A 72089-nucleotide genomic window follows, 5' to 3' on the forward strand; every position below is an offset into this window, starting at 1 on the left:
AGAGATAGAAGAGTAGAGCAGAGACAGGGCAGTGTCTGGGTGTGAGTCAGCCTGGGGCGAGGGAGGGGGTGAGAAGGTGGCAGCAAAAGCCTCGACTGACACACGCTTCATGGGTCGGATGTCCGAGAAGGTGGGTGGCAATCTTGGGGTAGGCTTGGCTTGAGGGGAGGGGATGGAAAGATGGAGGAGGCATTGATCACTCCAGGAGTGAGGAGTGGTGAGGGGAGTAGGTATGGGGAGGCCAGAGATCAAGACATCATGTATGCGGCCAGCAGAGTGAGTCGGGCCGGAGGGGAGGATAGAGAGGGAGAGTGAATCGCAAAGGTCGCAAAAGAGCAGAGATGAGGCACAGGGACTATCAAGATGGATGTTGAGGTCACCAAGGAGGATGAGTTGAGGGGTAGAGGTCAGGAGGGCGGAGGAGAGGTCTGCCCCCTCTGGGAGAAAAGAGGTGATTTGACCAGGGGGCCGGTAGAGAGTAGCAACAGTAAGAGAGTGGCTAGAGAAGAGACAGAGCCCACAGAAAAGGCATTCAAAGAGGAGTAAGTCTGAGTGGGGATGATAGAAGCAGGAATCCACTCTGGGAAGATCAGGGCTACACCCCCTCCGGGCCAGGTGGATCTGGGGCCGGAGAGGATCTTGTGGCCACCAGGGAGGAGAGTGTCAAAGCTTGTGACAGAGCTGGCCGTGAGCCATGTCTCAGTAATAAGACCAAAGACATCAAGGCCAAGTATTCAGATGCAGCCGTTAACATCTGACAAGTGTCTGCTTAATACCGAACCTTTGCATCTAGATGATTTGCAGAGCCCCCAGGAGAGGTGAGGGAAGCCCTCCATCACAGGTCCATTGGGGAGGAGCCGGCTTGGCGCTGCTGTCCGGCAAAGTGCATCGTGGCTTCAGAATCGCTAATAAAGGATCTTTTGTGATCTACAGCGACGTGGGATTTGGAAGCATTTAACATAGGGCAGCTAATCCGTTTTTTCATGCAAAGGTTTCTCAGCAGTTTCAAATAGTTTTCTGGCCTCCTGTACCCTGAGGGCGGAAGCCAGAGAAGTAATGTAACGAGGTGGTTTCATATTTCACTCTTGGGCCACTTTCAATGCTTCAGAAAGCGAACAACGATTGGGCGCGTGGAAGCCCCAGGGTAAGGGCGAAGGCCCAAGGATTGGTACACATGCCGCTCCACCACTACATGTTCACGTAACGTAGCAGCAGGAAGAAGTCAGGGTAGATTTCCATGAGGACTTTTTCATCTCCCTCCCTTTGGCCAGGGAGACGCACATTATTGCGGCTCACTCTGCTCTCCAAGTCCTCAAACCTTTTCAAGTAGTTGTTTCACATCCTGGTGGGTTCCCTCTATCCGGCTTTGGACAACTTAGGAATGTCATTTTCTGCGACATCCACTCAGGTCTCAGCGTTCCTTGGGCGACTGGCAACCTCCACAAGTCGTGGTTGGGTATCATCCACTCTAGTTTCAGCCCTGTCTGTTTGAGCCGACACCTTACAATGACTGGTTTGTAGGATTTCTGGAACCGTGACATCCTGTTCACTGGGTGTCATTTGACCCAGACCTAAAGCCACCTCATCTGTGGATGTCTGCAGCCGTCCATGCCATGTGTGGTAGGTTAGGGCGGCCCTTAGCAGTGAGATTGCAAGGTCCAGCCATCCCCCAATGGGGTGGGTGCACGCAAATGTGTTATGATGCAGAGGTCTGAGCCCGGTGTCTGTACCGTGGTTAGGAGCTAGCGACAGACATGCTTACAATCCCCCTCCTGCCAATGTAAGTGCACAGAGTTTAATTCAGGAGCCCACCGAGATCTTTCAGCTCTGTGGAGACACCAGGAAGTGCTCCAGGAGAACCTGGGTTCTTCGTGACATGGGCAGAGTGTGTGCCATGTGTGCCTCAAATGAAAGCTACTCAAAGCTAAAATGCCAGGTTCTGGCAGGCTCTTTTTTCTGTGGGTTCTTCAGTGTGGGGGGCAGGGGGAGGGTGTTCTGGCTCCTGGTCAGGTTGAGGCAGGTCACCTTCAGGAGCTCTGTTAATAAGGCAGCCATGCATTATTTGTGGTCGCATGTAAGTGTGGTGGTGACTGGACAGTACATAATGCGCTTTCCTTCTCCGTGATTTCCTGAGGACCGCTCTCAGAAGTATAATTGATGCGCAAATGTCTTTAGTCCTTGCAAATGAGGAGTAGGTGGTTACAATGCTACGGAATGGATTCTTGCAACAGCGGCGCCGTTTTCTCGTGCAACTCTTGTGAGTGGAACAAGGGCGATGTTAAGAGTGAAGATTGATATTGAAAAGCCCATTCCTCACTGCGTGTATCCATGTATCCTGGAGCATGCAGCTCGAAGAAGGCTACACCATCACGCTGACATGGTTTTATCGACAGAGACAGGGCTTTAAGTGGGTCTGGGCTAAACCCCCTGGCAGAATCCAAAAAGTGCTGATCCTGAGCCAGGGATCTGCTGGCCTCCCCCCACTATCCCTGGAGGTGCTAACTCTCACACGCAGCCCTTTCACCACACAGCTCTGTTGGGTGAAAGGGCTGCCTGAGTGGGCCTGTGCTTCTGATTAAGTAACTAAACCAGAGGCTGGTGCACTGCTATCATAACGTTTGGAGCACCCGTCTCTCCTTTTCCTTCTTAATCATCTCTGTTGGGTGAAAGGGCTGCCTGAGTGGGCCTGTGCTTCTGATTAAGTAACTAAACCAGACGCTGGTGCACTGCTATCATAACTTTTGGCGCACCCATCTCTCATTTTCCTTCTTAATCATCTCTGTTGGGTGAAAGGGCTGCCTGAGTGGGCCTGTGCTTCTGATTAAGTAACTAAACCAGACGCTGGTGCACTGCTATCATAACGTTTGGCGCACCCATCTCTCCTTTTCCTTCTTAATCATCTCTGTTGGGTGAAAGGGCTGCCTTTGGGGTTACCCCCTTTGATTAAGAAACTAATGGAGGGGCAGGCGTGGTAACACCAATGATAGAATGTGCCCACCTCTTCTGCCTGGCTGCTGGTGCCCACCTTTGGGAGCAACTTCCTGCACTCCCCATCCTCAGATTCCAGGAACTAGGCCATGCCACCATCTGAGCCCCCCTCTCCCCCCCTCCCCGCGCCGGCACTGCCCTTAGATTCCCCATCCCTCTTAAAGCTATGCACAGCGAGAGAGAGGGAGAGGGAGAGAGAGAGGGCAAGAGAGAGAGAAAGAGAGAGAGTTAGAGAGAGAACGAGACCTATTCAGGCCTGAGAACATACCCTCGCAAACGGCAGAGAATAGAGAGGTTACATAGATGGAGATGGGGGTGCTCTGGAGTACCCTGGCATGTGGCAGACCATAAAGTGTCAAGAAATAGATCAATGCAATTGAGAGCTATACAGATATCCAGCCCAGGGATGGATGGACGGACGGACGGATCGATGGGTGGATGTGGATGGATGGATGGATGGTTGGATGGATGGATAAAGCAATGGACGGAAGGGTGCATGGACAGAGAGGTGGAGGGATCCACGTGTACAAGGATGGGGCGAGGGATGGACTGATTGCTTTAGGTATCCCTAGATGCATGCATTGATAGACTGCTCTGGGAGGATAGCTCAGGGGCAACGTGCTCACCTGGGAAGCAACACGACGTAAGCACCACAGGTTCGATCCCCGGGTCCACGTGTAGAGACCTCTGGGTATTAAGCGCATTATAAATAACCAACTACAATTACAGCAGAACAAATGCCTAGGTGGGCATATGACCCGTACAGACGGGTAGGTGGGCAGTCAGGCAGATGCATGCATGTATGGCAGGGTGGGCAGACTTGAGGAAGGATGCGTCTACTCATGTGATGTCACTACGCAATGGGTGGACCCCAATATGCCGTCCCTGCAACCACGGACTAGAACAGCAACTCCGCCTCAAGCCTCGCTTATAACGCCCCTGTGTATATTTATCCCGGTTACCCCTCTCCTTGTAGACATTATGCCCTACGCCCCCTCTTTTGCTTTTGCAATCCTGCTGCTTTGAAGTGGCTGTCAAGCAGCAAGCACCACCAGACCACCAGTGCTCGAAGGGTATGAAAAGAAGTAGTGGAACTGTGCTCCCTGCCAGTCTGACCCCACTCTCCACAGACCCCATGCCACTGCCCCGTCACACGCAATACAAACCCCCAACCAAACACACCTGCTGCTTAAGGGAACACTCGGTGCAGTGCACTGAAGGGCAAGTTTCAACTTCTTCCCACACTTTGGTTTTAAAACCAAACCATTCCAGAACGGTTTCGTTTTAAAGTAAAAGTAGAGGAACAGTAAAACTTAAAAAATAAAAGTAGAGGAGCACCGCCCCCAACCGCTCGCTCCCAAATTCGACCACTGCATGCCACGCTCTAAAAAACAAGTCCTGCATCTATCAAATCACCCATCTCAGCTCCTGGACAATCCCAGGTAGTTTGGTATGGTCGCCCCAAAATAACAGTTTTCACATTCGACCCCAATCTTGCAAAGACCCCAATCTAGCAAACACCGGCGGTTCAAACACATTGAGCAAAACAAAGCAGGAGCTCTGTCAGAAAGGACACAGGCAGTGAGATCCAAGAGCCTGATAGCCAAGACCAAAGGAAAGTCCAACGTCTATGACATGAAACGAGTTAAGATATAGCCCCAATCACAACTCTTCCAACAGTCAATGAACAAAACCCAGTCGCACCATTCCGTGCAATCTCCATCGCTCTGTCCACAGAGTGGTGTGACACATTGCAGGATACCCTTGCCTCGAAAGTCACAACATTTCAACACAACAGCCCTCTTAAGTCCAAAGAGCAAACTCTAGTAGCAACCATTCCATCTCTGCTCCCCAATTTGCCTTCCTTCCCGCCATTGTACAATCCACACTTTACATAATGTGCAAAACTATCGGCCGGCTCGTCAGCAGATTGCTTCAACCCGCACTCCTTCAAAGTCATTCGTTGCTCACTCACCCCAATACCCTTACGCCTCCTCCAAAGCCAACTTCCTGATTCCCAAACCCAGCCTGGATCCAAATGAGACTCAAGGAATAACCATGCAGCCCAAAAATGCAGCCTATTTTAGATCAGCCCCCGCCCTCCCCTTTCTGGCAAAAGGCATTGATGCTCCTGCTCAGTTCCACCATGAAAGCGATCACGCCCCGGTGCAACCGACTTTTCAGCCAAGACATGGCATCGAAATGACCGTGGTGTTGGTAGAAGTTGCCCTTCTCTGAATCATCAATCTGTACGACTGTGCGCTATTGGTCCCCCTCAACCTCTCAGCTGCTTTCAAAACCCTCGGCCACCAAAACCTATTCACTCATCTAGTGCCAATGACTCTGGTCCTTCTTCTCTACATTAGTTCAAATCGCTTCTCACCTGCAAGTTATCCACAACTTGCCAACACCCCTTTCACCACCTTCTTCTATCCACCTGTGGTGGCCCTCAAGGCTTCATCCTTTCCCCTACACTCCTCAACATTTCCATGTTCCCCATGGGAAACACCCCCAGAACTTCAGATGTAGGATACCCCACCTTTGCCGAACGCACCCAACTTTACATCAGAATTCCAGGCATGGACCATATGACTTCAACATTGAGCATAATTCAGACTTGAAGGAACGCTAAAATACTACCATTGAACATCGACAAGACCGAATTCCTGTCCATCGACAACCCTCAAAGTCCATGGACAACCCTCAAAGCCATGTCATCTTGGACTACAACCTCCTCAGAGGCTGAACTGCCTCAGCGTAAGGCTGAACTGCCTCAGCGTAACACTGCATTGTTGGGCTCTCGTTTGAGGCGCTCATCAACTTCACTCCCTCTTCAGGCTCCATAAAACCTTTCCTGTTCACTTTCCTACTGTGACTCAAGCTTTCCTCACTCCTAAACTGGGTCACAGCAAGACCATGTGTGTCTGCCCTCATTTCACTTTAACCAGCAAGCTGGCCATGCTCCAGAATTCTGCAGCCGGGCTGTTCATGAACCTCTCTCTTATCATCACACCTCCCTTCTCCACAATCTCTTCCCTGGCCAGCGGACGAAAGATGCAAATTTAAGGCCCAAGTGCCGGTACGCAAAGTTCTCCAATGTTCTCCAAGGCGACGGTCAAGAGTACGCTTCCAACCTCCACTCCCCGCACTAGCCCCCACACTCCTCTCCTCCAGCATGAGGTTGCTTTTCAAATCTGTGCCTATGGGAGGAAGGAGACGCGGAGTCCGAGGAGCGTCACTCTGGAAAACTCGCTACCTCAACACCTTTGGGACTTGTCTAACATCTACCAATTCTTGACGCAATCCGAAATCCGCTCTCTTCTCGCGAGACTTCCCCTCGTGTCACAGACAGCCTTTCACATCCTGTCAGGCCCCATTGTGGCTTGTATAGAGCCATACAAAATAAATAAATAAAACAAATAGATACATGAAGGCATGCCAGAGTTTTATAAAAGTGTTGATTCAGAAAAACACGAACTTGTTTTTGATTCATAAATAGGTAACGGAGAACCTCATGATGCCTTCTGGCAAGAGTACAATGCCCGCTCTACGTGCTGCCAATGGGCCATCACTTGCTGTGTAATATCTTCATATTGGGGGCAGCCTCCTGCCTGCCCCTGATTACAGTTCCTGTGTTGAATGTGGGTTCTGGGACCTATTCTATGCCAAAGCGAGTAATTTTGTGTTCATGCACGTTCACAGTCCAGTCCCATGTTACTACATTGAACTAATGGCCTAGATTTATTTTTTAAACTCTGACACTCTTGCTTTTTCCTTCAAACAATATGGTATAGTTACATTTTTTTTCTTGTTCAGTTTTGTTCAAACAATTCTTACAAGTTTTATTCAGCAGTGGAATCATGTTTCGCGCCTATGGGATTTTTCAAGGCTTGAATTTTTCAGAATGCCAAAATAAAGATATTCTTTTTTGGTTGAGTGGCGTTTCTTTTTTTTTTTAATTCTTTATTCTTTATTTATACATTGCAATACAAGAACATACATGTGGCAAACAAAGCAGTTAAAAAATATATCATAAACAGACAACAGCACATCCAAAAAACACCGATACTAATTGAAAAGAAAAGGAAAAAGTAAAAAAAAAAAATACAAAAGAAAACCTGTCGAGAAGTTGATTTATCAAAAGCAGGGTTGAGTGGCGTTTCACAAAACCTCCTGGATTCTCTTGTGCACTCAGCAGTTCTACATGACGTTGGCATGTTTTTGTGTGATCTGCTTCAGTGGGGGAAGAGTTGTTTACCATCTGAGCTCATTTTGTGACAATGCGTGTAAAATATTCAATGAGAGGCGGTCCTCGTGGTTGGCGTGAGGTCTGTTTCAAAAGGCCTCCATGTGGCCCGAGGCAGTTGAACAAAAAATGTCTCAGTGTATTTATTTTTTATTGGAGGCGGTGCTCAAATTGGAGGCAAGGATTCCATTTTATGGAAGCTTGAAATAGCTGAATGGGGGGAATGGCTCGAGCCGAGCGAGGGCCGCCATGTTCTGCTGAGAACATAAGACTGGACTCATGAACAAAATGCATTCATTTGGACTCAAACCAAACCACCAAGCAGCGGAGGTTCACTGGACCCCCTTTCAAAGAAATGAAAGATGAGCCTTCCTGGATCGTTTCTTATAATAACCCTTCCTTGAGTGTGTCCCCTTACTTGAAGTCACGTGCCTTCTTTCACAAAAGTCTTTGCCGTTTGACTGAAAGGCACAAAGCACACTCTTGTGATCTTGTTTTGTCATCCAACACAAAAGACATGCGAGAAGCAAACATGAATTGCTTTCCAGCAGAAAAGTACAAAAAGGCGACTTAAGGGACCGAAACATAACGATTTTCCATGTTTCATGCTCTAAAAATACAAAATCAATACCGTTTGCAGATAAATCCTGAGAATAACTGAAACATTTGATCCTGATATTTGAGTAGCTATACATGATAGAAATGTGTGTTGCTTTGACTCGGCACACGCTTTTGTCACGTTCACCTGTTTTCCTTTATTTTCATTTCATTGTGTCATGTAATTTGATATTTGCATAGCACCTACTGCCATTGCTATGGCTTTGAAGCGCTGTGGGTTGGAAGGCCCTTCAGAAGATTGTAGTCTGCAAATATGAAAATGAAAGAGCAATACAGTGCATGTGAAAAGTGGTGCCATATTGGTCTAATGGCAGGCCAAGGTGAAAGCGAGTCACGCCAAGAGTGCCCTCTAATTGAAACTGGTTTGAATCGACTTGATCCACTTACAAGGCGGATCGGAAACGTCAAGGCTTGCTCAGAACCGGCTCGAGTATTATATTCATTTAATGATTCAAAGTTCACTTTGAGTCAAGCGCTTTAAGGGCCGCACATCCCTAGCATTAAGCACAGATCCTGATTCTAGTTAGGGCCACTTCTAGGGGTGGGCAAAGTGGGCGACAGCCCGGGGCACCGAAAGGGAAGGGGCCACTGTTGTGACATGAAACACATTGGTCCCTGGGAGCAAGGGTGGCTGAGAGCGCATAGATGCACGTTTAAAGAGGACAGAAGACTGCCATCATCATAGCTGGTCAGCGGCTAAAGCTGTACTGAGGGCTAAACACGTCACTTAAATGAGAACTAATTTACACTGAGCCCCTCCCACGAGAGGGCTCCCCACAGAACCCTCTGGACCTTATAGGAGAGTGTGGAAATCAACCCAGAGAAAGACTGTCCAGCCGAGGAATAGGTGGGGCTGAGGGGGCGCTCAGGAGACAGACCGTGAGAGATGGAATATTATTAAAAGAAAGATATTTATTAGAGGCCAAATAAGGAAGCACTAGAGAGCACGAGGCTAGCAACACGACGGAGTGAGAGAAAGAAGGAAGTAGATTGAATTAGGGGCGTCGAGAGGAGGCAGAGAGAAATGATGAAGGAAGGAAAAAGTAAGAGACCCTGAAAGAGAAGAGGGTGATGAAAAGAAAGGCCCAGAGGAAAGAATGAGAGAAAAGATTCATAGACAGGCAGGGAAAAAACCCACAAAAGTACACAAACAGAAATTTCAGGGGGAAAGAAAAACAAAGGAGACAGATACTGAGCAGAAGAAAATAAAGAGCGCGAGGGCCGACCCCTTCATACCTGTGGGCGCGTGGGGTGTTGTGGCCCGCTACCACACATGCTTCTGGTTCATGTATGTGCAAATGAAAACTGTAAACAATGTGTACGTGTCCAGGGATTTGGATCTTATAATACATGGCATACCATAATACCTACCACACATGCAGGTAGGCGACCCACACAGATTATTCATGGAGGCGGGAATCTCCAAGTGGGAATCAAAACATATATTTTAAAAACAGGAGAACCCCTGGCGTTTAATCCAACTTTAGGACACTTCAAGAATAATCTTTGGGGTATGTTCCAATCAACAATTTCATTTATTTCGAACACATTTCATATAAACCCATTATTTGATGTACACATTTGCATACATAAAGTGTAAAGTGCAAGTAAACAGTCATTCATATTTTGAACAAAGAAACAAAGAAACAAAAAAGACTTGAATATATATAACCCCCACCTCCAATGTAACTAATAATGGTACTTGCAAGCAAATGAAACCTTGGATACAGACAATTGTATCAATGACACACCCTATTTTAACATGTGTCATTTTATTCTAACGCATCGAACGTGTGTGTTTAATTTCACAACATTCAAAAGATAATGTAGGGAAAATCAGCTAAATGTCTTTCCTATGCCAAAATCGAGTTTCGGCTCTGAGGATATACTGCCTGCCGAGACCTAGCCTTCTTCAGGGCATATCATATTTCAATGAAGGAAATGTATACTTGAAAACACTGCATACTCCCTAATCATGAATGCAGATGTTCTCAAATTTTTCTTGGCTCAGCGCATGTCAATTGCCTGATCTCTTCCACCTCATATTATGTTAAACTCCTATCCCAGCACAGACCATTCCCCACTCGCAGGAACCGAGCCACCATTGCCAGAGCTATCATAGGCACAAAACTTGATGACTGTTCCAGTTTACTACAAGGCATTGGCAATGGAGAGTTGGTTCGTCTGCAGACTATCCAAAATAACGCAGTCTGGGCCGTAGAGGGGCTATGAATAAAAGATCATGCCTCACAGGCCAGGAAGGCCCTGCACCGGCTCCATGTGACATCAAGAATGACCTTCCGAGTGTGGACCATCACACACAAGTGCCTTTATGGAACACGCCCCCTATGCTTATCTTACAGACTTCTCTGGCAACCAGCACGCAGAGTGCTTAGATCCAACCACTTCCTTCTTCTGCAGACCCCCAGGGTCAGACTGATTCAGGCAGCTCAAGGGTCTTTCCCCTATGCTGCCCCTGAATGCTGGAACGCCCTGCCGCCTGGCCTGAGGTCCTGCCGTTCTCTTACCAGGTTCAAGCGTGGCCTACAAATACTGCTAGTCCATTACTCCTCCTGCTCCTCGCCTGCCACCCGCATGCACCCCTTCAGTCTGATGGCTTTTGGTCAATGTAATCTGTCTTTTCAGCGCTCTTATGCCTACGGGTCTTGTCTCAGCGTTTTAAAAATAATAAATAAATAAAGTATCCAAACTTGAACTTGAAAAAAAAAACGCACATCAACTAAGCGGCAGCAAATTTGCAAAGATGTTATACAGTTCCTGATTAAAGGACAAACACACCTTCAAAATTGGGAAATGAAGGACACTTGCCATTTACGAGCCATTCTGACCACTTTATTCGGATCAGACGATCTTTCCATGTCATGCAATACCTATACACCCACATAAAGCATTACATCCTTTCCTTATTACAGGTTAGTTGTGACATCTCACCACTGACCTATAATAAGATGACACCACTACTGCTCTGTAATCAGTTGGTACGCTCCCGTTGTGACATCACCACTGACCTATAATAAGATAACACCACTACTGCTCTTTAATCAGTTGGTACGCTCCAGTTGTGACATCACCACTGACCTATAATAAGATGACACCACTACTGCTCTTTAATCAGTTGGTACGCTCCAGTTGTGACATCACCACTGACCTATAATAAGATAACACCACTACTGCTCTGTAATCAGTTGGTACGCTCCAGTTGTGACATCACCACTGACCTATAACAAGATGACACCACTACTGCTCTGTAATCAGTTGGTACGCTCCAGTTGTGACATCACCACTGACCTATAACAAGATAACACCACTACTGCTCTGTAATCAGTTGGTACGCTCCAGTTGTGACATCACCACTGACCTATAACAAGATGACACCACTACTGCTCTGTAATCAGTTGGTACGCTCCAGTTGTGACATCACCACTGACCTATAACAAGATGACACCACTACTGCTCTGTAATCAGTTGGTACGCTCCAGTTGTGGCATCACCACTGACCTATAACAAGATGACACGACTACTGCTCTGTAATCAGTTGGTACGCTCCAGTTGTGGCATCACCACTGACCTATAATAAGATGACATCACTACTGCCCTTCAATCAGTTGGTACGCTCCAGTTGTGATTCCACTACTGACCTATAATAAAATGACATCACTACTCCTCTGTAATCAGTTGGTACGCTCCAGTTGTGATTCCACTACTGACCTATAATAAGATGACATAACTACTGCTCTGTAATCAGTTGGTACGCTCCAGTTGTGACATCACCACTGACCTATAATAAGATGACACCACTACTGCTCTGTAATCAGTTGGTACGCTCCAGTTGTGACATCACCACTGACCTATAATAAGATGACACCACTACTGCTCTTTAATCAGTTAGTACGCTCCAGTTGTGACATCACCACTGACCTATAATAAGATGACACCACTACTGCTCTTTAATCAGTTAGTACGCTCCAGTTGTGACATCACCACTGACCTATAATAAGATGACACGACTACTGCTTTGTAATCAGTTGGTACGCTCCAGTTGTGACATCTCTACTGACCTATAATAAGATGAGATCACTACTGCCCTTCAATCAGTTGGTACACTCCAATTGTGACATCACTACTGACCTATAATAAGATGACATCACTACTGCTCTGTAATGTTGGTACGCTCCAATTGTGGCATCACTACTGACCTATAATAAGATGACATCACTACAGCTCTGTAATCAGTTAGTACGCTCCAGTTGTGACATCACCACTGGCAGAACTCCAGCTGTCTCTGCAGCACTCACTTGAAGCCATGACCAGCTTTGCCCATTCCTTCCCACGTGACACTTTACAGCCAATCATTGATAAGGACCTGTTTAGGATAGTATGTGTCTTCTGTGCACTGCTGGAGAGAGCAAGAAACTGCACAGCATTGCTTATTTTAAAGCACACAAAGAAAACGTTTTAGATGCATTTAAATAAACGGCCTAACTTTTTTTTGCACTGCATGTCAGTTCGTTTTTTTTTTTAACCCCGTCAGGCTCTACATTGACCTTGTGTATCAGCCAATGGAATGTTGCTTTTATTTTACCTCAAGCGAGAGGCCAGGAATGGATGACCATGCATTTATTTATTTTTTTATTGTTTTTTCAAACGTACACAAACCACAAAATGTATACAATTGTATACGAAAAGACACAATTTAACAATCTTAATCCATACAAAAGTAAAACATACAAAGTGCACATCATTTCTTTTTTCCCTCTTCTTCCCTCCTGTAAATATAAAAAAGAAAAGAGAGAAAAGGTAGTCATTTTATATACATAGTACAAAATGTGTCTCACACACAAAATACAAGATTTAAAGTTTAAAAGTCATGTCAGAACAATAAATAAAAAATAAAATGGACAGCAAGAGAAAAGGGATGCTAAGAATCTACAAAGGGGGAAAGCCAGGGATGCATTATCCCTGCATCATCCCTGCATCATCCCGGCGCAGAACACCTCCCCGGAATCGGCAAAAGCTAAGCATACTATGACCCTGTATTATACAGGATAAAGTACCCCCTGCCGTACGTAAAAAGGATATTGCAAGTCACCGAGGAGTTCCGTGACAAAGACCAAGGCTGAAGAGTATCCGATGTGTGATATTATATAGCATTTATAACGCGGCTATACACAAGTGTTTCAGCTTTCGCCTATATCACATCAGGCATAACATACCTGCCTGACCTCCGAGTTTAGCCCGGAGACTCCGGGGTTTTAGGCTCTTCTCCGGGTCTCCGGGGAAGAGCATGGAGTCTCCTGGTTTCTGGCTGTTCAGGAGACCACTATATAAATAGGCAACTTGCTGCCTGGGCGCCAACACCGGGCACAAATAAACATTTCTTCAATCTGGCTCGTGGTATTTTGCGCTGAACGTTACATGACTGCCTGAAAATCTAGTGTTCTCGTTGTCAAGTTATAGAAGGTATGTAAACATGGGCGAGTGCAGAACATTGCGTATAAAGGTACCCCCCTTTATCTGGTGAGGAAGAAAACAAACGCTGACTCATTTGCCAGGCCTTCCAGGTGTTGCTGTTTCTGTTGCCATTGTTAGTTTGGGGAAACACTGCCCTGTTTTCTTAGCACTTTTTTATGTTTCTTGGTAATCTGTTTTTTTTGTTTTTAATGTGTGGGCGTGGCAGGTGGGCGGGGCTTGGGTGGCGCAATTCTGAGGGTTTTTGGTTCTGTAATGGAGGCAGGTGTGGCGTGAAATGGCGGAGTTATTTGTCATCTCCCAGAAGCCTTTGCGGCTGTCCTCGGCCTCCCTGGCTTGGGGGCGCCACCTCATTCTCTCTCGTGCCCTGGCGTGCATTCTTTATAGGTTTTTGGTCACCAGTGTAACCGTCTCCTCGAAGTGAAGTAGTTGCTAGAGGAGGCGCCCCATGCACAGCTTGTGGGGGCGCGGCGTGGAGGTAGCAATCACCCCAGGGCCAGGATCTGCGTCACGCAGGCTGCTGATGCGGCCCAGAGGATGGGGAACTGGTTTCTGAGGGCCTCGCCGTACCCAGCCCAAGGGCTACCCGTCTGAAATAGCAGCCACGCCGCATTCTAGCCTCGCAGGCGGCTGGCGACATGTCCTCGTCTGAGGGAGCAGGGCACCTCAACCTAAGGGAGCTTTGACCTGACGGCCGGAGGAAGCATGAAGCCGGGGCCCCTGTTCGCCTCACTCCTCGCCCTGCTCACCCTCTCGCTGGGTAAGTGCCCTCTCATAGCCCCCCTTGTGTGCCTGGGTGAGGGGCCTGGGGTAATGGAGGACTGGTGCTGGGGCAGGAAGCAGGCAGGCCCGGCTGCTGCCGGGAGACTCTTTTACTAGGCGGAGGGATCTTGGGCTGGCACTGGGAGGCGAGGCGACCACCGAGATACAGGGCAGGGGGCGGGGCTCGCGGGACTGCACTGCTAAGGCGCTGACAGGAGGGATCGGAGCAGAGTATATTCGGGGAGGGAGGGAGGGCGGCTGCAATGTACTTTGTGGGCCTCGCAACGAACACTTGATTTAAAACTTGATAATTAAATGCGACGAAATATATAATTACAGAAATGTTGAACGGCAAAACGGAAAATAAGATGGGGAGGGGTGAGAAGAGACGCAGAGGCCTGACAGGAAATCTCCAGAGTTGCCTATAGGCCAGTCCACCCCTATACGGCAGTCCACCCCTGCCCAGGGTGCGGAGGCTTACCAGGAAATCTCCAGAGTTCCCTATAGGCCAGTCCACCCCTGCCCAGGGTGCGGAGGCCTACTGGGAAACCCCCACAGTACCCTATAGGCCAGTCCACCCCTGCCCAGGGTGCAGAGGCCTACCAGAACATCTCCAGAGTCCCCTATAGGCCAGTCCCCTCTGCCCAGGGTGCAGAGGCCTACCAGGAAATCTCCAGAGTTGCCGATAGGCCAGTCCACCCCTGCCCAGTGTGCAGGGGCTTACCATGAAATCTCCTGAGTTCCCTATAGGCCAGCCCACCCCTGCCCAGGGTGCAGAGGCCTACCAGGAAATCTACAGAGTTCCCTATAGGCCAGTCCACGCCTGTCCCGGGTACCCTGGGGCATGGCATATCCAAAATGAGAGGCAGAGGACCATAGGGCAATGCCCTGCTGGATATACTCTAGGGCATGGCGTATCCAAAATGGGAGGCAGAGAACCAAAGGGCAATGCCCTGCTGGATATACTCTAGGGCATGGCGTATCCAAAATGGGAGGCAGAGAACCATAGGGCAATGCCCTGCTCCGTATATGCTGGAGCATGGCATATCCATCATGGGAGGCCGAGGACCACAGCACATCCTTCCATGCCCCTTGCAGTAGGCAGTCTGCTAGCATGGCCTTCTCACCATGAACATCTTTTTTTCCTGTGCAGGTGATGCGTTGCTGTGCTACCGCTATGAAGCAACTTATGCAAACAACCAGACCAAGGCGCAATGCAGTCCGGTGAGGATGCTGTGCCAAGGGGACGATACCTGTGCTGCCTACACCTTGACAGCCTGTAAGTACTTCATGACTGCCCCTACCCTCTTTTGTGCTTGATTGTTGGAAACGATGTTTCATTGCGCTATGGCCAGCTCAACGGTGGAGGAAGATACCACCAATAGCATAGTGGTTTGATTAAGCTGGGCTGCTTTTGGACAGACAACTTGGTTGCAGTTTAGCCAGCTGTAAGGCATGCATTCCAATGGGAGCTTGGCACGCGCTCTTCTCTGCTGGTGTTTGCGGTGCTACTGCTCGGCCAGGCCTGCCACTGTTGCTGTCTCTCTCCATTTTGTGACTCAGTTGTGGTGGTACCTGTGGGTCTTCTTGGGAGGTGGTTCCAGCTTTCCTTTTGTGCCCTTGTCAATGAGTTGGTTCCAGTTGGGGTCTTTGTGGTGGTCATGGGTTGCATTTTGTCCTTTTGAGGTTGCTCTTACCGGAGTTGGGGTTCAGTGGCTGCCGTTCTTTTAGCAGGTTATTTCAGTCCTTCTTTTGTGGGGGTCTAGCTGCAGACCCTCCGTTCCTCAAACCACACCTTAGATTCGTGGTGCATCAGCTGCTTGGTTCACTCAATCACTGTTTCACCACTGGATCTTTCCCCTCTCTCCTCAAGCACTCCCTTGTGCACACCCTTCTAAAAAAGCCTTCTGTCAACCATTCTATTCTGGCTAACTATCACCCGATCTCCATCACTCCTTTCCTGGGCAAGCTCCTGCAGAAGTTGGCTATCTCTCCGCTCAGCCGCCACACTGGGTCTGTTGGTTGTCTCCATGACCATCAGTCTGGCTTCAGAGCAGCCAGAGGCATGGAAACTGCACTTCTGAACACCTGTGAAGATCTGCTCTCTAACCTTGACTCCAACTCTACCGCTGTCCTCATCCGCCTTGACCTCTCCTCTGCCTTTGATACGGTCAAACACCCCATCCGGATTAATCGTCTCTGCGAGAACCTGGGCATCACGGATCAGGCTCTGGTGTGGCTGACCTCATTCCTTTTGGACCGACCCTCCCAGGTCTAATTTGGGTCCTTTATCTCCATCCCATCTCTCTCCATTTGTGGTGTCTCCCAGGGCTCTATCCTCTCACCCTGGCTCTTCAATGTCTATTTGTCCCCTTTGGCCCACCTGATTTCTACCTTCTCTTCCAACTTCAGTGTTATGCGGATGACACACAGCTCTCTTTAAGGCTTCCCTCAGCCTCCCCTCCTTCCTCGCTCATTCCTGACTGTCTATCCGCAATTCAGAAATGGTGCACTTCCAATTACCTCTGCATCAATGCTGGTAAGACTGAGATTCAGCTCATTGGGATCCCTGATGCTGCTTTCCCTCTTGCACTATGGCCGCCCTCCTTGGGCCCTCTACCCCTATCCTCCTCTGAGGTAAAATCCTTGGGCTCATCATCGACTCCACTCTCTCCTTCTCTCCTCACATCCATGACCTGTCCAAGAAGGCCCCCTACGAGCTGCACCTCCTCAGAGGTATTCTTTATTTCCTCTCCTTCCCCCAGAAGATCACTGTCTCCAGAGCTCTGGTTCTCTCCAGGCTGGACTACTGCAACAGCCTCTTTCTAAATCTGCCTAACTCTATTCTTCGCCCCCTTCAACTAATCCAGAACAGGATTGCAAGACTTATCCTTGGCCTCAAGCCCAGGGACCACATTTCCCCAACCCTGAAATCTCTCCACTGGCTCCCAGTGGCTGCAAGGATCAAGCTCAAGACCCTTTGCATCATCCACAAGGCTTTCTGGGGCCGGTGCACACATTATATCCAACTCTCTCTGCCTAAATACCTTCCATAGCCCTTTGCTCAGCTAACTTGAACTCTCTGAGGGTCAGATGTTTCTCCAAGCTGAGATCTATCTCCTCTGCAGGTGCCTCCCTCTGGAATGGCCTCCCTGCCCCTCTCAAACTTGAGCCGCACCACCTGAAGTTCCGGAAGCTGCACAAAACCTTCCTTTTCTCCCCTCTCTCCCTCTTCCCTGCTAACCTTCCTGTCTGCCTGCCCTGACTGGTCTCGGGGTACCCTCAGAGTCTTACAGGGTACCAGGCCCCTCTATGACCAGTCTTCCTGCACTGCCTCCACACCTACTATGCACTTAGGGGCTTTAACTCTAACTCCTACTGCCCCCTGGCTTTCATGCACTTACCCAGAGCCGCCAGCGCTGCCCTGGCTGCACTTACTCGGAGCCTTGGTGGCCTGACTGCACTTTCCCCTTCTCTCTCCCCTGCACTTCCTCTTCCCCCTTTCCCCGTTTGCACTTGTGTTGTCGCACTTGCACGATCTGAATGGCACAAGGCCTATTAGGATCGTTGTCCTGTCTTCTCTCCGTCCCCCTTCCCTTGTGGCGCCTAGAAACACTTGTGTACAGGCACGTTATAAGTACCAAATCATATAATATCATATTGACCTCCACAGTTCTCCGCGGAGGGGCACTCGCATTTGTATGAGAAACCAGCTGGTGGCAGCCTATGGTCCTGATTAACTCTGTCTGAATTCTGGGCAGAGGTCGAAGTGGTCTTGAGGTACATTTCAGGAAGGAGCTCAAGACCCTCGTCTTCAAGGAATGGCTCCCCCTGAACACCTAGGTCTATGAACTCTCCACTCCCCGCCTAACCTGAGGTTGAGCAGTGCCCACCCTCCTGCCTGGCAATCCCCCACTTTCCTCACCTGGTTCCTTGTAGATGCCCTGCTGACAAATTGCCAACCCTCTCTCCCTCCCAACTTGGTATCTCCCTGCTCCCTTCTGATGATCCTGTGTGTCTCTGCTTCCCTCTGTGTGTACTTACCTCGATGACTTGTAAAACACTCCCTTGATTCCAAAAGGTAGCTCTGCAGTCAATAAATACCCTAATGGCTATAAAGGGAACATGTTTCCAATTTTTCTTTCTGTAACCATGTATGTTTAATTGTTTATGTAGTACGGGGGGAGTGCGGGGGTTCCTGGATACCTTGCATTTCTTAGTATGCTTTCTTGTTCTTTTTGATAAAGAAAGTGATTTTCCACACAGTTTCCTTTTTGATTTCTTAGTGCTTGGTGCACACGTTTTTTGTATTTATTTCTGTCTCATAGAGTTGTTTATGTGAGGTCAGCCGACACGTGTTTCGACCCGTAGGTCCCTTTCAAGGATGATACAAGTTTAAAATACGTACATTGGGTGACATTGGTGTTTGTAGTGTGACATAGAGAATTATATCGCGGTGAACGTTGTGCAGTCTGGCGAAACACTGGGATATACTACTAATGGATGAGCATATCAAACCTTGCCTAAAACCTTACACCAGCATATCTTTCAAGAGAGCTCCACATTACGGAACATACTAAACCCATCATTTGTATCACAAAAAAACATAACAGAAAAAGATTGGCTCAGCAAACAAGCACCAATTGGCTTCACGAAATGTGGCACTTGCTCGATGTGCAAATATGCCACACAAACACAGACTGCGATATTCCAAGGCTGCTTACCGTTTAAGATCACAGAACATTTGAACTGTAGATCCAAATATGTAATCTATGCTTTGATATGTGATCTATGCTTTGATATGTAATCTATGCTTTGATATGTAATCTATGCTTTGATATGTGTATGTCACAAAATATACACAGGGAGCACAATTCGGGAGGTACGGATAAGAATACGAGAACACCTGAATAGTATTCCCCCCCGTACTACGTAAACAACTGAGGTGTGGGCTTCACCTCAACATAAACCTGTGACCTTGCAAACAACATTGATCAGAATCTTACTATACAAAACAAGAGCTCAGCAAGGCTGGTTCCAATCCTAGGGGCGACTCCTTATGTTTAATTGTTTGACCTGTTGCTCCAGGGTGGAGGTCCGATGTCTGCCAGAGTGATTGTATTAAAAAACAAAAAAAGAAATGATCAGAAAAAGACTGGAATGCAGCCACATGATGCCGGATGAAAGTGCACCTTTTGATTGGCTATTCAGTGTGTCTCGTGCCATGAAGCAGCCAATGTGGCAATGGTGTAAAGCAGAAGGAGAAAGAGGACTACTCCCCTCTCCCCATTGGCTTGCCAAGTCTCGCTGACTTCTCTGAAGGAGCCCGCTCTTCCGCAGGCCTGTCCAGGCCTCCAATACCACTCCCTTTTTCTCCACTAAGGGGAGTGCGGTTGTGGGGGCCTATGGGTGTGACTGGATAGGGGCGTAAAAGTGCAATGTTTCATCCCTAGTTCACCATTCATGGGTTTGGGGCTACAGGGAGAGCAAACCTACCTCATGGTATTGAAAGTAGGGTCCTAAAATGAACGAAAGGCTGAGTCGTCTTGCTGGAGTTTGAACCTGTGGCTTCAAGGCTAGGTGCCGAACTCTGCATTGCCTGTATTAGGGTCTTTGGGCAGTGAAGGAGGGGATTGATGTCACAATATAGATGGAAGAAACTGTGCTTTTAAGGTGATGCACTTCAAACATTAGTGCAGGACTGCAGGTGCAATAAAAGTGATGAAAGTGCAGGGTGTGCTATGGAGTAAACTCACATGAATGGTACTCATTTCAACAATAGATGAAAGCGTGATTGGGTAGAGGGCTGCGAAGAGTCTGTCTGGGCCTGAATCAATGCATGCAGTGAAAAGGTTCTGCAGGTTAATGCGCGCAACCGACTCACTGGTAATCATGTGTTCTAGCTATCGACCTCAGAAGGATGAAAGCTGGAGTCGGATGGGGTTCGAGGCTGGAACGTGCAGATTAAGCATAGATTGCGGGATATGCCTGGGTGGAGGATGCTTGAAGACATCTTCCTATTGGCATAGACAGCCCTGTTTCTAAGGGCGGGCCGAGCGGGCGGCTGCCCGGGGCGCAAATGGAAGGAGAGGCACAACAAAGGCGGATGTGCACGTGCCTCCGGATGTCAGCGAGAAAAGCACCCTAAAAGCGCACGCGCCTTTGACGTCCAGTGGCTGTGAAAGGCGAGCAGCAGGCCACTGAAATGTGTGGTGCGAATCACCGAGGCCTGGTTCCGCGGACTCGCGAGAACAAAAGGGGAGATATTGGGCCTCATTACAACTCAGGCGTTAAGGGTTAACGCCGTCGTTAACCCTTAACGCCTGATTCCGATTTTAACGGCTGCTTTTAGCAGCCGTTAAAATCCATGGCGCTAAACCGCCTTGGTGCTAATTACGCCACCGTAATTTACGGTGGCATAATTAGCACCTTCCCCACTCCCATTATACCCTATGGGGCAAAAATGGGAATGGGGAAGGGTAAAATGGGAAATGGGGATTTACCGCCCCACTCACCTTGGAATGGGGCGGTGAATCCGCCATCCACCATGGTGTAAACGCAGTTTACACCATGGTGGTAAAGTTGGCGTACTTACCGCCTGGGTCGTAATGACCCCCATTATCTTCACTATAGCGCCAATCAGCAGCCGAGGAGCTATTCCCATTAACTCTAGACAGGAGTCTTCAGACTTCGGAAGTTCTTGTAAAACACAGTTTCTTCATTCCTGATAAAAGGCAAGAATTTCGCAGGTCCGGTCCCCAAAGCCACTTCAGTTCAAAGATCACCCGGTGGAGAGCAAAGAAAACAGGGCTGGACTGGGAACCAAAAGTGGCCCTGGAGTTTTTTTTCAAAGTGGCCCCATATTTCACCAAATTTTTACCAAAGGGGCCCCATATTTCACTGAAGGAGCGAACACAGAACATGAGCCCAGCGCTTGTATGAGGGGATGGAGAGTATCCCCCCAAGACAATGTTGAATAACATGTGTCAAAATTAATGCATTTAAAGAATGTTTTAAACATATATGGATAAAAAAATGCATGTTTTAAATAAGTTTAAAACTTGGGACTGGCTCTGAGGGGCAAACTCTTCATGAGGGGGCTCACTAGGTCAGCATGGAGGTCTAACTTGTCTTGGGTAATGCTTTGCTGTTTTTGGATCAGGGACACAGAAATACTAGTGGCCCTACAACAACCTCACATGCCTCATGGGCACTGCACTGTCTGTTTGCATCTCGTGAGCATTGCTAAGTCTTTGCAATGGCGATGGATGCACACTGTTGGCGTTGTGGGTGATGCACTGTTACTGTGTTGCACGCAAAGGCGTCATAATCTACCCACTTTCCACGGTCAGGCAATCAGGACACTATAGCATTGGTGGGGGGCCTTGAACACTTCTGGGGAAGGCTGCACTTGGGCCCGGTGGTATGTCTTTGATGCCCATAGCCTCAGCATTATCAGGCACTGCCTGCTGATGCTGTCTCACGTGCACCCTGTTGACTGCTCCTGGGATGGGCCCACCGCTGGCTGGGGAAGAGGGGGCGGCAGTACCCGCCCACATGCCTACCCTCTTGAGTTGCTTACGGAGTCTAGCCAGCCTTCCTAAATCCTAATCTTGGCTAAAGATGTAAAATGCGTATTCTTTAAAATGCCTAATATTGTGAGACTTTATATTCAAATATAAGTTGCGATTGGCAGAGTTATATTTTTCTAGCCAAGGTGTGCACTGCCTGCAGCTTGCTCACCGCGCAGAGCCCTGGCCATTAGCGCGGTTGTAATTGCATTAGCCTGGCAAGGAGGCACTTTCATGCTGGGTCCAGCTTGGGTCAGCCATCCACCTCTATTCACAGCCGGCGCAGAATCGGGGCTCATAACACGAAGCACACAATCCCTCTCCCCAGAGAAAAAAATTGCTTGCTAGGCCCGGTACCGATTTTAGCACGGCAGACAACCTCGACCCCCCCATCCCATCCACCTGTCCACTGGCAGAGCGGCACCCCCAGGCCCCAAGTAGCAATCTATCACGATCACTAGTCTGCACGCACCTGAACCTTAGTAATACTGCGGCCGGCGGTTGTTGCAGCTCGCACAGTATTCACTGTATTTGCCAATCGTCACAGTGGACTCTCCAGAAGCACTGACTCACTCAGAGCAGGAGCAGGAAGTCAGTGCACCTGCCGCTGTGTGCCTGTGCGCAGCCCTGGCCGACTGCACCTGCGCAATGGGAATAATTATCACACACCACGCAGTAGCTTGCTGCAGCAGAGCAGGGCATGTGCATTTCGGGCCCCTCATTCGCAGGCGCGCGACCAGACCAACCCGGGCCTTTGCAGCCAGCGGCAGACGGCTGCACCAATTTACAGAGAAGCACCCAGGCTGGTTGGTTGGTCCCGATTGACGTTTTCGTTATCTTTATGTATAGTTCCGCGGCAGCGCTAAACAAATAGGCCCTGTGCCCCGAGGCCCACCGGGGAATGTCCCGGTGGGGCAGTCCAGCCCTGAAAGAAAATAGAGGATTATGCGCACACCACTGAGATCACAAGATTCCCCTGGCCATGCGTGAGAAGGCCATGCAGTCCTGTGTATTTCCTTTGTATTCTGGGACTTGTAGGTTTTTCCATTATGCATTAAAGAAAACTACAAGTCCTGGAATTCAAAGCAAAAACAGGACCGGCTGTCGTTCTCCTGCATGGCAATGGGAAACTTGAGCTTTGCACTTTTGGTGAGCAGTGAGCTTTGCAAATGGGTCCAAAAAGTTCATTCGGCACGGATATGATAAACGATTGTGCCTGGCAGGGGCCTTCTGTCAGCATTTGTAATATAACTAAGTGACTTTACACTTTTCTTGTAAACTTGGGAGCGAGTCAAAGTGCCCCTACTCTGTCCCTCGCCAAAATATACATAAACAAATCATCAGCGCTGGTCATTGGGCCGCCCCAACCCCCTGCTCTGTGCTGGGGAGCAGAAAAAAAAAATAAGAAAAAAAAGAAAAGCACGCGTGAGCAAACTGTAACTTCCTCTGGTGACCCCATGCAAGAGGTCACAAGAGGAAGTCACAGTCCTCAGCCATGACCCGGTCCTCAAGCACGACCCGGTTTATTCATTTATGCAATGTTTGTCGGATTTATGGACCCGGTTTATTCATTTATGCAATGTTTGTCAGATACATGGACCTGGATTATTTATTTATGCAATGCTCGTCGGAAACCTGTATCCGACAAACATTGCATAAAGAAATAAATATACAGGTGACAAACATTGCATAAATAAATACCCCTATTAACATCACACAAGATGCAGCCATGCAACTGCTTTCAGAGGGGAGCTGCAGGAGCTGTGATGGGTGTGGTTCAAGTAAAGGAAAATGTTGCTTATGGCGAGCAGAAATCACCGTGTTTGAATAGTGCCCGAGGGGAAGTATTTTTTAATAAAATGGAATGCAAATTGTGCATGTTAAAGAATATTTACTCAGCAACCCTGGTCAAAACTATTGCATTGTGAAGTAACTCATCACCAGTGCCATGGAAGTGGTTTAAAGCGGAATTGATATATAGTTTGGAAAAGGAGCCGCATGAAAGAAATAGTGCGGTTTTAAACTATTATTTTGGACATTTACTTTGATTGGAGGTCAACTGCCAGCTCTGCCCCCTTACCCCCACCTCCTCGGGCCCCGAACCTCAAATTCAACCCCACCCCTGCCTTTGAGGGAACCCCCACCAATTTCTTTCCATTTCCACCACTGCAAATTATCCATATAGTGATCCATGGCCTCCACGTCCTCCTCCTCCTCGTCCCAGTTCTTAACTCTATGAAGGAGTTGGCCTTCCCATCAGTCCCTTACTGCATTTGTGTGGTAACACTCCCCCCCGCCCCCCAGGTCTGACTATCACGCAGCACCTGAGCTGCACTGCAGCCTCTTATGGCATTTCCAGGGACCTGTTGGGCTGCGTCTGCGCTGCACACGGATTTTGAGCATTATGTTAGGTAGTGCTTGCGCAGAGTCATTGTTTGCGTCATGGGAGTGTGTCGCAAACTCATGGGGGTGGGGGGCACATTTTTGTTGCTTGCCCTGGGCACCGTATTGCCTAGAAACTGCCCTCAGCATCGACGCAGAGGCTGCCCGTGTCCATGGGACTAGTAACTACTGCAACTTTACACGTGCACTGGGACATGGATGGGAAAATCCTGTGACAATGGTGAATGTGGTCATACAAAGTAGAGGAATGGTATACAGAAAAAAACAAAAGTACTGGAACACCGCTCCCGACCGTTCCCGCTCACTTCGATCACTGAGAGAAGCAGATTCCCACAGAGCAAATCTGGGGATGGAGGGGGATTGGGGGGGTGGGGGTCACAGCAAAGTGAACATAAGGAAAGTAAACATGCAGGTGCACCCACATATTCTTTTTTTTAAAAGGCAAATGAGCCCCTGCAAATCTACCCCACATGTACGGCTGGCTCACGACAGGTCGCCGCAGGAAGTCACCTGGGAGAAAAGGGGAACTCGATAGACGCCTGTTTTGGGTCTCCTTGTGCTTTAAGTGGGCTTGCCGGGGTATGTCTTATTTGCATTGCTGTCTGTGGCCACCTCATGTTTGCATAGGCAAGTGGGGGGTACCTGGAGCTCTGCTCCTTTCCTGCCCCTCATCCGTGGACACCGGGCTTTCTGCCCCCATGCCTTCCTTGTGGCCTCCTTTCATGGCAAATCCTGGTGCCAGCCCCTATTGTGTTGCCTTCTTCAGTGGTCGGCCCCCAGCTTCCCCTGGACCAGTGGTATTCAAACGAGTTCATGCTGAGACCACACCTTGAGTAAAAACATTGTTTCTGCCCCCCCCCCCGCCAATATCACCCAGGGGTGGGCCTACCTAGGTGGCCCTGAGGCTGTCTAGGCTCTTTATAAAACGATTAAGGTGACTGTTTTTAATAGAAAATTTAATTTTTATGTACCTTGTTGTCATAATGTAAAGCGCTTTTGATTAAAGCGCTATATAAACACAATAAATACAAAATATAAGCAGTTGAAAATCTGCTTATATTTTATAGTAAAAACTTAAATCCTTTTAAGGAGTATGGACCCCCCTGGATATCCAGTCCCCCAGCTTGAAGACCACTGCAAGCTTCCTGCCCCATCACGCTGTGCAGCAGGGCCAAACCCCTACAATCGGGCCATTCTGGAAGCCGCCATTTGGGATGGCGATCCGTCTGAAGATGCAGAAACTCTCCGCTCTTGCTCAGGGCGAGCCACGGGACATGCCTTTCCATTCAGGAGCCGCCAGGGGGCAGGGCGCGGGCTCCGGGAGGGGCGGGGCTCCGCTTGATGCAAGGAGCGCCTGAGGAGCAGGGCGTGGCTGTGGCAGACATGTGATCCTGTGTTTTTAAAGTGAGGCAAAGGGTAGAGCCTCCTTTCATCGACATCTGTTTTTACGACGGGTGCTTTGCTGCAGCATTTCTGCCGAAATAGAATGTTCGAAAATGTTTTGAGGGAGTGGGCAAGGGCACAAGTGCATAGAAAGGGTTGGGGGTTCAGGATTAAAAAAATAAGTAAATTACAGGGAGCTTGGGGCAGAACCCCCCCCAAAAATAATGTTAAAAAAATGTGAAAATTTTGTACGACAAAAATTCCATGGCAAATGATGGGTGTCGATGAAATGACATAGAACCAGTCAAAGGAAGAGTTAGCGAATGTTACAGGCTCCCGGGAGGCCGGCCGGGCCCTACTCATGAACACAAGAATTGCACACAGTCGGTTTCAGAGTGGAGGTAACTGGCGAGAGGAAGCCGCTCGCCCTTTTTTATTAAAGCATTCTACGTGATCGCAGCCGTTCCTGTGGGAGGCGTGCTGTGATCACTCAAGCAACAACACCTGACAGCATGGAGGCGTCCTTTAGTTTCAACGTCCCCTGCCAACATTGATACGACTCATCTCCAGAGTTCATCTGCGCAGCTAGCCACTCGTACTTCTGCGCTGGCGGGCACAGGCCTTCTTTACCTTCTTCTTTTGTCTTTTCTGCTCTGCCGCCCACAGGTCTCTTGCTGGTGGTCTCAGGACCTGCTCGCACAGGAAGAACATGTCTTCGATATCATAAAAAATACTCGACTGGGGCTACCACTTTGTCCTCATTTCAGTGTTCTCTTACTTTCTTCTTCGGCCAGTTGACGCCCTCGGCGATGAGTGCCATGCTGATCGCTATTTTGGCCTGCCTGTTTCTCCATGGCTCAGGCTCGCTTGCCCCGGTAATTGACTCCCATGGGGTCGTGCAGAAGTTGGCATAAGGTCCTGTCTTGTGGCACCTACCACACTTCTGCCTCACCGTCGGACACCGCCCCACATGTGCCAACCCTCCTCCACAGAATTCACACAGTCTCTGGGGTGCATCATCCTTACCCTTCTTTTGCGTGGCTCTGCCCCGACCTCTGTCACCAGAGCGGCCTTCTTGCTCGGGGTCCTGATGGCGTGCACCTCCTCCACTTGGAGCCCTTTCATAGCCACCTCCATCTGGGTCGACCGCACCTCGGCCAGCTCTTGGACTCTTGCTAGCTCGGGAATTTGCACTAGAGGAATTCCTGCTTCCTTCAGGATCTGGGTGCGCAACTTGTTGGACCAGCATTTTTGGATTGTCTGGCTCCACAATTGTCCTCCGTCGTCAACAAATGCGCACCTCGTTGCCAATTGGCGCAGCCGGGTGTAGAAGGTATTTCTGGACACTGTGGTCCCCGGAGCAGCCTGTTGGAGCTGGAACCATTCGTAGTCAATATTGACCATTGGGGCGCAGTAGTTGGGCAGCGGCCTCCCCGCAGCTCGGTACAACCCATCACCTTGCGGCTCTTCCTTTTGGTATCATAAGTTATTTCGGACGCTTCGAAAAACATGTCTAGCTTCTCCAGCTAATGTGCCCAATTTAGGCATAGAGTCCCAGGATTTGATTTCGTGTCGAATTCTGGCACCGGCTAGCTGTGGAAGGACGTGCCTGCGGGTAGTACTGTAGCCCTTGGGCTTGGGCTTGGTGTCTGGAAGTTGAGGAGTCTTGTTGTGAACCCAGCCCCTTGGGCATCAGCACCTATGCCACTGCTGGCAAACTTGGAGCCCCGCTACGTGATGGGCCCTTGCCGACCTTCTTGCTGTGCAAGCGTGCTCCCCTGATATGATAGATTGTTTATGACAGGCTTAATGCCAAGGAGTTTCTAAGCGCGGACCCGGGGATCGAACCTGTGTTGCTCCGTGTCGTCTTGCTTCCAAGGCGAGCGCATTGCCTCATAGCTATCCTTCTGGGACACCTTTAAACCCTGTCGCACGAGCACCCTCCTGTGGGCAACGGCAGAGGAGCTCAATGCGTTGGGCATTGCCCCACTTGGCTGCCCTGCATGGCAGTGCACTTGGGGCCAATCCCTAGTAGCTGGGCAATGGTGCTGCGCCCCTTTTGCTGGTAGTGCTAAAGCTGGTGTGCCTTCCCGGATGGGCAATGATGCTGGCCCCCTTTTGCTGGTAGTGCTAAAGCTGGTGTGCCTTCCCGGATGGGCAATGGTGCTGCGCCCCTTTTGCTGGTAGTGCTAAAGCTGGTGTGCCTTCCCGGATGGGCAATGGTGCTGCGCCCCTTTTGCTGGTAGTGCTAAAGCTGGTGTGCCTTCCCGGATGGGCAATGGTGCTGCGCCCCTTTTGCTGGTAGTGCTAAAGCTGGTGTGCCTTCCCGGATGGGCAATGGTGCTGCGCCCCTTTTGCTGGTAGTGCTAAAGCTGGTGAGCCTTCCCGGATGGGCAATGGTGCTGGCCCCCTTTTGCTGGTAGTGCTAAAGCTGGTGAGCCTTCCCGGATGGGCAATGGTGCTGCGCCCCTTTTGCAGGTAGTGCTAAAGCTGGTGTGCCTTCCCGGATGGGCAATGGTGCTGCGCCCCTTTTGTAGGTAGTGCTAAAGCTGGTGTGCCTTCCCGGATGGGCAATGGTGCTGCGCCCCTTTTGTAGGTAGTGCTAAAGCTGGTGTGCCTTCCCGGATGGGCAATGGTGCTGCGTCCCTTTTGCTGGTAGTGCTAAAGCTGGTGTGCCTTCCCGGATGGGCAATGGTGCTGCGCCCCTTTTGCAGGTAGTGCTAAAGCTGGTGTGCCTTCCCGGATGGGCAATGGTGCTGCGCCCCTTTTGCAGGTAGTGCTAAAGCTGGTGTGCCTTCCCGGATGGGCAATGGTGCTGCGCCCCTTTTGGAGGTAGTGCTAAAGCTGGTGTGCCTTCCCGGATGGGCAATGGTGCTGCGCCCCTTTTGCTGGTAGTGCTAAAGCTGGTGTGCCTTCCCGGATGGGCAATGGTGCTGGCCCCCTTTTGCAGGTAGTGCTAAAGCTGGTGTGCCTTCCCGGATGGGCAATGGTGCTGGCCCCCTTTTGCAGGTAGTGCTAAAGCTGGTGTGCCTTCCCGGATGGGCAATGGTGCTGGCCCCCTTTTGCAGGTAGTGCTAAAGCTGGTGTGCCTTCCCGGATGGGCAATGGTTCTGGCCCCCTTTTGCAGGTAGTGCTAAAGCTTGTGTGCCTTCCCGGATGGGCAATGGTGCTGGCCCCCTTTTGTAGGTAGTGCTAAAGCTGGTGTGCCTTCCCGGATGGGCAATGGTGCTGGCCCCCTTTTGCAGGTAGTGCTAAAGCTGGTGTGCCTTCCCGGATGGGCAATGGTGCTGGCCCCCTTTTGCAGGTAGTGCTAAAGCTGGTGTGCCTTCCCGGATGGGCAATGGTTCTGGCCCCCTTTTGCAGGTAGTGCTAAAGCTGGTGTGCCTTCCCGGATGGGCAATGGTGCTGGCCCCCTTTTGTAGGTACAGATATTGCGCCTGATCATGGCGGTCATTCATTTTGTGTGTCTGTCTGATCACTGTTCTGCCTGGACCGCCACTGGTCTGTGTAGCGGAACGGCGAGCGAGCCGTGGGCTTGGAGCCCCCCTGCGACAACAGCAGCTTACTGGGGGCACCTCCACGAGGAGACGTCACTGACGCGCTGGGGAGGGCAGCCAATCCGCAGGGAACACCTGCGCTGGGATCTCCACCACTGGGAACCAGACAGAGAGTGTGCCAGCCAGGGACGCCAGCACACACGCGGGTACTTTTAGACCCTCGTCGCCACTTGTTACGGGCTCCGTGGAGACCGGGCCCTACTCATGAACGCAACACAAAAATTACACACACAGTCGGCTTCAGAGTGGAAGCAACTAGACAGTGGGAAGCCGCTCGCCCATTTTAATAAAGCATTCTCCTGTGGGAGACGTGCTGTGATCACTCAAACAACATGTGGCAGCACAGAAGCGTGCTGTAGTTAAAACAGCAAACATGGGGGAAAAAGGAGGAGTGGGAAGATTTTATTTATTTATTTGTTTATTTGTACAGCGCTTATACACAAGTGAGTTGCTGAAGTGCTTCAAAGCGCACAAGGGAATACAGTAGTCATTCTTAGGCCAAAGGATCTAACAAAGAAGAATTCAATGAAACATCTACGTGTACAATGAAATCACAATGGAGAGAGATATAGTGAGAGAGAAATGGGAGAGGGATGAAGAGTGTGATATAGGAGAGACGGATAAGATGATAACAAGCGAGTGAGGTTGGGAAGAGGAGAGAATGGGGAGTGACAAAGAGAGTGATAGGGAAGAGGAGAGAATGGGGCATGCAAAACAGAGTGATAGGGAAGAGAAGAGAATGGGGCGTGACAAAGAGAGAAATAGGGAAGAGGAGAGAATGGGGAGTGACAAAGAGAGTGATACAGAAGAGGAGATAATGGGGCATGGCAAAGAGAGTGATAAGGAAGAGAAGAGAATGGGGAGTTACAAAGAAAGTGATAGGGAAGAGAAGAGAATGGGGCATGACAAAGAGAGAAATAGGGAAGAGGAGAGAATGGGGAGTGACAAAGAAAGTGATAGGGAATAGAAGAGAATGGGGGGTGACAAAGAGAGAAATAGGGAAGAGGAGAGAATGGGGCATGACAAAGAAAGTGATAGGGAAGAGAAGAGAATGGGGCGTGACAAAGAGAGAAATAGGGAAGAGGAGAGAATGGGGCGTGACAAAGAAAGTGATAGGGAAGAGAAGAGAATGGGGCGTGACAAAGAGAGAAATAGGGAAGAGGAGAGAATGGGGAGTGACAAAGAAAGTGATAGGGAATAGAAGAGAATGGGGGTGACAAAGAGAGAAATAGGGAAGAGGAGAGAATGGGGCATGCAAAAGAGAGTGATATGGAAGAGGAGAGAATGGGGCGTGACAAAGAGAGTGATATGGTAGAGGAGAGTATGGGGTGTGACAAAACGAGTGATATGGAAGAGGAGAGAATGGGGCATGGCAAAGAGAGTGACACGGAAGAGGAGAAAATTGGGTGTGACAAAAACAGTGATAGGGAAGAGGAGAGAATGGGGCGTGAAAAAGAGAGTGATATGGAAGAGGAGAGAATGGGGCGTGACAAAGAAAGTGATAGGGAAGAGAAGAGAATGGGGCGTGACAAAGAGTAATGCAGAAGAGGAGAGAATGGCGCTTGACAAAGAGAGTGATATGGTAGAGGAGAGTATGGGGTGTGACAAAGCGAGTGATATGGAAGAGGAGAGTATGGGGTGTGACAAAGCGAGTGATATGGTAGAGGAGAGAATGTGGTATGACTATGAGTGTGAAATGGAAGCGGCGAGGGTGGGGCCTGGCTAAGAGAGTGATACAGAAGAGGAGAGAATGGGGCGTGACAAAGAGAGTGATATGGAAGAGAAGAGAATGGGGCGTGACAAAGAGAGTGATACGGAAGAGTAGAGATTGGGGCGTGACAAAGAGAGTGATATGGAAGAGTATAGATTGGGGCGTGACAAAGAGAGTGATACGGAAGAGTAGAGATTGGGGCGTGACAAAGAGAGTGATATGGAAGAGTAGAGATTGGGGCGTGACAAAGAGTGATATGGAAGAGTAGAGATTGGGGCGTGACAAAGTGAGTGATACAGAAGAGGAGAGAATGGGGCGTGACAAAGAAAGTGATAGGGAAGAGGAGAGAATGGGGCGTGACAAAGAAAGTGATGGGCAAAACCAAAAATGAGTCAAAAAGTGCTTCAAAGGTGCCTCCTTCAGGCCCCTCTAGAAGAAGCCCACTGCTGACCCAAAAATAACCTATTATCAAGAATACATGGCCAATGTTTGGCAAATTTGCTTGCTCCATGGTGGATGTGTTCTCTCGTCAATCCTTTACTGAATGTGAAACATTTAGGGCCTCATTAGGACCCTGGCGGTATGGGGTTAACGGCGGCGGTAGAGCTGCCGGCGCCGTTAATCCCATACCGCCTCATTATGAGGTCCGCTCGCGGGACCCGCTCTGGACGCCTGGTTTTACCAGACATCCTTAGCGGGTCCCGCGAGCGGTCCAGCATGCTAACAATGGGCCCATCATTAATGGGCCCGTTGTTAGCATGCTCCCCATTCCCATTGAGCCCTATGGGGGCTCAAATGGGAATGGGGATGTACCGGGTCAGGGTTCCCTGGATGGGGAAATACTGGGCCCTCAAAGGTTGTAATGAGGCCCTTAGCCTTTAAATGGGCAATTGGATCATTTTAAAACAAACAGTTCTTTATTCCAAATAGACAGGCTGTGACATTTTATGTGGTGGCATGCAAAACCCCTGTCAATTTTGTGTGTTATTAAACACTTTGTTTCCTTTTCTTGGGTTTCTCGTTGCTCTACGATCCGTGCGGTCGTCCGCTCCATGCAGATGTCTCTAACGTCTCCAAGGAGTGGACGACCGCACGGATCGTAGAGTAACGAGAAACCCATTTGGGATGTATGCAGAAACAAGAAAAGGAAACAAAGTGTTTGATAACACAGAAGAGGGACTGCCAAATAAAGCAGTATCTTCACAAATAAACAGAATCCTAGGAGAAGGAAAGACACTCACCGGAGTAAGGGCCACTAAAATGTGATCAATCACTAATCACCACAGAAGACAAAGCAACAATGTATCAATGGATTATTGAGATGAATATTTCACTGTTGCATTAATAAAGAATGAAATGCATACATTTTGAATCATACTGAATACCCCATAACTGTATGAAGTGCCTTGTCAAAGCCCAAGAAGGGGCGAAACAAACGCACGTGACTCCTAGCGGAGTAATGTTGGCACAAGGTCAACATATACAAATGTAATGTCATTAACTGATCTATAAACATTGTAATATTGGAATTAAAATAGTTTATATATTATTTACCAAACAATGTGCAGCAACAAATTATTGCAAAAATTGAACGACACGATTAATGTAATGTAGAAGAGTAATGCGCAAAGACTTACATAGAAAAATCTTATCTGAAACTTAAATAACTGACTGACAGATGAATGTTGGTCCCTATGTAGCCATGCAGCCACTAACCACCCCACAGCATGGATGAGTCAGATAGCCAATACAAAACCATAAAACACAGAAAGAGGAGGAGGGAAAGAAAGAAAGAAAGAAAGAAAGAAAGAAAGAAAGAAAGAAAGAAAGAAAGAAAGAAAGAAAGAAAGAGGTAGAGCGCACGGATTAGTAGTATTCACCCAACCCAAACAAATGTTCAAGAAATTATATGGATACCTTAGAGACCTTCGATTGAGCACCCAGGCAGTGCCGGACCACTGTGTCAAAGGTATGGTAGTTTGCTTTAAAGTTCAATCACTCATCAGCAGTTCACTTCACTTGTGTCTCTTATCATATGCGTTTTAACAATGTACGTTCCAGCGCTCGCCATACATTGTTGTTGCTTGCAATTTTGGATCAAACACAGACCGGTCTTGTATTGGTCTCCCCAACTCACTGACTGTGTTGCTTTCACTGAAGCGGTTTTGTTCTTCGAGCCAAGAACGGTACCACGGTGGCTGGGGATTCTCAACCCCATGATTATATATGCAGGATGGCCCCCGACACACAATGCAGGATTCTTCAGCCTGGTTTCAGAGGCATAGACGGGGTAGGGCCTGAGCGGGCAAGGCCCACCCAAACTCTGTAAATGCCCACTCAGCAGTGCTGTGTGGGCATTTACAGATGTGAAAGCCACTGCGGTGGGCCCAACTATATTAGCTTCAGGACTCACTTGTTAGACAATCCTGGCTACGCCTCTTCCTGGTCTTAAGCTTTCTCTCAATATTTCGGGAAAGGTCAAAAGAATTTCCCTCCTTGCGATCGCTCAGTTTTGCTGCCTTTCCTCTCTTGCTCAGCCGCCATCTCGTAACTGCTGTTTCCTCGTGTGCTTTGCCTTGCTCAGAGTGTGCTCCCGTGCTCCACCTTTTATCTGTGCGGGGAAGTGTACTGGAAGCCAGGTGTGAGTGATTGTGGATAATTGCCTGAGCTCGCCTGACCATAGTATTGGGTTGGGACATGTCAGGTACACAGCTCAGTTGTTAGTCTGTTTTCCTTTAGAGTGGGCTGTCAGTGAGAAAGAGTTTGTTTTGATAAATGGGGGATAGAGTCCCTAAATATCCTACTGGGTAGGATGGGTTAAAAGTGTTACAGGGAAGGGGATACAGCGTCTCACCATCCAGTGTCCCACTCCCACTCCCCAAAGACCCCTCAGCCAGGTGATCCTCCTGCACTGGTGCACCCCCAGGAACTGTATCCAAAAGTGATGGCCATGACCTGCCACCTGGATGACAGAACCCCGAGGACTAGTCGGTGAGACACCTTCTGGTTTCTCACAGAGCACATCCCTCTGGAGCAATGCACTTGGGCATAGAGTCTGCTCGTGGAAAAAACCCTTTTCTTAGAGCGTGTGTTTGCTTTGCATAGACTGTCTAAGTGAGATCTCTCTCAAACTCCATTTGTCCGAAGATAGGCTTGGTGGCCCAGTCTTTCTTTCTTTTTGTGAAAGCCAACCCGTAATGCAATTTGCCTGCAACACAAGCTGTTCTAGCCCGTTGCCTACAAATGTTCTCATTGTGAGTAAGCACAGCCCTCCGTGTAAGAGCCTCCATGCCGTCTATCCAGAAATTCAACCTTTTGGCCTTTTATTTGAGGCACATGATGTGGAAAACCTGCAAATCCCTCTTATGGCAAATTCTGTGAGAGCGTTCATATCTGTGGTGAGTCCTTTTTCGTACACTATTTTTACAAGTACTATATGAGAAGGTGACCCAGCCTCGGTCCACTTTTTCCTTCACTTCCTTTCCACATTCAGAGCAGGATGTACGCAGACATGATAGCATATGTTTGCCCCTCATCACTGCTTGTTAGCAGCATTGTGGATAAGTGTTTGCCACGTTCTACTATTATGTCCACAGAACTTTCACAGAACTCCAACGGAGATCATTACTTATGGACTGAGACCATTTCTGTAGTTCTTCACAGCCCTTTTTCCCTGAAGCAGTGGTTTTCTTGGCAACAGGATTTGACGCATGCAATACATCAAATGTATGCGTGATCTGTGGAAACCTCTCTCGCATCACTTTAGCAATGGTCATATGTCGGCCTGCGGATATTAATTCAGTTTGTAATCCTCTTGATTGAAGAAGGTCAATGGATTTCACAAAACTATGCTTCCCTTTGGTAACTGGGAATGTACATTCCTGGACCACCATGTCCATGTCCTGGAGGTGATAAGTGCAATCCTTTGCAGGAAATCCAGGACTGTCGCTGTGTCCATCGCATGCCAGCCAAAGCCTTGCAAGAGCATTGTCCAGTGCCACCTACTCTTGATTCAACACATCATTTATTGCAGAGAAGAAGTAATTGCACTGGTATTTAAACTAGGAGGATTTCAAAAGGAACTCCAGTTGAAAAAATGTGCAAAAGTTCAAGAGTTTTGTAAATGTGGATCCACTAAATAACAGTGTGCAGGAACTTAGTACATTCCCGGCTGGAACATTCCCAAGCCTTGGTTAACGGATCAAGAAACACTGTATTGTTCATCCTCAGAGCATCCTTAAATGGTCGTTTTGGTCCAACTACTTGTTTTTTAAAATGTATCAAAGGTTTGCCACAACTGTTACCCCAAATCAATTGTGTCACTTGATCCATATGGAATATCAGTGCCTCTTCTGAGAGTGGTAGAGGAGGAGGACATGGTGTGGAGTAGCAATGATCCTTCATTACTTTCCACTACTCTGCAGTGGTGGGCAACAAAAATTCCAGCCACTACACAAGAACATCAACTTGTTCTCAAGTCGCCATTGTTTGACTTTCACTATCCCTTGTTTATTGTGTGGTCGGTGTTTTCCTGTTCTTCTTTTTCCTATGCCTCTATTTCAAGGGATACAAAAGTGCAATCATGGTGGGCCCTTGTTATTTGTAAACATTGAGAAGATAGCAATGCAAATTCTTGATTCCGAGCACAGCTTGGGTGCCATTACACAAAAGAAACAGTGAGTTACAGTTATATATTTTCATCAATCCTATATACTCACCCTTGTTTTTTAGATGCGCTGGGTAACAGTAAGTGATCATATGTCTGGATCAGCCACATGCTACAATAATTAAAATGATTGTGAACAGAAAAGTTTAAATAGGATATCAGGTATAATGATAAGTAAGGGGCTAACTATCTTGGTTGTGCTCACTACATCCATTATAAACCTTCAACACAATATTCCTACTATCTATACTCTAAATTTCAGAGGGTGCAAGCAGGGTCTCGACTAAGCCAATGACCTAAGCATGAGGTCATCAAATTATATATCTTTCCTTGTGTGGCTCGAACACCTACGCTCATAACTCTGTAGTGACATCACTCGATAATAGATTCCACAACTATTGCATTAACAAACACCATTTTCCAATATGGGATTCAACACAATTTATTATCTATTAACTGCCTACACGTGTTTTGACCAATTGAGACCTTCTTCAGGGCAGGATTGTATTGTTGAATTGGTCAATCGCCTAATCGACACCATCTACACTGATGCCTTCTTTGTATCCTGTTTGTCTGCCTTCCTTGATTCATCCAGTTACATATACAAGGCTTGGTTAATTCTCAAAAGTGAGCTTCTTTGGTTATGCTTAAAAGCATCTCTCTTCCACTATATAAACTATGTTGTTTCCAGCATCGAACCCTCTTAGGGTAATACGGAAATCTGCGTGGCATCCGAGCCGATATCAGATATAACAACCATGTTACACCTGAGCTCTTTGTGTGCTGTCGTGTGGTCCTGAATCAGTACTTGCCATCCTGTTATCAAACTGATGTAAAAGGAAATAAATTGTACTTTAAAATACTGGATGAATATCTATAGAAATACAGGGATTGACTATATATATAGAATTGACATGAACAGATAAGCATGAGGTCAAACTCTATCCTGTGATAGAGTAGCACCTGAAAATAAGAAAATCAATACACGCGGTATGCCCGTTATTCTTGAGTTGTGCCATGTGGTGCTGACATAAGCCTCCACATAACATTAGACTCTTATGGAACAACGAAAGGTCAGAGAAGTGAGAAAGAGGCACACTATTGACATAGGGTAAAGGAAGGTTGATATGCATTGTAATAGGTCGATAGAGTAGGCAACACTGTTCACTTGCCACATGGTTGCTTTCAACATTCCTAGAACCCTACCAATGGATATGCTCAAAGCAAACCTTATCTACATAGCTAAGTCTCCTTGGGTGCAGTTGTATGTTCCGTAAAGAAGAATGCCCGTCACAGTGTCCTTCTTCAGGACAAGAAGTGAAGAGATAGGTCAACATAAGCAAATATAAAAAGTAGGTACTATTACATGAAGCTATACAGTTCAAAGGAATGGAGAGAAAACAGACGCAGGGTATTGACAGATATATTTGATACCTATCACCATTAAAGCAATAGTACAAATAATATCAAATACCTGTTCCCCTTCAGTAGTGTCATATGGTCGTGTCATAAAAATAAGCAGCGCTATTTCCTCCGGTGGGACAACATTGAACATATGGATGATGTCAATCAATATTTACAAATGGAAAGTTCGATGTCAAGAGACTCCAAAAACGTACATGTGTGAAATGCAAGATCATGCCAGTAACCCCCTAAAAGAAAGCCCACATAAAGAGAATTGCATCCCTGTGCACCATGCGCCGTGCCCGATGAAACGGATAACAGAGATGACGTAAGTGTACCATCCTCATGAAATGCGATAAAGATGGACAAGACAAGATGACATATTGATTACACCAGCAAACAAGGATGGCAAATGACCTTTAAGCAGGGAACACACTATCATGACATGAGCCATTCATGCCGCGATTCACTTTGACGCACAAAGAAATCAAATTGCACTAATCGACATATCAATAATTGTTGTGATGACATTGTATCTTTCACTGATATAAGCATGACTGTCCATACAAAAGACACACAACCGTACACATCTTCATACCTGCGCATCCTGAGCGGTTTGCAATGATTGTGTGAAAGGTGAAGAAGCCCCGGCTTTCTCCTGTACCATAGACATTGAAGAAGAAAATATAAAAATCAACATTTTTACTTAGCACTTGGATTTAGGTTGTAATATTTGTAACTTCAATCATTTTGAATGAAGATTATAAGCTAATTCTGGATGGATCACATGCATTATTCAAGAAATATGAGCGGCGAGTAGACCAAGTACAAGCTGAAACATGCTATATAGTATTATAGAAATGGAGGAAGCATAGTACATTCTGAACATGTATCTGATGTATTCTCACTTCTCCTTGTGTATGCTGAAAGATAGTGGGAACAAAATTTGACCACAACCTATGAGTCTGTTTAGGATGAGACTTGTTCCTCTCTGTGGAAAAATACTTGCTGCACAGGAGGTAACAATGACCTTTTACATCCGCCAATACGCTGTTGGCATGGCTGTCAACTTCGGAATGTGGAAAACCACAGTTCAGCAACCATTGTCGTATCAGTGACTCATCTTGTGGGAAAATGTGGCGCGCCATACCGGTTGTCTTTGTATGAGTGAAATTGGGACATCCTATGCATAGTGAAACAACTCTATGCCGGGGCATGAAAGTAATGAACTTTTACAAACTCAATGCTGACATTTAAAAATAAAACAATTGTTACGCAGCTAAGCAAAACATAATATTTGAGGCATGATCAAAAATAAGTCTTTCTAGACATTATTTGCTAGGAGCTAGAAAGGATGATCAAGATTAAGGTTTGTGAATAGGACTATCAACACCACATGAACAACGACTGGAAATAACCTGTATCGCAAAGATGGTCGAAGTCATTCAGAATTGAAGCCAAATTACAAGATGGCGATTATTTTAAAAGTCCAAAGTAGAGCAATGGTCTTTTTTAGGATTCAAAGTAAACTTTATACCCTAGCATCTGGGGTGGGGTGAAATGTGGGTGGATACAGTATGGGCTGTGCTTTGAACAGTTTGTATAGTGTCTGTGGGGGCAGGAAGTACAATGACATAGAATAGTGGGAGAAACCCAAGGGTATTCTCACTCCTACTCCCCCTGGATCCTCTTCTCAGGTGGCCAGGGAAAGGCCATTGCTTTTGGATCCCGACCCTGGAGGTGGAGAAGCGAGGGAGGATCACCTGGGTGGAGGGTCCTTGGGGATTGGGAGAGGGGTACCCAAAGGTGTGACATGGGGTACCTCTTTCCCTATTAAAAACCAACCTAACCCTTCCCCGGCCTTCATGAGCTATTGTTTAACATCTCCCCTCATTTTCCCACATATTTCCTATGACAGTACTGAGATGAGGGAGAGGTAACTAGGAGTAGTGAACACCAATAACTCCTTTCACCACTCTAGTACTGGGACGAGGAAGAGGTGACTAGGAGTAGTGAACACCAATAACTCCTTTCACCACTATAGTACTGGGACGAGGAAGATGCCTGCAGGGTACTGTGAAGGACAGGCATGTTCATCTAAGTTCAATTAAGAGCTCACACCTGCAACCTGTCAAGGGGTTGCAGGTGTATAAGAAGAGATCATGAGAGCAGCAAAAAGAGCAACAGGGAGGTCTGTGGGGGAGAGATCAGCAGGGGACCCTACTCAGGAGGAGGGAGCTGTGGTGGGCCCTGCAGAGATGTCAGGATGACAGCAGACAAACCCGTAGAACTGTGGAGCCCAGGAGAAGTTTGGTCATTGGAAATCCTTGCGTGTCGGAGCCTGCATGGACCGACAAATGCAGCTGGAGCTGTGAGCAAGAGAAAGGAAAGGAAACTGCCGACAGTGTCCGCGGAAACAGAGCGGAGCTGCTGGCGATCCCAGAAAGGCATCAAAGGTACGAGGGGGCATCGCAATCAGAGGCAAGCTGGCAGGCGGAGCAGAAGGAGCCCAGAGCAGCTACCCGACATGACCACCGGAGACCGGTGAGTAAAAAAGAGCATCACTGGAGACCGGGGTGCTCGGAGGGGGCTGGATATAACAATAATGAATACAGAGTGAGCCGAATAGCATGCACAGAGTGGAAAGAAACCCAAAGTCACAGGTGACCTGTAAACTAAGCAGCAAAGTAAATAATGATGGAAAAAGCACAAATATTAAATACTGAGCTGAATGAAAACTTTGTAATGTTACATACCGAACTGCATGAAAACTTTAAGAGCAAAGCTACAAACTAACGAAAATTAAACGGGAAAGCGCCCATTTGAAAGCAACATATGAAATACCAACACAAGTGTGAAAGAGCACGACAGAAAGGTGGGGAATCAACTAAGACCACCGCAAAGTGAACTTTGTGAGTAAATACAGTGTGGCAAGGCCCAGACTGGCATAGAATGTGTGACACTTGGTGGCAAAGGTAAGAGGCTAATCAGGAGAAGCCAGGAGAGTGTGAAACTGTACATAAAGCCAAGAGGCCGATAAGAAGAAGCCAAGTGAATGTGAATCTGTACACAGGACAGACACAGAAGAACCTGTGTGAGTAGAAGAGCCTAGGGTTCCTGGTTGCGCGACCTGTGATGGGTGGACCGTGTGGTGTGACAACTGCGCCTAGACCAGGGAACCCTCCATTGTGAAAGTTAAAGACATTGTGAAACAAACCAAGAAGGAGCAATGTGAATGAACTGTTAATGCCATTTAGAAGATGTGTCAAGATGACCTGGAGTGTGGTTAAACATTGAAAGTCTGAGAACAGTATAAACTGCTACGTTGAAGTCTTGCGGAAGGGAACCCTGAGACTTTATTAACTGCAACGGTGTCTTGAGGACAGAGCCTCAAGCCCCTTTTCTTTTGAACTGTGTTGCCTTAAGCTTGGGGAAAGGAACCCGCGGATTGCGTGGAACTGTATTGCCTTGAACTTGGGGAAAGGAACCACATGGATTTATGGAGCTTTCTTAAACATGGGGAAGGGGAGCTGAAGAGGAAGCTGGAAGTTGGAAGAAGCTCAGAACATTATGTTGGTCACCATTTCTTTAATTATTGACAGTCCTACACATTGTTTAACTTTAGCTGTGAGGTCAAGGATAGGTTTTGGACACGTACAGACGTTTAAGTTGGACTTTCTGACTCAGACCTTCCTCAGTTTCGTTCAGGGAGGGAAATCCCACTGTAGCATAGGGCAAGTTAGGCCTCAATCATCCTGACATTTGATTTAATAAACCATCTTATTTTGAACTTTAAGTCTTTTGTCTGTGTCTTGCTTCATGATGCCTTCGCAAAAGCAATATGCTAAGTCTACATTTAGACGTGGCAGGTGGTATCCAAATTATGTCATTCCATTTGCTTGGGGCTAACATGATTGCTGACATTTCATAGGCGACACAAGCTGTCTTCAATCCTTTAGCTAGAGAAATCATGGCTGTGTGTGCATTTATTTGAATCGCATCAAATCCTTTATTGCTTTGCTTACTCAATTGGATATCAAAATAGGACACCTATTACTTCCTCCAGGACTAGTGAAACACACAGTCAGATAACTGCTAAATTAATAATCTCAATCTAGATTTCAGAGAGCATGTCTCCCCAGCTCTAGTGATAGCCTCCGTTCCTTCCCTCAGCCCTATCCATGAAATCCATGAAATCCCTGGCTCCCCCAGCTCTAGTGATAGCCTCCGTTCCTTCCCTCAGCCCTATCCATGAAATCCCTGGCTCCCCCAGCTCTAGTGATAGCCTCCGTTCCTTCCCTCAGCCCTATCCATGAAATTCCTGGCTAGAGTAACAAATAAATAATAGGGCCAACTGGTGGCAAGTGCAAGGTAAGTGCAGATAAGTGCTGGGAAGGGGGGCTGTAGGGATACAGAGACAGTCCCACAGTGCAGTAGTTGCCAGGGAGGCAGTGCAAGTGGAGAGTGGCTGGGCCAAGGACCGAGATCTGTGAGAGAAGCCCAGTTGCAGATTCAGTGCAGTTTCAGTCAAGAATTTAGCAGGGGAGAGGGGGAGAGAAAGCAGAAGCAAAGAGGAAGGTTTTGAGGTGCTTCCGGAACCGGAGATGGTTCTCCTCAAGTTTCAGGGCGGCAGGAAGGCTGTTCCAGAGGGAAGCCCCTGCCGTGGAGAGAGATTTACCCCCAACTCGTTGCTTGGAGAAGTGGCTGACCCTGAGGGAGTTGGAGACGGATGAGCGAAGACTCAAGAAGGAAGATATTTAAGAAGAGGGAGTTGAAGGTATTTAGGCCCCAGGCCCCAGAAGGCCTTGTGAACAATGCAGAGGGTTTTGAACTTAATCCTGGCAGCCACTGGGAGCCAGTGTAGAGATTTCAGTGCTGGTGAGATACGGTCCCTGGGCTTGAGGCCAAGGACAAGTCTCGCAGTCCTGTTCTGGATAGATTGCAGAGGGCGGAGAGTAGAGGCAGGCAGATTTAGATAGAGGCTGTTACAGTAGTCCAGCTTCGAGAGAACCAGGGCTCGGGACACAGTGAGCTTCTGGGGGAAGGAGAGGAAAGGAAGAATACCTCTGAGGAGGTGCAGCTTGTAGTGTGACTTCTTAGAGACGTCAGATATGTGAGGAGAGAAGGAGAGTGTGGAGTCGGAGATGACACCTGAGGTGTTTTGCCTTGCAGGTAGGAGCAGGAAGAGGGCCAAGAGAGGCCAGCCAGAGAGCTGCCGGAAAGGAGGGAGTGGGTGTGCCGATGAGTAGAATCTCAGTCTTACTGGCATTAAGGCAGAGGAAATTGGCGGCACACTATTCCTGGATAGCAGACAGACAGTCAGAGATGAGGGAAGGAGAGGAGGAGGCCGAAGATAACCTAAAAATTAGCTGGGTATCATCCGCATAGAACTGAAAGTTGGGGCAGAGAGCGGCGATGCGGTGGGCAAGGAGTGCCAGATACTGGTTGAACAGCCAGGGAGACAGGTTAGATCCCTGGGGACACCACAGGTAGAGAAAAAGATGTCAGAGAGGAAGGACCCCAGATGGACCTGGGAGGGTCGATTGGAGAGGAAAGAGGTCAGCCACATCAGAGCCTGACCAGTGATACCCAGGTTATCATGGAGACGGTTGAGCAGGATGGTGTGGTTGACAGTATCAAAGGCAGAAGAGAGATCGAGCAAAATGAGAACACATGGAGTGTTGGAGTCAAGGTTCGAGAGCAGGTCCTCACGGATGTTCAGGAGAGCAGTCCCCGTGCTTCTGGCAGCTCTGAAGCCAGACCGATGGTCGTGAAGACTACCAACAGATTCAGCATGGAGATTAAGCTGGGAGATGGCCAGTTTCTCCAGGAGCTTGCCCAGGAAGGGAGTGATGGAGATTGGGCAATAGTTAGCCGGGCAGGAGGGGTCGGAAGAGGGTTTCTTAAGAAGAAGGTGCACAAGGGAGTGCTTTAGGGGGGAGGGGAAGACTCCAGTGGTGAAGGAGTGGTTGCAAAATTCAGCCAGGGCAGGAGCTAGGGAGTCGATGTGGTCCTTGATAGTTTTGGAGGAAAAGGGGTGAACCTGTTTTGACGAGACTTTCATAGATCAGACTTGTCTGGAAACCTTGTTAGCGGAGAAAAGGGGAAAGGTAGAGAAGGAGGGAGGGGGGGTGGCTACAGAAGGGCCAGAGGAAGAGCAGGGAATAGAGGGAGGGAGGTGATAGGAGGAGAGTGAGGACAGGATGTCCTGAGTTTTAGAGATGAAGCGAGAGGCAGTGCCGTGCAGAGGGCCTGGGAGGGGAAAGGAGAGGTAGAGACTGCAGCAGGGTTGGCCAGCTCCTTGCAGATTTTAAAGAGTTCGGCCGAATCGTTAGATGCCGCAGAGATGCGGGCTTGGATAAGGGCTCTCTTCTTGGTGAGAACGGAGAGCCGGTATTGCATTTGGAGCAGGCGGCAGGCCAGTTTGTCAGAGGATGAACATAAAGCATGCCATTTCCTCTCTGCCACCCTGCACTTGCGTTTTAGGGTGACGAGATCCGAGTCATACCAGGAGTTACATTTGGCTTTGGGCTTCAGGCGGATTCTCATGACAGGGGCAAGGATATCAAGAGTATCAGATATAGCAGAGTGGAGGGTGGAGAGGGCTGTGTCAGGGTGGGATTCAGCCGAAGAGGAAGGGGGGGCAAGACGGTGCCAGCGAAATCCTCAACTGACACGCGCTTCATGGGTCGGATGACCGAGAAGGAGGGTGGCAGTGATGAAGGTGGCTTTGCCTGTGGGGTAGGGAAGGTAAGGTGGGAGGATAGGAGAAAGTTATCACTCCAGGAGAGAGGAGTGGAGGGAGGGAGGGAGGGAGAGGGGAAGGTCAGAAGAGATCAGAGCATCAAGGGTGTGCCCTGCCGAATGAGTCGGCCCTGACGGGAGAATAGAGAGTGAGAGAGAGTCGCAGAGGTCGCAAAAGAGTCCAGAGGGGGGACATGAGGCATCCAGGTGGATGTTGAAGTCTCTAAGAAAGAGGAGTTGAGTGGTTGAGGACAGGAGTGAGGAGGAGAGGTCCACCCATTCGGAGAGGAAGGAGGAAATTTGACCAGGTGGCCGATAGTAGCCACGGTAAGGGAATGGCTAGGAGAGAGAGAGAGTCGGCAGACAAGGCATTCAAAAGAGGAGTAGGTCTGCGTAGGAGTGACAGTGGCAGCAATCCACTCAGGGAAGATAAGGGCCCCTCCCCCCCCAGTACGGCTGGGCCTGGACACGGAGAGGATCTTGTAACCGTCAGGAGTGTGTCAAAGCTGGTGACAGAGTTGGCCGTGAACCAGGTCTCAGTAAGACCGAGGACATCCAGGTCCAGTTCCTCAAGAAGGCGGCAGATATCAGAGGAATGTTTGATAGCAGAGCGAGAGTTAAGAGTGGCAATGTGGAGAAGGTTGCCAACCTTGAAGGACTTCCGGGGAGGGGTACAGATCAGAGGTACGCCCTGCGGAGGAGAAGAAGGAGCACTAGAGGGGATAGGGAGGGAGGGTGGAGGCAAGGAAGCCGAGGACAGAGGAGGGGGGACAGCAGGAGAGGGAGGGAAGTTGATGAGGCGTAGGAAGCGTCTATGAAAGAGATGATGGTTGCCTGAGGGCCTTGGACCAAGACGGTCCCATTAGCGTAGACATTAATGATGGCCTTAGAGGAGTGGAAGGAGGCCAAGAGGACATCCCAACGGGTGCCACCATTAATGGGAGAAGAGGAGAAAGGAGAGAGCACAGAGACCATATGAAGGGTCCATAGATCAGGCGAAGGCACGAAAAAGAGGATGTCAGTGAGAGTTTCCTTGGAGGAGGCACTGGTGTAGGTGTCAGCGATAGGGAGGCCTGGGTTGGAGACCAGGATGTCCTTTTTAAACTTTTTCCTATGAGATTTAGTGAGGAGAGCAGGATAGTCAATGGAGAAGCAGTTAGAGAAGATAGGAGAGATAGAGAGCACCATGGAATAGGAGGGAGTGGGGGGCGGGGAAGACAGACGAGAGCAAGCGGACAGGAAGTGAGTGGCAAGCCCTAAATTACCACAATTCAGAAAACAACAGTGACACAGTAAATGCGTATTAGGTACCCAGTGGAGCGGCCACCTAAGTTTGAGAATCCTGCGAGGGGAGAAAAAGCCCTAGTTTACCACAATTCAGAAAACAACAGTGACACAGTAAATGCGTATTAGGTACCCAGTGGAGAGGCCACCTAAGTTTGAGAATCCTGCGAGGGGAGAAAAAAGCCCTAGTTTACCACAAATTGCGGAACACAGTAAAGTGTAGACACCAAGCGAATGAAGTGAACTGGTGCAGGTGGGGTGGGCCGGGAGAGCAGGTGGAGATAGCAAGGTGATAACTGGCGCCTGGCTTCCCCTGCGGACACCTGCAGACACAGAGGGTGCCGCAACCAAGGAACTGCCCTTTGCAATAGGGGCCCTTAGCCGAGGGGGCTGCTGGGCAGGGGGGCTGCCCAGGAGGGAACAGTTATAAGGCAGAAGGAGAAGAGGAAGGGGAGGGGGATGTGGGCGGGCAGGGAGGCAGGAAGGGAGAGGAGGACCAGGAATTGGCTGAAGGGGAAGGGGGGAGCGGGCACAACAACGCGCTCGGAGCGCGACCAGCAACAAGATGTTAAAAAAGCAAAATGCACTCACAGGAGGCCCAGAGGACCTGGCAGGGCTTGGCTTGGCCTGCAGTCCCACAATCTACTTCAAATATAAAAAATAAGTTACTCTAATCCTGTGTTTAACAAAAGCTTGAGTTATAAATGGACGGGGAGGAAAATGGATCCAAAATGATTTTGACAACTCGAAACATTGAATATGTTAATGGGTTCCTGGTGCAAAGAAGATATCAGAAGAGACACGTGGAGGTAAGTAGCTAATTCACAGGTTTTAATTGTGTCATCATATGCCTGTTGATTTAAGCAGTTTGCGGCAGCACAAACACATAGACAAACGTAGTTTTCCCAGTTCAGGCGATGTTGGGGTCAGAATCAGTCTACCGCAAGTTATGATTCTGGGAGGTCAGAAGTAAATCCAACGAACACTGAGTGACGCGCGGCAAGAGTACTGGCACCGGAGAGAGGCTTTGCTGATGTTTATTGAATGCTAAAGCGTCTTGCGCATTTCCACGGTGACACGTGAACGCATTGCGCAGACACTACGTTTAGCTACGTCGTTGTATCACATCGTGGTCAGGGGCGTGGTTTTGCAGCTGTGGCAACTGACGTCACAAGTAGGGACGGGTGCTATGACTTATTGCCGCCTGGGCACTTGACCGTAGCTAGATCGTGCTGGAGATTACATTACCCCAAGGTGGTGGATGGGAACAGGTGTGGTTCACAGATATTAATCGTTGGATACTGTAAGTTATGCTCTGCGAAAACAAATGGATATATGGTGCGAGGCGGGTGTCATTACCATTGGCTGAATTAAGCACACGAGGGAACCTTTCCTTTAAACTTTGGAAAGGACACATCTACTCAATGAAAGGTATTCTGCACTATTATTGTACTTTGTTATTAAAAGGATTGTGTGAGAACCTTTGTGTAGTGTACACTCCCCCCTTTTTCCTGGAATTGTGAGGTCCGCCTGACTCTTCTACCCTTTCCTTTCTCCTAAGGGAACAAGGACACCATCTTGGCTCGCGGATGCCTCGAGCGGTTCCGATGTGGGAACGTCACTTCGAAAGCCGTCCACGAGGACACCTACGACTGCCAGGTGGCCACCTGCTGCGACACCGACCTCTGCAATGCAGCCAGTGGCGCGAGGGTCTCCATCCTCAGCGCCCTCTCGCTGCTGCTACTCTGGTTGGTTCATTAGCACCACCCGTCACTAAGCCCTTCCCCCAGGAGGCGTCGAACCTAATGGACACAATGTACCGTGGAATCCCGTGGACGCCCCCCCCCCAAATCCCTCTTTCGTGGGCCGAGAGCTGGCGGATTGTTGTGGGACTGTTAAAGTGATGTTGTTGGGGCTGAGGTGCCGAGATAGGTGTAAAATAACGTGGGTTGCCTTACATGTCAAATGTTGGCTGCTTTACATAAAATCAAAGTGCATTTTGGGAACATCATTTCCATTCCATTCGATTTGATAGATATGTCTGTGATAGCAATTCCAGCATGCCATCCTTCTGATTGCCTGGCACACACTGGGTCTGGTTCTCATCCCATCCGCCGCAGTACTCACCCTAACAGTAAAATGTCTGCAAAGCCATGCGCCATGTATAGTCCGAGACTGTGTTAGTCTTTGGGCTAGCGCTGCACAGGTGAGCAAAGGCTGCAGCAGCAGTAGCCAATGAAACCGTGCCCAGGAGAATGGTTGCCTTTTGTAAGGGATGAGTTCCAGATGTTGAGCATTGTGAGGCCGATTGACTCACCTGCATGGCAGCAGGGCAGAAGTTCGTGGAGTAACTTTGCTGACATTTTTTTGGGGGGGCATGACATCTAAATTAAAGGGCCCCCCCTCGCCCTGCCAAATGAGTGGGACAAAATGGTGTGCGCACAAAAGCAATAGCAATGAAAGAAATTCAATTGTTGTTTTTTTCTCAATCAATAAAGGCAAAACACTCTCCCTTTTTTTTCTTGGACCAAATGTGTGGTTCTATGTGAAGCGTATTCCCAAAGAGCGCCCATGGGGGGTTCTGACGTCATGCCCTGGAGCAGACAAGCCTCTGTGCATTCCAAGCAGAGATGTAAAGACTGAAGGAGAGGGTGTGATGGACCCCTTCCAGATGTGGGGGTGTCTAAGAGGGGGGGGGTGGAAGTACTGTGAGATGTGCAGGGCGAGCGTGAAGGTTAAAAGACGGCGGCGCCTTCACTTTTCTTTCATCTTTTCATCAACTTCAATACCTAAGAATGACTACTGTATTCCCTTCTTGCCTTCCTGCCTTGAAGCGCTTTGAAGCACTCCCCCTGTGTATAAGCACTGTATAAATCAACAATTACAATCTCTGTAACTTACTGTGCAATTTGCGTGCATATGTATTAACCACAATAAAGTGCACACCGATTTTTCTGGCATAAGGCACCTGACTGCGCTCTCTGCTTTTGCGTGTGCAGAACCTTGATAAGGGTGTTTGCGGGAGGGGGGTTACAAATGTGTGCCGTTTAAACATGTTGTCAATATTTTCTGCACCTTCCTTCCATTTCACCCCTCTCTCCTTGACCTTTTCCCTTCCCCTCCCCCTTTTATACCCATCGCTTCTTTCTGTCTCACTCCCACGCTCTGTTTATTGTCACTTCTTGCTCCCTCCCACCTCGCTCTGTGTTATAATGTCTTCCTCTCTCTCACCCTCTCACCCGCCCCCCCGCCGGGTCCCCTTTCTGGAGCCCGTGTGCTGAGGATAAAGATTGCTTGTGTCTCTTTCTCTCTCTGTATCCCTCTCTGCCTGTCTCACCCGCTCCCTCCTCTCGGTGTCCAGGGATGGCATTTAGGGGTTGCCAGGGGTCGCATTTGCGACCCCTGAGTTCTCACTTGCTACCCCTGTGGTCTCCCTTGCTACCCCTAAAAAAATAGTTTTAAAAAACGCTTTTTTTTTACAAATTGAAGCTCCTGGGCTGTGGTCAATGCCATCTGCCTCTTTGCTTCGAGAGTGGCTGGCTTTCTTGTTCAGACTTCTTAAAAAATACAGGGGCTTCCACAAATAATGAGCATCCATTTCTGTAGTTTTCTTTTTGCAAGTGGCAGTTATAGCATGTTTCTTTCTGCTGATACATATGGTCATCCATTCTTGTATGAAATGTATGTCACTTTACAGTTTGTGTGTTTGTTTGTTTATAATGCGCAAAAGTACCCGGGGGTATCAGGGCGCAGCATTTACAAGAAATTTCAAAGCTTGGTTGCAATACACAGAGAATATACAAGGTAACAAAATAAGGTGCAAAGCGATACATACAAATTAGCAGTTATGTTCAGGGATCATAATGTACACGTAAGCAAAAAGGCACACGTGGTTACAGAGTGTGCAGGTAACAGACATTTTATTGTCTTAGTGGGACCCCAATTTCAGCCAAGAAATCTTCTTGGATCGGAAATTCTGATAGGGTAGGTCTGCTCTGACGTAGGGAGGCAGCGAGTTCCAGAGCTTGGCAGCTTTTACCGGGAAGCTATTGCCCCCTAGAGTTGCCCTTTTGTAGTGGGGAACAGATGAGCAGTCTTTGTGTATAGTTCTAGTGGGTTTTAAGGAGGGTTGTCTTTGGAATCTGTTGATCGGGTAGATAGGGGCAGCATTATTAAGTGACATGTGGGTGAGTGATACCGTTTGTAAGAGAATTTTGTCTCTGGTGGGGAGCCAGTTGTTCTGTTGGCTGAATTCTGTGATGTGCTCCCTTCTGGAAATGCCCAGAGCTGCTCTAAGAGCGTTGTTCTGGAGGGTTTGCAATTTGCTGATAGTGGCCTTGGTGAACCCCTGGTATATGGCATTGCAGTAGTCGAGACGAGACAATATGAGGGCTCTGGCAAGTGTCAGGCAGCTGGAATTAGACAGGAAGGGTCTGGCTGTGCGGATTAATTTACATGTGTAAGCCGTGGAGGATGCAAGAGAGCTCACTTGTCTTTTAAGGGAGAAAGTAGAGTCTAGGTAGAATCCTAATGTTTTGACCTCCTGTCCGACTTTGATATTGTTGCCGTCAATCGTGAAAGAACTGTAGGCTGAGCCGAGTTTCTTTATGCTGAATGTAGTACCTAGGATGATACGCTCTGTTTTATCATCATTCAGGCATAGTCCATGAGTAGCCATCCATGCCTGGATGATGATGTACACCCTATTTAGCAAGGCCAAATCCTTTTCATAATCTCCTGAAAGCGGAAGGAGGATCTGAGTATCATCTGCATAATTAGTGTAGGTGATACTAAAATGGTCCAAATCATCGAAAAGGGGCTTCGTAAATATGTTGTATAGTGTGGGGGAGACACAGGAGCCCTGAGGAACACCGCAGGTGATGGGAATAGGGTCAGCTGCCGCTGTGGTAGAAAAAACCCTCATAGTCCTAGCGTTAAGGAAAGATGTGATCCAGGTGAGGGCCTCAGTGGAGAAGTGAGCTGAGGTGTGGAGGTGTGAGCATAGGACAGAGTGATCAACCAGATCAAAAGCTGCAGATAGGTCGAGGAGGAGGAGTAGGGCTGCTTGTCCATTGTCTCTGAGCAGATCAATCTGTGCTTTCAGGTCAATGAGAGCAGTTTCGGTCCCATGTTGGGGACGGAATCCAGATTGTCTCGATCCTAGTAGGTTGTGTTCTTCCAGGTGCTTCTGTATCTGTACATAGGCAACCTTGTCCAGAATTTTTAGTAAAAAGGGAACAGTTGTTATCGGACGGTAATTTGTAGGTATGGCTGGGTCAAGTGTAGGTTTTTTCAGTAGTGGGCGTACCCAGGATTGTTTTAGATTTGTAGGTATAGATCCAGTAGCGAACGAGGCATTTATCAATGTTGTGATAAAAGGTGAGAGATCACAGGCAGCATCTTTAATGAGCTGTGCAGGGCACAGGTCTCCCTGGCAGTTAGAAGGTTTCAGGGACAGTATAATTTTTTCGACTTCCAAAATGTTGACTTTGGAGAACTGGAAGCGGGAAGGGTCTGTGGACATGGGCCTATCCGGCATTTTAGAATTGAAGGTGTCGTTCAAGGTGGCTCTTTTGCTGGAGATTTTACCTTGAAGGGTCACGATCTTATTTGCTAGGGCATTTTGGATTTCAGAGCACCAGTTCTTATCTTTGGTGCACGTGTCAAGAGGAGTTATAGGGGTTTCTATTTCTTTAAGGTTGGAGAAAAGTTCTTTCATGTTAGATTTGGCTTGGGATATGCGAGAGTCAAAAGAGACTCGTTTAGCCAGGTAGATTTCTTTTTTTAAAGTGCAGATAGTTTAGTGAGTTTGGTTTTGTTGGAGACTGAAGGGGATTTTTTCCAAATGGCCTCGCAGTTTCTTTTTTTTTTGCCTTAGATTTTGAGGAATGGAGTGTACCATTTGTTAAGATGCGTTTTAGGTTTGCTAGATCTAAGTTTGAGGGGGGCGATGCGGTCCAATGAGGTGGCCATGATCTTGTTATATTCTTCAACCAGGGTCTCGGGATCCAAGTTGTCAGGGATTGTGTTTAGTGTAAGGAGTACGTTAGGGATGAGTCTTTCTACTGTCATGTTCTTCTTATTTCTAGTAAGAGTTGGTGGGGCCTTGGTGCTGGGCTTAGGAGGGGGTCTGCCAGTGGCAAGCATGAATGATACTAGGTGGTGGTCAGTCCAGGCTAGCGGTATAATGTTAGTAATGTTCGCTTGGCAATTGTAGTCAGCCACCCAGTCGAGTCTTCTGCCTTTTGCGTGCATAGGTGACGTGCATCTTTGCATGAAGCCTAGTTCAGTAGGAATGTTGGCTGTGGAGCTGGCGAGATGGTCATCCAGGTCGTTATAACCCAGGTTGAAGTTCCCTAGTGTGAGAATTTGGGTGGAACTTTTAAGGTTGTTAGAAAGAATAGTATTAAGTGATATTGTAACCATATTTTTCATAGTGTACTTAGGAACAATGCAATGTGATGCCACTTCCTGTTTTGCCAAGCGGTAAACGGTCATGTTCCATCGCTTCCTGTGATGTCACTTTGGGGTGTGGTCAAATTACATCACTTCCTGTGATGTCATCAGAGGCCAAGGGTCATGTGATGTCCCTTCCGTTACCCCTGGAATTTTGGTGAAATGACCTCCCTGTCTGTGTCCCCCTGAAACTCTCTCTCTTGCCTATCTCCATCCATCTCTCCCTCTGACCACCTCCCTTGCTCCTCTTCTAGCTCCTCCTCTCAGTCTAGTCCCTCGAAACCCCTGCATAGAGAAGGTGATGCCCCCAACTCTCTCCCTCACCTTCCCTATGTCTGCCTCTCTTCCCCTTCCACCCGTCTCTCTTCCATTGGAGCCTGTGTGTAGACAAGGGAGTCTCTCTCTCTCTTTCTCTCTCTCATATGTCAGGTGGAGCCGCAACGGAATAGTGCAACTGTGTGTGCAATGGGGCTGGTGCTTGCGTTGCCTTCGGAGGATTCGAGTCTGCAGAATGCTCTCTGCGAGATCAACAGCAAGCGCTCCACCCAGCGCCTTTGATCTGGGCCGCTTTGTGCATTCAGAACTGACTCCAGGAAGACCAAAAGAAGAGCGGGCCGCAGGTGATTGCAAGGCGACGAAGGGCTGCAAGGACCTAGCAATGCACACTTGACGCTACGCTATAGCGTCTTGGGCAGGGCAAGGTGGGAGAAGGCGCACATAGGGGGTGATCCCCCATTGACCGCCCCCCTACAACTCCTCTGATGGACACAGTAGATCATAATTGCATCACACAATAACCACAGACAACTTTGTAAAGTCTTTGGAAAACAAGGTCACGGTTTTATTTTGGAGCAACATAAAAAAAAAATGGGACGGTCCCAGCCATATACTAAAGAATTACATGGATAGGGTGACCCATGTTGTGACAACCAGTCAGTGAACATATCCAGGACCACTGACAAGAGATGCTGTACACTAAAGTGCCCTGGAGGGGAGTCAGTGCCCGTCCTTGGATTTGTCTCGAGCTTGGCCATTCCTGAACCACTCACAGCCGAAGCTGCAGTGTCAAAAACCTTCACTGGCTAGGACCACCCGACACTCCACAACGCTTTGGGGGTGGCTTCCCCGCTGGCCCCAATGCCCCCACACAACTAGGACATGCTCACCAGCACTCCTATCTCAATGCCACTTGTATTGCTGTCAGGAAGACATCCATTCCCTCATCAGACAGGTGAATCCCATCTGCAGCAAAATGTGATGGGAGAGAATTCAAACAGCAATGTCCTACAAAGCCCAGACCTTCAGATTTTGTGAATTTCTCCAAGCTCCTATTCAAGCGCCTCCTGGACCTCACCATCGCTTCCTGGGAAAGGGTGCCATGCCAGAGCTGCCTTGGGGTAATCTCAGACCAGAAAATGTCTGCACCAGGTAGCACTTGAGCCGCTATCCGCAGGGCCACCTGTACCTGGGCCAACAAGCGACCCCGACCCAACTTGGCAAGATCGTTACCGCCCAAGTGGATCACCATCATTCTTGGTGCTGGCCTCCACCGTAGTTGCCAATGTATGGTGGGTAGCAAGGAGTGCCACCTCTTGCCTGGGGTACACAGCCATATCACCTTCGTCTCCCTAAATCCCAGGGTGGGGCTAACCTTCCATTGCAGAGCCTTCTTCTCTGCTCGTGTTATAAAGGAATGCCCGATCATCCAGACTGCGTCATCTGTTGAAATAAATCTGAGTATCATAAAACATACCTACTTTGCTCCTGTCTCCCCCCAAGCTTTGATCCTGCCCGACCCCCCCAGAGCCTGGAAAGGGTACCTATTGTTAGGGCCCCCCTGTCAATTATCCCGGGGTGTGGTGCCCATCTGGGGCCGTACATAAAGCCTGTAGCGACCAGATTCCCATCTGCCCATCCTCATGATAGCCGGAGCGGACATCCCTTGAAGAAATGCTGTGGTGGCCGCCCCAATCCTGAAACTGTGGGGGGACCACCCTCCGCATGGATGCCCAGTGCCCCCAAGGCCACCGACAAAACCTTCCTGAATTGGAACATAAGAGTTGGGAGGCGTCAGCATGCAGTAAAAGGGGACCGCCTTCCTTAGTCCTAATTGTTAGAAAGAGCTTCAAGAGGTGTACCGGGCAGCTGTCCTTCAGTGGGGACCCATGCAACTCTATACTTGTGCCCTTACCCAACTGGTCAGTTTTGCATTTCCCCATAGGGAAGGAAGAGTAGAGGGTGACCACCCCTGGAAGGATGTGGCCAGAGGGGACAGCCCGCTATGTAGGCTCTCCCTCTAGCGCCGACTGCGGGAGCCGGTCAGCCTCTGATCCGCCATGCCGCGAAGTCAGCTGGAAAAGATCATGCAAAAGGCCAGCATGCAATGCGATAACTTCCTGCATACAGCAACACAACCAGTTCATGTGGAAACTACCAATGGAGGGGGGTTTGTATGGTGGGGCAGACTCCTATGATGGTGGCTCAAAAACCTCTGCCATAGATAATGTTTGCTCTGATGGGGGCAGCTTTTGGCAGGCGGGTTGGGATTCCTTGGGGCCACCTCAATTATGAATGATTTCAGGTAACTGGCAGCTTCTGGTGTTTGAGGAGTCAATGCTACCCCACATTTGCTGGGTGCTAAGAGGCAGCCCGAGCCAATAAAGCACTTTTCATGGGGGCCAGGTGGGGGTCTTCCCTTGGGGACATTTTTAAAAACAACAATATTATTGAAAAAAATTGATAAAAAGCAACATAATTTATGATCGGTACTGAACAAATGCCATGTATGGATGCAAAGTCATGAACAATATTCAAGGGCATTGTACATTGTGCGCTTGAGCAGCAAAGTGCAACCAAGTGCACTTGAATTCTGCTGATCTGTGGGTTAGCTAAGGTGGGGTGTCTAACACAGCTGGAAAAGAGCTGCTGCAACACAATCAGAAGTACGTGTCCTGCACCTCATAGTATGTGTAGGAATGATTCCAGGTAACTGGCAGCTACTGACTTATTTCAGAACCTCTGCACTGGTCCTTCAGGAAACACCTGAAGACTTGGCTCTTCAACTAACTTGACTGCATCGCCTCTTGCCTTTTCTTCGGCCTGCACATTGTAACCAGCACCTGGTTGCCGCTGGGTTTTGTGCGCTTTACAAATGAATAAATAAATAAATGTGCCACTAGCAAGTGGACTGAAATTGACCCGCGAGAGCTGTTGACTAAAACACGATCATGCAGCCAAAAAACAAAAACAAGAAGGGTCCCTATAATCTTCGTACAAGGAGTTCAATTAGTGTAGAGGTGGCGAGTGCCGCCCAATTGAAAAGTGTGACTAACACTGACGTCACAGCTGCTAATGAAAACGAGCCCAATAGGGACGCCCCCACCAGCAAACTCAAATGAAACACTGCAAGAAACACAAACAACAATATTAAAACTACTACAGTAGCGATTACAGACCGAGAAACTACTCCAGCTGAAATAAACGCCTTGAAGCTGTTGCTAATAGCCAATAATAACTCATTAATAAACTTGTGCTACTCGTTACAGAAGGAAATAGCACATGTGGCTGAGAATGATGATATGCACACGGCACAATGACACCTAAAAACACAGAACACAAGGAAGCTCGGCCCTTGCATAATAGCGTAACAGCTAGGCCTGCGCTCTTTGATGACATGGTAAATCACTGTGACCCACGGATTTACCATAACTAGCACATCCGTGATGAAAATAGAAGACCGGCAAAAACAAAGGGCACTACCACTGGTTTACATTTTTTTGACAGATCGTAATTCAGATCTGATTTTCTATGAGTGGGGATTTTCAATTGATTGTCCCACTTACCATCACCCGGTCAAGACACTATCCGCAGGGGGTATTGAAAACAATCAGTATTCACATACCATAGTTTGATTCATTTCATGTGCGCAAGTTGAACAATATTCAGTACAAATTGACAAATAATTAATATGAACACAGACAGATGCTCCAAGAAATGAAGAACAACCAAGGGACAGGATCTTTGATATGCATAGAAAAGAAAAACAATATGTTTGATATGTTGGAAAGAAAAAAAGAAGACTAAACAAAGTCAGAGACCAGAAAAGGGTAGGCTGTATAGAATCCCAACCTTTCAAATAGTTAACAGGAAAACATATAAGCTACATATCTTGAGTAAAGTAAAATGAGATCACATTTGAAAAAGAAAAAACATAATTGCTTTGGTGATATGGTTCGATAATTCTTTCCCGCGAACCCACGAATTATGAATAGAGTGAAACAAGATCACATTTGACAATTTAGAGCGAAATCACAATTGGAAAACAGTTTGACAATTGTTTCTTCTGGATTTATTCCTAGAGTATCACGCCGTGTGAATTATTTGGCTGTTTTCACGGCATGGTGATGCGCTAAATCTTGTTTCAAGCTCTTTATTAGCATCCCATAGGATGCACTGAGAACCGCTTATTCTGACAGTGCATCATTTATCTAATTATCCGTTCATCTGGAAGGGTTCTAAGTCACTTTATAGGGTCTGCCAACATGAAGCATGGCTTTGGGAAGGTTGCAGGAGCGTGTGGTTTTCCCAGATTGTTCACGTTTCGGTTGTACAAGTGGTAAAACTGCCTTCCTCAGGGCACGAGTTGAGGGCCCTGAAACGACATACATAAGTGTTAGCAGTGTCTGGACAGGTGATGGTAAAGTTGTGATTTAATGGCCTCTAAAAAAGACCCAGGCGATAACTTACCCGTACGTTATAACTCCATATCGCATCCCCTATGTGGCAACTGTGGACAGCGGGCGACACAGGCATCTGCTAGTCTTGGTGAACAAGTCTACCCATGCGTTTGGAAAGATGGGGGGAGAATCTCACAAATCCCGGGAGGGGGGAGAAACAGCAACCCCTGATTGAAGTGGGATATATTGTAGACAATGGTAGACCGGGCTACACAATTTGCTCTAAAGGTATTACTTAAATTGTGAAATAAGATGCAAGAAGACATCAGCAAATTTTACTAAGAATAGAAAGTGACCAAACCCTTAGATTAGGGGAAAAGGCACTAAGTCAAATGGCACAACTTGAATCTGAGTCATTGGTACAGATAGAAGAACCCTGAAATAAAGCAGATTAAGAACTGCACAATTGAGACAGAGGAGGCGGGTGACCCCCAAGCACCCTTATCGAGCAAAGTAGGATAAAAAAGTGCAATGTGCAAAAAGCAAAACCCGGTGCTAGGAAAAATACAAAAAAAAAAGGAAGATCAGGGGCTCTCGGGGGAAATAACACTGACCCCAAAAGTGAAGAGACGTCCCAAAAAGACGGGACAAATCCCTAGAAGTGCCGACAGATTGGCTGATTAAAGTCAAAAGGTCCATGTTTGGTTATGATAGAAACCTGCACCATTAACAAATGGAGCACACCTGATGCAGGTGAGCTACATCAGGATGCCACCCCCAACCACTCACTCATTCTAAGTAAACTCTTCCCTGACTCGAACGATGTTACACTAAATCATGCAAATGTATTTCACGTTCTAATCGCACCTTTAAGAGTCATAAAGTTCTGTGGCATTGACTATAGTGAGTTTGTTGAAAAGGCACCTTTACCAACCACAAATGACAACGCTAACTTTGATACAATTCAAGCTCTCCAACTTCTTAAAACTGAGATATCACATTGACCATTACCCTACGGGACATATAATTGAGACTGAAAATAATTACAGAGAGGTGGATTTAACAACTAAGTAGGGTAGAAGGGTGCTGAATGATAACAGTGAATCTTGCGAAAACAACACAACCATAGATTGGGCCGGGTTAGCAAGGTTTCTCCCTGTAATGCCCACAGCAAGACCATGAAACTGCAACATCTGTACGAGGAACACAACAGGACACAGACATATCTTTAGCAGCATTGAAGGCATTGAAGTATTGATCAAATATGACACATTTTATGCTACAGGAATGTCGGTTCACAACTAAATATAACCTTGGTGGCTATAGTACATACCAAACATTCACCACAAAGGGACTTCAAGGACACCCTATGGGAGGCTTAATAATAGGAATGGGAACTCACCAAACAGCTGTGCAAAGAACGATAGATGAGAACGATAATGATTGTAGTAGAGATCACAATAAAACTAGAGCATGAGACGAATATCTGTGATCCCCCCCAGTGGTGCGCACACTGAAAACATGGATACACATATTTATGATGGGTTGGTGGACGGGCATGACCCCCTCAAGCCATAGTGTGCTGATTGTAGGAGACAATCTAAATGCCTATCGTTTGGCTAGACAAGAAATCGAGAGAACTGGCTATTTGCAAAGAGCACCTTGATACAAAACAAGAGAAATAATCAAGGTAAACAATGGGTCTGTTTCCTTTAAGACTGGGAATTGATCATGCTCAATGGTTCTCTTAAAGGTGAGGCACCAGGAAAATCGACATAGCCTAACGGCAAGTAAAGGGCCGCTCTCCACTGAGGCAGCAGTAAAGTGAGCAAGAACACTAACAATGTCTTTCAATAAAATGAGTGATCTTGCTGTTTTGGGGCTCAAATTAAACATTGAAATAACGATAGATGCACATAAGAAAGCAGGGGACATAGACATAAGCACAGGACGTAACAGAAAAGGTGGGCGGAACTGAATTTAAAGGCCATTCGCTATTGTGCAACACCGGATGCGCCAAGGAGGGGAAAATCGCATCCTTCTCCTGTCCATTGGCTCTTCATTTTTTTTCTTGACTTTAAGGCCAGTGAATATTAAATACTGGACCCTGCAGCTTATTACCTATTTCTATCAAGAAAAGGATAATCACTCTACCTAAATATCTAGCCTGACTAACATTACAAAGAATTGCCTGACTTACATTACAAAGAATTGCCTGACTTACATTACAAAGAATTGAAACTCTCCTGAGAATGTATTAGTGATTGCTCCATTGTGAGATTGTATTTTTGATAAATCATTATTTTTGAAAAGCAACAACAGACTCTTTCATTTGAACAAGCGCATTACCTTTGATACATGATCACATTTTCTTGAATCTGAGATAACTTCTCACCCAGGTGGGTCCAACGGAGAGCGACTGTGTGACTTAGTATTTTTACTCGTCCTCTAGCTGTCCATAGAAGAACAGGCACAATATGGTATAGGTGCTTATAGGGAACGCACTTACCATTGATTATAGCATTGAGTAGTCTATGGGACATAGGGCCTCATTACAACCCTGGCGTTAAGGGGTTAACGGCGCCATAAAAGGCTGCGGTGCCATTAAACCCTTAACGCCCGATTCACACTTTAACGCCTGCTTTTTGCAGGCGTTAAAGTCCAACTCGCTAAGGGACCTTGGTGCTAATTACGGCACCGTAATTTACAGTGCCGTAATTAGCGCCTTCCCCATTCCCATTGAGCCCTATGGGCCAAAAATGGGAAAGGGGCCATGGTGAATGGGGATTTACCGCCCCGCCGACCTTGGAATGGGGCAGTAAATCCGCCATCCACCATGGCGGATTTCGGCATGGACCATGGTGCTAATAGCACCATGGTCCAACGCCAGGGTTGTAATGAGGCCCATAGTCATGAAGAAACTCAAAACAATATACAGGTAGGACTTCTCAGTAGGTTGCTACATACAGTGGAACATGGAAGAATGTACTTACTGGCTGCCATGGACAGAAGTAGAATTACAATGGATATGAATGAATGTATTTTACAGAGAATGTATGTTAAAGAGACAACATGAAATATTTTTTCAATGTATAATATATGCTTATAAATTATATGTAATTTTAAAGTGCTGAAAAGAAATATTTGTTGAATTTAAAATATATGTTGATACATTGTATGTAATTTTATCAATTTAATGTACTAAAAATAAATTAAAACAATGTTTTGCAACATGCTCGTGATGCTAGCCTTACCAGAGTAAAATACTTTCAAGTTGTTTCCCAAAATATGCCATTGCTGCCACTGTAATTCACATGCATGATGAATGTTTCCAACCTGGCAGCCAGCACTCTGGTGTATATCTTTGCATCTATGTTAAGAAGGGAGATAGGACGATAGGAACCGCAATGTTTGGGATCTTTTCTGTCACGCTGTCCTCTCATTCTGTCCCTTTTTCGCAAACATCTAGGTCAGACAATAGGACAGGGTCAGACAATAGGACAGGCAACACTCACAATACACCAGTTACCCCAGTCAGGTTTCCACTCCATGTCCCTCACAGTGGAAGGTTGTCACGTGAGCGGGTTTAACCCAAGGGCCACACATGCAGACTCAGGGGTTCTCCGTTCTTTCATTGGCGTCTGCCATGGCGTCTGCAAGAGGGAGCTCGCAGACGCCGGCTACAGGACGCTGCTCGCAGAAAGTCAAGTCCGCAATCATGGAGACCACGCTCACGTGTCGCGTTCGTGGGTCACGTGATGCGTCGCGGATCAGGTGACGCTGAAGCTTCCGCTATTTAAGCGCTGAAATTCCGCACATTCGCGCTTCACAGCTGTTCTTTGGAGGACTCTGTACAGCGTTTGGATACCTTGTGTTTTCACGGCTTCATGACTCTTGGATTGTTTTTTGGATTTGCTTTTGCTCGCGTCTTTGGCTCTGTTTGCTGGATCATCTCGAACTCGGAACGCTTTTTGGACTGTCTTGGATTACCCTGAATTGGACTTGGCATTGGTCTCCTCACTGCATTACGTTATCAAGTACTTTGGATGTTGGTCCTTTGTTTCATCAAGTTACAGGAGGGTAAGCTGGGTTTATCCCAGCCAACAGTTCTTCTCCCTACTGTCATCGGGGAAACTAGCTCACGTGCCCATCCACGGAATTACCACTATCTTAGGTTCTGGGCTTCATCACCCATCAGTTTAGGGAAGCCCTGTTCTTTATTCTGCTTGTTTGCGTGTACTGTGCTCAGTTGATTGCTAATAAAGATTTTCTTTACAGCTGCCTTGGGTTTCAACATTTCCCGTGGATCCGAGCTGCAAAAACTACCCACCTGTGGACTCAATGATCGCATAGAGAGTAATCTTGTATTCTCTCTCTGTGGTACTTGGGGGCGGAGGTTTCAATACTCTTCACGACAATCAAGCAACCTGACATTTTCCTTCTTTTGGGATCACAGAGATTAAGGCCTGGGAAAAGTATTCAGGGGCCAGTCCTGTTTGTAAAATGTCGTTAAATAATTCTACCATGAAGGGGGTGAGGGGGGCTATAATGGTTTTATAATATCCCGCTGTATAGCTGCCATTTCCCAGTGCTTTCCCCAGTGGAAGCCTTTTGATTGCTGTTTCAACCTCCTCTGCTGTGATCGGTGACTCTATCCCTTCTGCCGTGTCTCGGGGAGTCTGGACATATCTATTCCCTGCAAGTATTGTTCAACCTCCTCCTAAGCTTGTCCTATTTCTGATGTATAGATGTGTTAGTAGAATTTTGTGAATGCCTCTGAGATTCCCGCCGGGACTGATATCTGTGTCCCATCTTCCTTTTCAATGGCCTTGATCCACCTTTCGCCCCGCTGTCCCCGTAGCCTGACCACCAATAGGCGTCAGCCTTGTCGCCCTTTTCATAATGTTTCTGCTTGAGAAACTGAAGTTTGTGCACCATTAGGCCTTCTTCTAGATGTCTTAGTTCTTCCCTTTTCTGTATTGCCTCTGCGACTTTTGCAGCCCTGTCGGTCTCATTATTCCATGTTGCTGCATCCAGCTGTGTGATTTTATTTCTCAGCCTTTTCTCTATTATGTCCCTTTCCCTCTTTTTCGCTGCCCCCTCTTTAATTAGGACACCTCTCCACGTTGCCTTGCCTGCCTCCCATACCGTTCTCTTTGAGACATTTCCCGTGTCATTTATTTTGAAGTATTCTTCAATTTCACGGGCCATTTTGTTGCGAAAGATTGGATCGTTCCAAAGAGACTCATTACATTGCCATTTCGTGTTTTTAGTTGGTAGGGTGTCCAGTCTGATAGCGACCATAACTAAGTCATGGTAAGACCATGAGATTGGGACTATATCGGCCAAGCTGGTTACCTCAATGATGTCCTTTGTTAAGTACATGTAATCAATCCTAGTGTATGTCAGGTGTGGGGCTGAGTAAAAGTTGAACCTTTTATCATTAGGGTGTAAGTTCCGCCAGGCGTCTTGCAGACCATACACTCGCATCATTTCAACCACTTCTGCTCGGCCACCGTCTGGCAGAGGGCCGATATCTGGGTTGGCTGCCTGACTGTCCATGGTGGGGTCTGCCCATAGATGAAAGTCCCCCCCCCTAGAACGATATGTCCAGCTGCTTCAAGCATAATCTTTGGGACAGTGCGTTTCTATAAGCAAGTCTGACTAGAATTGGGGGGAGTATAGTGTTGTTGGAGAAAGGGTAATGTTGTGAATTCTGCCCACCAATAAGATGGCTCTCCCCCCGATCGGTCCATATCTTGGAGACCTCAAGGTTAAGCCCCTTCCTAACCAGTATGCCTACGCCCACCTTTCTCAAGGGACCAGAGCTCCAGTATTCAGAGCCCATTCTAGAGTGTAAAACCTTCCGTTCTTCTCCCCGCATGTATTTAGTTTCCTGGAGAAAGAGCACATCTAAGTGTGCCCTCTTGAATTCCCTGCACACCAGGGATCTTTTATTTGGTGAGTTCAAGCCCTTCACATTGAGCGTGCAAATCGTGAGCAGCCCATGGGCGCTAACTGGAGGCGGTGCCATCCTTATACTCTCGTCTGTTTTTATTGCTAGGCGGACATCCCGTGCAACTATTGCTATTTAATGTCTCTGTGCCCTGGATCCTGTCTGTCGAGTTCCTTGACTCTGCCCGATCCCTTTCCCCGTCTCCATCCCCCCTCTCCCCCTTCCCCTCGGCATCCGATCTAGCTGGAGCATCTCACCCAGCCAGCCTCGGACCACGAGTGCGGAACGTGCAACCCACGGTCCAAATATTAAACATCACAACTAACCAGGAGTCCCCCTACCCCCCCTATATGCTTCCATATATGTGAGCCTTCAAGTTCCTCACAATTTGTTTACCTGACGTCCACCCTAGTGATGAACATCTGGCCACTAGTGTTGTGGCTGGGTCCAAATGGCATAACTCACTATGACAGTCACTACCTCAATGTTTTGCCTGTGGTCTGAAACTGCCATCATTTACATCGTCCACCTGAAGCCTCTTACAACTGTTGCCACGTTCAGACCCCCAGCATCCTCGGGGATCCCTCTTTCTTGAAACTTCAACGTCCTCTGGAGTAATGCTACCGTCGACCCCAACTGGTTGACGTTCGCTCCCATCAGTGCTCTACTCCTGGTGAGGCATTCATCCTCCTATATTTCCTGGATCCCAGGATTTTCCTACATCTGGGTCCCTGTAGCCTCCAGTGTCGATCTTCACAGGGTCTTTCTTCCGTATTCTGTTCTTTTGCCAAGTTGCCCACCAGGTCCGCTATGCAGTTCCATGTGTCCTTTTCTGTTCGTAGACTAACAGTACTTCCTTTGTGTTCGAACGTGAGGGAAAAGGGGTATCCCCACCGATAACAGATTCCCTTTTCTTTAAGCCATTTGGTCAGGGGTATGCATTTCCTCCGCATGGCCAGAGTGAGCGAGGATAAGTCCTGGAAGATCGTCAAATTAGTTGTGTCATGGACTATTTGAGGGGTGTTCTTGGCCTTCTCCAGAATTCTCGCTCTATCTGAGTAATTGTGTAATCTCACTAGTACCGTCTTTGGGCCACCGGGGGTCCCCCCACCCTCTGTATGCGGTCAATCTTGTGCTCATCCACTGTGTCGTCCTCGAATAATATTTTAAGAATCGCATAGAGGAACCTTTCAGGTCTTGTTCTGTTTCCCCCTCTCGTGCTGGCATCCCAAAGATTCTCAGGTTGGTACGCCTTTCACGATTTTCAAAATTGTCACTTTTCAGGCGATACTCTTCTTCTCTTGTCTCGATGTCTGCGAGCCTCTGGTCGTATTGGGATTCAAGCGTATCCAGGGAGGTTTGGTTGGTCTCTACCGCCTCAAGCCTCTCTTCGAGTTTATCAATTCTGTTCGTGCTCCTGTCGATCTTTCCACCGATGTCTGCTCTCATGCTCTTCATCTCAGTGAGAAGGGCCGCCACATCCGCCTTTGTTGCAGCGGCTTCTGTTCCTGATGTTGCCATGATTGGGCTCGATTTGGGATCCACTTCGGAATTGAGTGGGGAATACCGGTATTTAGCAAGTTTTTGGCGTGTGTGTGTCCATGCGCTTTTAGTTCCGTTAGCTGCAGATGTAGGGCCTCAGATGTTACTTCTCGTTGGTGTTGGTGTATGGTTATCCAGGCGGGTCTTCCGGAACAGTGTTCCATCTGTGAAGTGCGGCTACTTTCCTTTTGTGCCCATAGGTTTCCCTCTTCTGTCTTCTATTGTTAATCTGTTAGCCCAAGGGAGGCACACGCCTCTCTGTTCTCTGAGAGGGCCCAACCCCTTAGAGCACACAGTTCAACATGGAACTGAGAGGGGGAGACAATATAGCTCACTGGGGGTTTGCCTTTCTTTTGTGGTTGTGAATAGGTAGGCATTGTTTCAGGGTGGCCTCACTGGAGATCCAGCATTCCTATCAAGCGTTTTATGCTTCAGGACGAAGTCACCAGCAGGTCCAGAGGAGGGCACACGCCCCGTGTCTGGGCGCCCAACCCTCTATGAGGACCTTAGTGTTGTTGTCCACTGGAGGGGACCTTAACTGGGCGAGAGTTGTTAGACTTTGGTCCTTTATGAAGGATTACCCTTTGTCCAACCCTCTATGAGGACCTTAGTGTTGTTGTCCACTGGAGGGGACCGTAACTGGGCGAGAGTTGTTAGACTTTGGTCCTTTATGAAGGATTACCCTTTGTGCTCTGGGGTGTACTTGTGGTGTTGAGTTTACTGGTTGCTGATGGTGGTTCCATGAGATTCCAGTGTTTGCGCTCCTGGAGGGCCTCAGAATGATTCCAAGGATGCGGTCTTGGTTGTGTCTCATAGTCGTTGAGCTCTGGTGTGTCTTTCAATTCACAGGATGCTTGGCCGTACTTCTGCCAATTCAGGGGTGCGGTCAAGGACTCGTGACATGTTTTATTCCGTGGTGGAGCAGTGACAACAACTTCCTGGCGGGGGCTGCTGCAGCAGTGTTACGTGGTTTTTGTCCTCTGGCACCTAACTTCTTTTCCCGGGTGCAGGGGAGAAGGCGCTTATGTGCACATCAAACAATCAGGGCAGATGAGGCACCAGGAGTGCACCAGTCAGTCTTGGCAAAAACAGCGCGACCTCCAGGTCGGTGGTTCCGTGTGTTCGAACCTCACGTGTGCCTATGGTGCGTGGTATTCATATATTAAGAGTGTGGCACTGGAGAGAAAGCATGCGCAGGGGTGCGTTTCTCATTCCCCACTGACACCTCTGCTACACCCCAATGCGTTGTACGAGGCGGTACAGTAATTCATGCAGGTTCGCTGATCCCAGTGGGCTAGAGGGATCTGTCGACAGGCATTGGGTGTAGCTGTGGCCAGCTCTGGTCAGGCCGGAGAGGAAACATTGAGTGCTGCGATTACCTTTCGTTGGTGTCCCCTTGCACTGTTCGCCTCACACCGCGTATCCGTGTCCACTGGAGGCGTGCAGCCCAGGGCAGGTGGAGCTGCACGGGCTGTCGGAGTGTCTCTCGGCAGCACTGGGTTCCGTGGGGGGCACGGGCCTGTGGCAGGCACCCGCCAGCCCACGAGCTCAGCTCGGTCACCCGTGGCCAAAGCTGGAACAGTCTTAGAGCAGTCCGCTCAGCTTCGGCGAAGCAGTGTCAGGCAGAGAGTCACTACGGGGTTCTCTGTGACCGCCGGTAGTCGTCCGTGATTTCCGGCTGCAAAACCATATTTTTCTCTGCCAACAGCCTTCTCCTTACCGCCCGTGTTGGGTGAGCAGCAGAGTCAGGTCTCACAGGATAGTGCAGCGAGTCTCTCCAACAGGACCGCAGGGTCTATCCATCTCTTGCCCGTTAGAGTTCCTGGTCCCACTGGAAACACACAACGATTTCTTCAGGAATATGGCACCGATTTTCTTTGAGTTTTCTCAGACGAGAGGGGGGCACCCTCCTACATCACATGCTTACTCTTCAGCCATGGGGGGGGGGGTCGAGAAGTGCAGGCTCAGGACCACTTTACAGACCTCTGAGTTCACGTTGAAGGAGAGCACATCTGTGTGCCCCCTGGTGGCCAGTCCACAGTGATGTTTTAACGTAGATCCCTGTAAAACACTTTTACAATGGTGCCCACAATATACAACAGCAACAGCACGACAAACACATGACCATGATACCCATATCGGCAATATAGGTACTCATTGCCCTGTAAAACACTTTGGGTCTGATTCACAGAAGTGTTGTATAATGGTGCAATCCCATAGGAAAACGTTCTGTGAATTAGGCCCTTTGTCATGATCCCTGTGCCCAAATATATGCCAACATTGCAACTATAAAACCCTTCAAAATGGTTGCCACAATGTTTGCCAGAGTGTCACTGAAAATCACATTCATGATGCAATTACTTGCCCTCACATTCATGGTGCTGGTGTGCAGCTTCCTTTCCCTACTGCCACACATGCCCTACACACATGCAAACAGACCCTTTCATTCATACATGCACTAACATTCATTCAAACTCTCTTCATGATATGATATGATAGTTTATTTACATAGCGCCTATACACAATGTGTTTCAAAGCGCTTCAAGGCAAGGGGGGAACAAGGGAAAATCCAATGACATTCTTACAGGCCATGAACAGTAAGGATGTGAAATTAACTATCGTACTCGGCCTGACGACATTTCAGATAGTGCAAGAGCTAAGACATAGATAAGGAAGGGAGGGGGAGAGCGGGAAGGAAATGGAAACAGACAGGAGACTACCGTACTAGGCCTGATGACATTTCTGGTAGAGCCGGAGAAAAACAAAAGGTGAGGGAGAGGGGTGCCGAAAGGGAGGGGAGGAACAAAACAAGCGACTATTGTACTAGGCCTGACGACATTTCAGATAGTGCTGAAGGGGTGGTGGGGAGGAAAAAAACAGTAATGGGAGGATGGAGGAAACAGACGAGCTTGCTATCATATTAGGTCCAGGGACAATTCTGATAGAGTAAGTGCACAGAAGAAAGTAAGGGGAGGAGATAGGAAAAGGGAGAAGGTAAAGGAGGAGAGAACAGAGAGTTAGCAGTCAAAAGAGTGGAGAAACAAGAGTGGAGAGTGAATACAATTGCAGAAGTCAGTAGTAACACATAATGTTGCAAGCCAGGATACAAGATGAAGATGGGAACAGCATGATTCCGGCCCACCATGAGTACAAGATGCAAAGGAAGTCCAGCATGAGAGTTGATAAAGGGTGATTCATCGTGAATGAATGAAGTCATTGGATTCACAACACGCACGCACACCCACCCACCCGCTGTGTTTCCTTCTTTTGTTAACCTTTCCATAGTGATGCTGTGTCCTTCTCCGTCCAATCTGAACTCTGCACAGGGGCTCAAGTCAGCAACTTGAATAGCAGCAGAGGCTGAACAAGGATATTGAAAAAAAGATAATAGTGGTGGCGGCAGGGTTGCCCCATGCCGTAGACATTGTGGCCCCAGAGGTGGTGGGCGGTCCACTGGCAGGGCATAGGAGCAACCTCGAAAAAAAATACAAGGAATGCTTGGCAGGAACCCTTAACATAGGAGGTGCTGACACCCCGAACCTGAAAGGAGACGAGTCCCTCGACCCGAGAGGTGATGAATACAACGCTGAGGACATTTGACCCTGAGAGCGGCCCAAACATTCAACCTTGAGAAGTGTTAGGACCTCGAACTCACGTGAATGCTGAGAGGTTGTGAGAAACACTGGCATATGGAAAATAGCATGCTGGGAGGTTTGGGATCCAGGCTGCGTATGTAAAAGACTGGACACTGGATTAAAGTCTGAGTCCAGCCTTCAGCTAAAAGCAGAGCTCCTGCGGCTCGAATGTGTGCATGGTGCAACATTTCATGGCCCACAACTATGAAAAAGGGAAAGAAAGAGGTTCCAAGTGAAAGGAACAGAGAAATAAGGACGAGGCGTTTAGAAAGACTGTGCTGTGGAGGAACAGACTTGAGCTACGGAAACTCACCAAAGAGGTGGAGAAACCTGACTGAACATGGAAGCAGGTATTTAAATAAAAGAATATAGTTCAACCATATCCCATCTATTTAGTGTTTCATGACACTCTGCAACAATTCTCTGTGCTGTCAGTCCTCTGCTCCAGGAAACAGAAAGTGCTTCTGATTGGTCCATTGAATTTATTTATTTCGTTTTATTTTATGGTGCATTTGTTTGGCGCCTTCCAGGCGCCCTAAGACAAAAAATGGGGGGGATATCGAAACAATGACGGTTATATTGGCCTCGTAACAATCCTACCGTGCAAAGACAAAGGTGATGAGTGCAGGGGAGGGGGCATAAGGGGTGAGGGTGGGAGGGGCTGAAGGGCAGGTGTGGTTGGCTGGAAGGAGGCGAGGAAGTGCTGAGGCCAATGAGGGCAAGTGCTAGGGATAGAAGGGGAAGGGAGATAAGTGTAGTGGACAGGGTGGACCAGAATGGAGCTAGTCCAGGGAAGGGGTGCCCGAGGACAGCAAGGGATGCTGGGAGAGACTGGTCAGGGGTGGTCTGGCACCTGTATGACTCACAAGGGACCTGGCACCAGTCGCATCGGCAGAGGGACATTAGCACGCGAGGGGGAGAGGGAATGAAGAGGAGAAAAGGAACATTTTGAAACGTTTCTGGAACTTAAGAAGATCCGGCTCAAGTCTGAGGGGGGCAGGGAGGCTATTCCAGAGGGAGGAGCCAGCTGAGGAAAGGGATCTACCTCCCACTCTCTGCTTGGAGAAACGGTTGACCTGCAGAGAGTTGGAGCCAGAGGACTGAAGGACTCTGGCCGGGAGGTATTTAGGGAGGGAAAGCTGGATGTAAGACATCATAGACCCCAGACAGCCTTGTGGATGATGCAGAGGGTCTTGAATTTGATTCTTGCAGTCACTGGGAGCCTCTGGAGACGTTTTAGATCTGGAGAGATGCGGTCTCTGGGCTTAAGGCAAGGATAAGTCTTGCAGTCCTATTCTGGATTAGTTGAAGGGGGCGAAGGGTGGAAAGAGGCAGATTGAGGAAGAGGCTGTTGCAGAAACCCAGCCTAGAGAGAACCAGAGCTATTGAGCTTCTGGGGGGAGGTGAGGAAAGGGAGAATGCCTCTGAGGAGGTGGAGCTGAAGCTTGGACTTCTTAGCCCGGTCCGTGATGTGTGGAGAGAAGGAAAGAGAGGAGTCAAAGATGACCCCAAGGTTTTTTGCCTTACAAGAGGGCAAGGGGAGGGAGCCCAAGGAGGGTGGCCAGAGGGGGGGGGGGCAGGGATCAGGAGCCCCAATGAGAAGGATCTCAATCTTACTGGCATTAAGGCAGAGATCATTGGCAGAGCACCATGCCTGAAAGGCATTCAGGCCGTCAGGTATGAGAGAGGAAGGAGAGGAGGGAGAGGATAGAACCTTAAAGGAGAGCTGTGTGTCGTCAGCATAACACTGGAAATTGGGAGAGAAGGTGGAGATCAAGTGGGCCAGAGGGCTAGGTAGATGTTAAAGAGCCATGGTAATAGGATAGAACCATGAGGGACGCCACAGGTAGAGAGTTAGGTGGAGGAGACGAAATGGCCCATTTGCACTTGGGAGGGTCGGTTTCAGAGGAAGGAGGTCAACCACGTCAATGCCCATTCCGTGATGCCTAGGGTATCATGGAGACAATTTATGAGGATGGAGTGGTTGACTGTGTCAAAGGCAGAAGAGAGATCAAGGTGGATCAGAACCGAGTCCAGGTTAGAGAGCAGGTCTCCACAGGTGTGCAGGAGAGCAGTTTCCATTCCTCTGGACGCCCCGAAATCAGACTGGTGGTCATGGAGGCAGCCAGCTGCTTTGGTGTGGAGGGTCAGTTGGGGGATGACCAGCTTCTCCAAGAGTTTGACCAAGAAAGGGGTGCTAGAGTTAGGGCAATAGTTAGCCGGGCATGAAGGGTCAGCAGATGGCATTTTCCGGAGGGGGTGCCCAAGAGAGTGCTTGAGAGGTTGTGGGAAGGAGCCAGTGGCAAATGAGTGGTTACAGAGGTCAGCCAAGGCTGAGGTGATGCAGGCAATGTTGTTCTTGATAGTTCTGGAAGGGCAGCGGAGCACCTGTTTACAGGAGACATTCATAGAGCGGACTACTCTGGAGACCTATTAGGTGCAATGGGAGAGAAGGAGAAGAGTATGGGAAGGAGAGGGGGGCCAAGGTAGGCAAGAGAAGAGGGGGATTGGGAGGGGAGTAGATGACAGTGAGAACAGGATGTCCTGAGTTTTGGAGAAGTGGGTGGCCAGGGCAGAGGGCCTGGGAGGGAGGAGGAGAGGAGGACACTGCAGTAGGATTGGCAAGTTCCTTGCAGATTTTAAAAAGTTAAGCTGTGTTATTGGTGGCCCCAGTGATGTAGGCTTGGACATGAGCTCTCTTCTTGGTGCAGACGGCGAGACGATATTGCCTTTGGAACAAGCGGCAGACCAGTTTGTCTGAGGATGTTCCTGAGGCCTGCCACTTCCACTCAGCAGCTTTGCACTTGTGTTTCAAAGCTACCAAGTCGGAGACATACCATGAGTTGCAGTCCTAATGTGGATCCTCATGACATGGGTGTCCAGGGTGTTAGGGATAGAGAGATGGAGATCAGCCAGAGCAGAGCTGGAAGGAGAGTCAGAGGTAAGGGCAGGAGGAGGGATGAAGGTAGAGGCAAATGCAGCAACTGACACATGCTTCCTTGTTCGAATGACGAAGGACAATGGCAGTGTGGGCAGATGCATCATCAGGGGAAAGGGGAGCTCAAGGTGGGTGGTTAGGAGAGAGGGATCAGACCAGGAGAGAGGGGTAGTTCAAGGGTTGGAGAGAGAGAGATGTCTGTTGGGATGAGAGCATCCAAGGTGTGCCCGACAGAGTGAGTTGGGCCAGAGGGAAGACTAGTGAGGAAAAGAGAGTCACAGAGGTTGTGAAAGAGTACAGTGGACAATTGTGGGGGTGGAGGCAAGGAGAGAGGAGGAGAGGTACGCCCATTCTGAGAGGAAGAGGGTGATGGGTCCAGGGGGCCTCCAGATGGTGGCAAGAGTAAGGGAGATGTAGGAGAGACAGACAGCCTGCAGATGAGGCATTCAAAGGAAGATTAGGATTGAGTGGGGATGATGGTGGCAGGAACCCACTCAGGGAAAATCAGAGCCACTCCGCCACCAGCCCAGGAGGGCCTGAGATTGGACAGGATCTTGTAGCCCTTGGGAAGAAGAGTGTCAAAAGCAGTGATGGAGCTGACTTTGAACCAGGTTGGAGCACCTCTCAGTGAGAGCAAGGAGCACGAGTTCAAGGTCTTTGAGGAGGAGACATATGTCAGAGGAGTGTTTGACAGCAGAGGGAGAGTTGAGGGTAGCTAAGTGAAGCTGGTTGCCCCCTTTAAATGTTTTCTGAGGAGTGGTACAGGGGGCACAGGAGCGGGGTGCCACCACTGGGGGGGGAGAAGGGTGTGTGGGATATGGCAGGTGGCAGGAGAGGGAGGGAAGTTGAAAAAAGACAGAAGTCTGTTGAGAAGGAGGAGGTGGGGCTCAGAGCCCTGGGCCATGATAGTGTCATTGCGACAGACATTAATGATGCAACTGGAAGATGTGAAGTGAGCCAAGAGCACTTCCCATCTGGATGAGGGTGAGGAAGACAAAGGGGAGAGGGCAGATACCATGTGGGGAGTCCATAAGTCAGGTGAAGTCACTGCAAAGAGAATGTCAGTGATAGTCTGTCTGGAGGAAGCATTGCCGTAGGTGTCTGGAATGGGGATACCAGGATTGGAGATCAAGAGTGCCTTCTTAAATGTCTTCCTACCAGACTTTGAGAGAGAGGGAGGATAGGAGATGGAGAAGCAGTTACAGTATCTAGGAGAGATGGAGAGCACCATGGGGACAAACAAGGGGAGGCGGGAGGGATCAGGAGGATAAAAGTAGTGGGAGAGGGACAGAAAACATGGTGCATGATAGAATTCACCAGGCGGCCTAGCAGATATAAAGTACAGGACAGGCATCCGGAGCAGGAGGGGGCCCAAATTCAAAAATCATTTAGCACACTAAAATGCCAAACATTAAAAACAATTTAGAACACTAAAATGGTCAAATTCACGTGGTGCAGTAAAAATGCTTAAAATCAACTTTCTCTTGGTACAGTAAAAATGCGCAAAATCAAAATTTACTTGGCACAGTAAACATGCTTTATATTTTTACATTTCTTTATTGGTTCAAATACATCCATCATTAATTCCCTCCCTTCCCTCCTGCCCCCCCCCCCCCCCCCAAGACCACAGTCTGTTCATCAGACCTCGCTGTGCCGGCGTTCGAGTTAGGGTTGTCTGGGTCCTCTGAGATAGTGTCTTCCCCGCTGGGATGGAGCAGAGGCACCGTCAGCGCCAGCCATTGATGCAGATCTCCGCTGTTGTCCAGCCTCTGTTCCTGTAGCGCATCTCCCACGCTCCAGTTTCGGGAGTCACCCACCGTATGAGGTCCCCCACCACTGTGCCACACTTGGGTTTTTCGGGCTTTTCCATCCCATGGCTATGCGTCTCTTCGCTGTTATGTACATTAGGTCCTTGAGTTTTAGAGGCTTGTTTTTCCTGCTATGTTTGTATCTGCCCAAGATGCAAGCCGCCGGTGCCAACATCTCCACGTCGATGCCCGTTTTTGCCCTGACCTGTGTCCAGCACTCCTGTATCACTGGACATCCCCAGAACATGTGA

The 72089-nt window shown here is 48.3% G+C and overlaps 1 protein-coding gene across 1 annotated transcript; it reads left to right on the forward strand.

The window, feature by feature from the left end:
- Nucleotides 1-13628: 13628 nt before the first annotated feature.
- On the forward strand, nt 13629-47792 carry LOC138521922 (prostate stem cell antigen-like). Its single transcript, XM_069635099.1, has 3 exons — nt 13629-14102; nt 15258-15383; nt 46389-47792. The coding sequence occupies exons 1-3, from the start codon at nt 14048-14050 to the stop codon at nt 46586-46588; spliced, it is 381 nt and encodes a 126-aa protein (XP_069491200.1). The 5' UTR covers nt 13629-14047; the 3' UTR covers nt 46589-47792.
- The last annotated feature ends 24297 nt before the right edge of the window (nt 47793-72089 follow it).

This window comes from Ambystoma mexicanum, chromosome 13 (genome assembly GCF_040938575.1).
Source record: "Ambystoma mexicanum isolate Mex_15411 chromosome 13, UKY_AmexF1_1, whole genome shotgun sequence".
Lineage (NCBI taxonomy): Eukaryota > Metazoa > Chordata > Amphibia > Caudata > Ambystomatidae > Ambystoma > Ambystoma mexicanum.

Coding starts and splice junctions, on each gene's coding strand:
- LOC138521922 (XM_069635099.1), top strand. CDS start 14,048: ATGAAGCCGGGGCCCCTGTTCGCCTCACTCCTCGCCCTGCTCACCCTC. Junction 14,103..15,257: donor CCTGCTCACCCTCTCGCTGG/GTAAGTGCCCTC, acceptor TTTCCTGTGCAG/GTGATGCGTTGCTGTGCTAC. Junction 15,384..46,388: donor TGCCTACACCTTGACAGCCT/GTAAGTACTTCA, acceptor CTTTCTCCTAAG/GGAACAAGGACACCATCTTG.